The 72,089-nt window shown below is 35.0% G+C and overlaps 3 protein-coding genes and 1 non-coding gene across 4 annotated transcripts; 1 reads left to right on the forward strand and 3 right to left on the reverse strand.

Annotated features, from left to right (window-relative positions):
- The first annotated feature begins 23,284 nt into the window (after positions 1-23,284).
- On the forward strand, positions 23,285-25,239 carry LOC145000593 (uncharacterized). The gene has a single exon (XM_078959846.1). It carries the CDS (start codon positions 23,734-23,736, stop codon positions 25,054-25,056), a length of 1,323 nt encoding a protein of 440 aa, XP_078815972.1. The 5' UTR covers positions 23,285-23,733; the 3' UTR covers positions 25,057-25,239.
- Positions 25,240-39,572: 14,333 nt separating this feature from the next.
- Positions 39,573-43,532, reverse strand: LOC145001194 (serine/threonine-protein kinase GRIK1-like). The gene is made up of 12 exons (XM_078960551.1): positions 43,272-43,532; positions 42,834-43,071; positions 42,227-42,658; positions 42,019-42,138; positions 41,860-41,934; positions 41,686-41,773; positions 41,472-41,596; positions 40,917-41,012; positions 40,759-40,825; positions 40,155-40,270; positions 39,990-40,068; positions 39,573-39,897 (listed from the first exon to the last, which is right to left on the reverse strand). Exons 3-12 carry the CDS (start codon positions 42,590-42,592, stop codon positions 39,734-39,736), a joined length of 1,296 nt encoding a protein of 431 aa, XP_078816677.1. The 5' UTR covers positions 42,593-42,658; positions 42,834-43,071; positions 43,272-43,532; the 3' UTR covers positions 39,573-39,733.
- A 15,736-nt stretch (positions 43,533-59,268) lies between these two features.
- On the reverse strand, positions 59,269-59,375 carry LOC145003561 (small nucleolar RNA R71). Its single transcript, XR_013662017.1, has one exon. It is a non-coding gene; the product is annotated as a small nucleolar RNA R71 (small nucleolar RNA).
- An 8,629-nt stretch (positions 59,376-68,004) lies between these two features.
- LOC145002568 (uncharacterized) lies at positions 68,005-68,594 on the reverse strand. The gene is made up of 2 exons (XM_078961813.1): positions 68,223-68,594; positions 68,005-68,181 (listed from the first exon to the last, which is right to left on the reverse strand). The coding sequence occupies exons 1-2, from the start codon at positions 68,592-68,594 to the stop codon at positions 68,005-68,007; spliced, it is 549 nt and encodes a 182-aa protein (XP_078817939.1).
- Between the last annotated feature and the right edge of the window lie 3,495 nt (positions 68,595-72,089).

Raw genomic sequence — 72,089 nt, forward strand, 5'->3', positions numbered from 1 at the left:
ACAGGTAAATGATGACTTGGCTTAACTATTATAACATGACATAGTAATTATTGACAAAACAATAAATGATATATTCCTCCTTTAAAAGTCGATTTAGGTTTTCTTAATGAACGAATGACTTCATCTTCTCCTATGATTGGTCATCTTCTTCTAAAGTGATGATCTCAAACTCAAATCCAGGACCCTAGTACTTGACTTAAGGTAAAAAGGCTCCTTTACCCCCGCCTCAATGGGCTTCCCTCCCCCTAAGGCCCAAATACAAGGTCTCTAAGGCCCAAGAAACCCCAACATGGCTATAAGCATAAAAAATGACACGCTACAATCAGGTGGGCCCAAGGCCTAACTTAAACAAGCCCATGCATACGTCCAACATATGCTGAAGCCTCTGCAATCCGGATTTCAAGCCAATACACCCGACGTACTCCTAGCATACGTCCAGTGTACTCGGCTAGGGTCTATAACCGCCCCGAAGGCCATAACTTCTTCATTTTAAGTATGATTTTGTCATTCTTTATATCCACGTGAGCTAATTTAGGCATCAATAGCCACACCAAGGGTTATGATCTTCAGATTGCGATTCTTAGTGTTATCTTAATGCTTAATTATATTTCATCATTCTGGGGTCCAACTGAGGGTTATGGCTTCGGAAATGAAATCGCAATCTAATTTGGACCTCGACATAGTTCTCTTATGCCTAAATTAGATTGCGATTCTTAGTGTTACATTAATGCTATGTATGTTATCTCTTTTTTTCCTTACCTTACTCTGCCTCGGATATCATGTCTATGGGGTATTTATAGGTTGCTCGTTGTTAGAATAGTTTATAGTATTGACCGATCCTTCATTTATTATCAGGTCTATAGATAGGCACGTCTCTTGTCCCTTCCTTGTTATTCTATTGTTTCGTACCATTTCTTTTGCATGTTTCTTGGGATATGGTTTACTTGTGTACGATGTATTCAAATTTATATTCGTTTGTAACAAGTCGTGGTGTTTGTAACGCCCATTTGGTAATAGATAATGTAGGTTTTAGGGACCAAGTGTTCAGTTTGTGTTGGAGCCCAAGGACATATAAGTAAGTATCAGGTCAAGCCTTTATGAGGTTTAGGTTTATGTTAGAAATTTTTTAAGGCAAGGGGGAGTTGATAGAAGTGTAGAGTTTTCTCGTTTCCTTCCTGTGGATATAAAGAATGACGAAATCAGACATAGAATGAAGAAGTTATGGCCTTCAGAAGATTGGTAGTTCTTGACCCTAGTCTAGTACGCTGGGAGTACGCTATGAGTATGTCGGGCGTACTGGCTTGAAATCTGGATCGTAGAGGCTTCAACATATGTTGGACGTATGCATGGACTTGTTTAACTTAGATATCGGGCCCGCCTGATTGTAGATGGTTATTTTTGGGGCTTAAGGCCATGTTGGGGGTTCTTGGGCCATGTTGGGCCTTAGAGGCCTTGTAGTTGGGCTTGGATGCCTTTTTGGGCTTTTTATGGATTTGGGCATTAGGCGGAGGGAGGCCCATTGAGGTAGGGGTAAAAGAGCCCTTTTTAGCTTAAGTCAAGTCAAGTATTAGGGTTTTGGACTTGAGTTTGAGATCATCGAAGAAGAAGAGCAATCATAGGAGAAGATGAAGTCATTTGTTCATTAAGAAACCCTAAATCGATTTTTAAAGGAGGAATATATCATTTATTATTTTGTCAATAATTATTATGCCATGTCATAATAGTTAAGTCAAGTCATCATTTAACCTGTAAGAGCCAATTACTGGTGGGTAATATTTGAACAAAACATATGGTTTTTTTTGTACAAAAAGTTTACTTAGACGGTGTTTTTTGAACATACCAAACTTGGATGATGTTTTTTGAACGATATTGAAACATAGTTACCCCTTTGAGTCATTTCCTCTTGTTTTTTTCCTTTACTTATTTTTTACCGGTAATTACCGGTTACACAATGTCAAATTTGAACAAAGAATGTATTTCGTTGGTGTTTTTTGTACAAATATTTTACTTGAATAGTGTTTTTTGGACACACTAAATTTTAATGGTATTTTTTGAACAATTTTGAAAGATAGTTACCCATATAAATCATTTTCCATATATATTAGAAAGATGAGATATACTGTTTAGATATTATTTGTCTTCTTTAGAATTGGCCGTATCCCAAAAAAAAAAAAAAATTAAAATAAGTAAATTCTAGTTTTCAAATTTTGAAAGGACGTGTCACCAATTGGTTCGGTTAGTGATAGACAGAATACACATGCGGTTCCCACTTCCAACTTTAACGGCTAGCATTAACTTCAAACTAGTCCGTAGGTATCTCACCGACAAACTCCGAGTCAACTCGCCCATAAACCCCTTTTTCTATAAATTTCAAATTAAATATAAAATCAGAATACATAATACGTAAAATCCACATGTTTTTGTTAAGTTATCTCACAAGTTTGAATTCTTGTCGTGAGAAAACCATTAACTTAATTGTTTCAGCCATCCTTGAATCCTGATGATCGAAGACCTGCAAATCCTCGAACTAGCAATACACAAAGAGTAGTAATTAACTATGGCTTTTCATTTGAACAGGCACGCTTCTTGTTGAATTGAGGAGGAGTATTTAAGAAACAATCCAGCAAACGTCTAAGTTTCTCTCTTTTCTTGCAAATTACAATACATTAATGCTTTATATTTAGAGTAAATTACAGTTTTGGTCCCTGTTGTTTGGTCAAATTCGTACTTTTAGTCTAATTTTTGAAAAATTGACAAGATCCATCTCCGTGGTTTAAAAAAATTACACTTACACATCCTTAGTCCATTTAAAAGAACCATTTTACTCATTTATATTTTTCTTTTTCTTATATATATATATATATATATATATATATATATATATATATATATATATATATATATATATCAAAGTTGTAAAAAATGTTCGACGTTATCTAGTCGGTAGACTAAGATTAATGGATAGATCGGCTGGGTGAGGATTAATCAAGGACCATTAACTGCTAATTTGTTGAATTTTCAAAAATTAAATATGACTAATATCATAATAAAGTTTGTAAATATCACTAATATTATAATAAAAATAGGTTAATATGCTCAATACAACAGTATTCATTCCTCAGATGGTTTCTATTGGGATAGAACTTCATCAAAGTGTTAAAATTTTATCGTCTTATACTGCTTCACTCATTTTGTAGGCAGGAATTAATCGTTACGAAAGCTACTTTAATGAGTTATCAACTGGAAGTTCTTCGTCAAAGGAATCGAATCCTACTATTTGAAAGTGGAAAGTTGTTCCCAAAAAAGGTCGAGGAAAAATGAACTGCCGATGAAAAAGGGAAAGTCAGTGTCGAATCTAAACCATTTCGATACCTAAGTCTATGGAAGTTTACTTAATCGATAATTTGAAATCTAAAGTTTGAAATTGGGTGTTAGGTTCTTCATTTCATAATGCATTTCAATCTAGTCACTAAGGGCCTAAAAAGCCTCCGGGACCTAAATTTGTCCATTGATTTCAGGTTTTATGTGACGAGCAATATGATGAATATTGGTACATCGATAATGGTTGCTCACGTCACATGACTGGTAGGAAGTAAAACTTGCAAGATTATCGAATTTTGGAAAATGATGGAGTGGTAAAATTCAGAAACAATAAAAAATGCAAGGTTAAAGGCTATGGCAAAGTAACAAGTGAGGAGTTTATAGTTACTCGAGTGGAATACGTCGAAGGTCTTCAACACAACTTGATAAGTGTTTCACAGCTTGTTGTGGGCACTAGTAATCAAGTAGTCTTCGATGAAGAAGGAAGTGCCATTTCGAATAAAGAAACCAAAGAAATATTATTCAAGTCAAAGAGGAAATGAGATATGTTCACTCTTGACATCAAGCCAATCGTTGGAGTTTCTTATGTATGCTTGCGATCGAAGTCATCATCTGATCTAAGGTGGCTGTGGCATTAAAGACTTTCTCACTTAAATTTCAAAAATCTGACCAAATTGGTAGTAAATGATATTGTTCAAGGCTTACTAGTTTTAAAATTTGATAACGATTCGTTGTGAGCAGCGTGCGAACAAGGGAAGCAACATCGCCAAGGTCATCCGATTGTCTTCGATTCGAATATCATCGAACCGTTGGAACCTCTTCATATTGATCTTTATGGGCCTTCCACTGTTGAGACTCTTTGTTGATGTTGATTACTTTTGGTCATTGTTGATGACTTTTCAAGGTTCACTTATGTTTACTTTCTTCGACAAAAGTCTGAAACTACTCAAGTAATGATTGATTTCATTAACCATATTGAACTCAGTCTGTGAAAGAAAGTGAGAAAAATCAAAAGTGACAATGACACAAATTCAAGAATCAAGTTCTTGACTCATTTCTGACTGATCTTGGAATAGAACATAACTTTTCATCTCCTTACACACCACAACAAATGGTATTGTCAAAAGTTAGAATAGATCACTATGCAAAGCAGTAAGGACGATGCTCACATATGCAAATTTACCTCAATATATGTGTGCTGAAGCAGTTTCGACAGCATGTTTCACTTAAAAGCAATCTTTTATTCATCGTCGTTTTAACATCACCCCTTATGAAATCATCAACAATCGAAAACTAACTGTGAAATTTTACATGTTTTTGGTTGCAGGTGCTTCATTATGAATCTTAAAGATAACCTTTTGAAATTTCAGTCAAAAGCTGATGAGGGAATATTCTTGACACACTCACATAACTCAGTTGCATAGCGGGTGTTGAATACGCGTATAAGGAAGATTGAAGAAACTTTTAATCTAACTTTCGATGATCATTTTGTTAAGCATGTCGAAAAGACTTTTGAGAAAAAATCTATCCTTAACGAAACAACTGATGAGTCATCAATTAATAATTTTTTTGATTTTGATTATGACTTAATTTTTGGTGTTCCTGATAGGGCAATAGATGCTGAAATTGATGCTGATGGCAATCAGATTCCTAAAGTATCGAAACACTTTGATGGTTCGACAGTCACTAGGGATGATGGTAGTTCACAATCCATAACGAACTCTCTGATACAGGTCGAAAGTCACACAATGTTGCAAGGTGATCAAGTGGAGGGGGAGAACTTGAATTTGATGAGGGGGAGCATTCATTCGAGGGGGAGCATGCTCATACAAATGTAATGTTGATGTGGAGCATCATAATAATGATCCAATTATTGAGGGGGAGCAAAATGGATTTATACCAAATACTTCATCTACACAAACTGGTGTTTCTCATGTTGTGTCTGATAATGAGTCGAATGCAGGTGAAGGTTCTGAAATGGATGAAATGTTCGAAGAGGAACCTTTGGATTTCGATCCTGCATATCCACCACTGGATGGATGGACACAAAATCATCCTAAAGAACAAGTTCTGGGTGATCCTCAAGCTAGGGTATTGACAAGAGCTTAGCTTCGTGCAAAGAGTGAGGTATTAAATGTTCATCAAGAATGTTGCATGTTTATGTTTTTATTTCCAAATTCGAACCAAAAACAGTTAAGGTTGCTTTGGAAGATCCTGACTGGATTATTTCCATGCAATCTGAACATGCCGAATTCGAAAGAAATAAGGTTTAGAGACTAGTTCCAAAACCTAAAAATGTATCAGTTATAGGCTTAAAATGGATTTTTAATAATAAAACTGACAAACAAGGAAATATGGTTTGAAATAAAGCAAGGTAGGTTGTTAAGGGATATTCACAACAAGAAGGTATTCACTATGACGAAACCTTTGCCCCTGTCGCGAGACTCGAGGTTGTTCAAATATTTCTAGCTTATGCAACACATAAGAACTTCGACGTTTATCAAATGGATTTCAAGTGCACTTTTCTTAATGATGTATTAGAAGAGGCTGTGTACGTTGAACAACCACCATGTTTCGTAAATGATAAATACCTTGATCATTGTTATATTCTCGATAAAGTTGTCTATGGATTAAAACAAGCACCTCGAGCCTGGTATGCAACTCTTACCAATTTCTTGAAACTCTTAAAATTTAAACAAGGATCTGTTAATCCCACTCTATTTCGAAAGAAAATGGGGGATCATTTAATGCTTGTTCAAATTTACATCGATGATATTATTTTTGGCTCGACTGACCCTTCATTGTCTACAGAATTTGAGAATATGATGAAAAGTCAATATGAAGTGAGCATGATGGGTAAGATTAATAATTTTCTGGGATTGAATATTCGTCAAAGTAGGGATGGAATTTTCATTAATCAAGAAAAGTATTCTAGAAACTTGCTTGAGAAATTTGGCATGACAAATAGTTCGAAATTTGAATTGTGCTAGAATTCAATCGAATCCCAAAGAACATGATCTGTTTGTTACTATACTTAACTGCTATTAGACCTGATATAATGTTTACTATTTGCAATTGTGCTAGAATTCAATCGAATCCCAAAGAACCTCATTTAACAGCTGTGAAGAATATCTTTCGATATTTGAAAGGAATTGTACATTGGGTTTATGGTATCCTTTGAAGACCAATTTCTTTGTTCAGTCATGTTCCGATGCTGATCTTGGTGGTTTTTAACTTGATAGGAAAAGCACTTTTGGTGGATGTTAATTTTTGGACGGGAAGCTTGTTAGCTAGAAATCAAAGAAACAAACCCGTGTTTCGATTTCCCCAGCAGAAGATGAATATGTTGCTACTGCAGCTTGCACTTCTCATGTCATATGGATACAAAGTTAACTTTGTGATTATATTATCAACATAAAAAAGATTCCCTTGTATTGCGATTCACAAAGTGTCATAAACATCTGCCATAATCCGGTGCAACATTCAAAGACCAAACATATCGTAGTTCGATACCATTTTATCAAGGATCATGTCAGGTATGGAAACATAGAGATTCACTTTGTAAAGACAACATATAAACTTGTTGACATTTTCACAAAGCATTTATTTGAGAAATCTTTTCCAAGGATCTTGTATGGATTAGGAATGCTTGATGCAAATGTTGTTCCAAGCTTATCTTCATTGTGAAATACCAAGGAGTCGACATATCGCTGAAAGCTTCAGATGTTACTGTTTACTATTCTGCGTTCGTCATGCGTTGATTTCGAAATATCTCTGAATGGTTTAGATTATACTTCGTTGTCTGAGAATACTTGTTGTATCAATGCATCATATCTCGATGTCGATATTTTTCACTTCGCTTGTTTGGTAACATTTTCTTGTTTTTATTAACAAAAAAATACCAAAAAGATTTTATTTCTTATATCTTTTATTTTCAAAAACACAAAAAAAAAAAAAATTATTTTGTCTTTCAATTTTCAAAAACAAAAATTCTAGAAAGATTTTCTTATTTTTGTTTTTTTATTTCAAAAACAAAAATCCGAAAATACTTTTTTAGTTGTTTTGTTTGTTTAACGATTTTCTTTGTAGATCACAGTCGACATATTTTGGTGGTTATTGCTTCGTCAATGGGCGACATGTATCATCTCGACTCTTTAAACTAGTTAGGTGTCCCTAGAAGCATGCTGATGTTTGTCGACCTAAGCCTTACAGAATCAATGTATGTCGAAGCCTAAATGGATCACTTACTAATAGGGTTCCTTCCCAATTAGGTTATATTCTCATTAGTCGACGAGCTATCTTTCTCTTCTCATTTTGGGTAAAGCTATTTCTATTATGTCCATATCATTCGCAGAGGTACACTATGTTTCTTAAACAATCTTTTTCATCAACTTAATTCTTCACGATTCACACACTTCATTTGCGTATCCTCGACATCTCTAGTAGAAACCAATCAGAATGTAGATACTGCAAAACTCTGTTTTTATGATCTTGATTCATGAGTCCGTGCTGATGGTGAAACACAAAATTCTCAACTGATAAAGGAATTGATGGTGAACTTTTAGTTCAAGGTTTTCACGAAACATTTGTTTTTGTACCTTTCTTTGATATTTAAAATCATATTTCTTTCGATTTGAGTGGTCTTAATAAAATGTTCTTTACCCAAGACATATTTGCCCAACAAGATCCGACATTTATTTTTTTCTTGAAATATGATTTCCGTCTGAATATCAGTTTGAACCTTTTGTAACTTACAAATTTATCTAACCTCCGCTTGTCACTACTACACTGGTCATACAAGAAATTTTGATAATTGAATTCACACTTATGTTAAGTTGTGATCATGAAAAAATTTGAGACTACCTTCGAAAATTATCTAAAATAATCCCTTCGATACTTCTTTACAAGTCTTCGATTGTAATTTACGGGATACCACACAAGCAGCTCGATATCTCGAATGAAAAGATCTTTTCCTGGGATCCATCTACTTTTACATCAAACGATTATTTGATTTCAATATATGCACATTTTTTTATCTTGGTTCCCACTATTTCTTTGTCACACTTTAACACATAAATCCTCAAGGTATTGGGTATTACCAACTCAAACCTAGATTTCAAAAGTTTGGATATGATTTCGTTTCTAAACCCAAAAGTGAATGAGCCCTGCCTCGAAACGATGGTTCATTGATGGTTCTTATCCTATTGGGGAAAGATTAACAATTGATTGATGCGAAGGTTTGGTTGCTTCACAATTTTCCAAGAAAAAGTGCTTATTACTTTTCAGACGTGGCAACTTTTATGGTAACTGGTCCATTTTTCAAGGATACACGTGGCATGATTTTATTGATAACCGCTTCAAATTCAAATTGTGTACTAAGTATAAAAGGATTTTGGGGGGTCACCAATTCAAAACTTTACGTATCCTGGTTGAAGATTTTCCCCAAATTCTCTTTCCTTATACTAATCTTTTCTCTCAAACTTTCAAACCCTAACAATGGCGACAACCAATGTTCATGTTGATCCTTCTCAAACCACTAATGATTTTATATATCAACCTTTGTTGAAGATTTAGAGTTCCAATTATCAGATTCAACCAGATGTTTCAAAATACCCAAAAGAACTGAAGATGTTGATTGTTTCTCACAATCATTCAGTTCTTTCCACTATGATGATTGCTTCTTTCTCCGTTCTGATAGCATGGTTAGCACTGGCTGGTTCTACTGCCGTATCCAACAAAACTTCCAAAGTGGCCACATTCCATTTAACCAATGACAAGAAGTATAAGCTCAAGAAGAAACAGTTCTCTCAAATCTTGAAGATCCCAATTGATGAGCCTTTTTATGAGGTTAAAAATGATCATATATTGGAGTTTGATTCCGCAACAAGTGTATGAGAACAAAAGGGATTCTTATTGCAGCTGATGTTCCAAAAGCTGAGTTTGGAATTTATCAACATCCAAAGTCTATTTGAATATGACTCAGAAATCTTTCCTAATGTTGCGAGAATTCCGGATGTTATGCTTCAAAATGTGGATCCGACGAATCATGTCCTTGTTGCTTATCTTACCACAATTAACCCTGCTGTCGAAATAGGGGTTTTGCTACCAAAGGGGATTAAAGGAACTTCAAAACTTGGGAAAAGTTATAAGAAATCCACAAAGGTTGAAAAACCTAAATCTGTACCTAAGGAAGTAGAGAAGGAGGACACGAAGCATGTCAAAGAACCTGTTGTTTAGGATGTTCCAAAAGAAACAGTGTCCTCCAAAACAGGTGTTCTCAAGAGAACAAAAAAAAATCCTGCTCATAGACCTCATCATTCACCATAAAGGAGGCCTATTGTCGAAGAAGTTACTGAGCAACCTCTTTCTTCACTTAAGGGGGATTCTATATCAAAAATCAAGAAGATTCTAAAACCCCAGATAAATCAATGGGGTGTGCTTATTCGTGAAATACCTTATCCTATTTCTCCTACTTCTAAGAAATGAAGAGCACATAATATGGTAAAGAAGATTAAAAAGAAGAAGAGGCCGTTAGAAGAAAATTTTGAAGAAGTTGTTGAGGAGATTGTTTTCGAAGATGATGAATACTCTGTCTCCCATTCGAAATGAAGACATGGGCTATGCATCACCTCATAGGGGCTTTCCTGTCAAGTTGAATTTCGAGGTGACTTGAAGTACTGGTGGCAATGTGAAAGTAGTTACTATGGACACAACCACTAATATGGGTGATCATTCTACTACTTCCATCCCTGAGCAGACTAAAGTCATACCACCTGAAGTTTCGATGGCCGAATCAGTTTCTGAGGAGGTTCGAACTTCAGGCATCCCTATAAACATATCTAATATGGACACAAATGTCAATATGGGTGATGAGATGCCGAATTCCGAAGCACAAGGTACTTCTTTAATTCAAACTTCACCAGTTCCTGTTTCTATTATCTTATCATCTACCATTGAAACTGCCAATATCGATACTTCAACTTCACTACCACCATTTATAACACCCACCCCCACTTTGTTACATGTTTCAACTATATCACCTACTTTTTCAAACATTATGGAACAACCCATCACTTCTTTTTTTCCTTTACAATCAACCGAAGGAGAAAAATCAATTCCCGATGAAAGTCAAGATGATGATGACGATTTCTTTTGCTCATATCCAATTCGATCCAGAGGATGACAATATTCTAGATAATATGTTTATGTATGGTAAGCAGCTCAAGATCCCCAATCAAAAGCTGAATTGTTTACTACAGCTTCATGCTGACACTAGGGGTAGAAATACTATGTCTGGGATCGAAGTTGATGTTTTGCTGAAAGCCCAAGAACATCGCTTGAAAACGGTTACGGAACTGATTGAAACAAAGCATGAAGAGCTTTTAAAGCGCCATGTTGATTCTTTTCAATATGAGGTTTAAGGATTTGAGGGTTGTTGCTAAAGAAAGTCACATTCTGTTTGTTGAAGAGGTAAAGAAAGTCAAGGAGGCTGTTAATCTCAAAGTTGAGGTGATCCAAACAGAGATGTCAAAGGAGATTGTTAAACTCGATCATAATTATTTCGATCTTTATACCAAGGTTGATGTAATTGCTGCTGCAGTTACAAAGGTTTTGGAACACTTCACCTCTTTTTGTACTAAGGTTGATACTAAGAATGAATATGATTCGAAGGTGTTTGCCAAGCTAAAAGAATTATTGGGGAGTTCGATGGAATCGTTATCGAAGCTTGACGTTTCTCCTTCATCTTCAGTTTCTCAGGAGTCTCTTTCGAAGTTGTTTTCTTCCTTAAAAATAATTTTAAAGTTGAATTTTCTCCTCTTTTATGAATGGTGAATTCGATGCCAACGGATGCCCCACATATGTCTCTAACATCCCAAACTTTGAGACCAAAAATTTAATTTTAATAAAGCGATTTATAAAAACATTTGTAATAAAACATCACCAATTAACATCCTTTCGTAAAAACATAATCACGTGTCTCAAAACCATATCATACAAATAGTAATATTGTCGGAGTACAATCCCAAGAACATCATAGTACGGAAATCCTGTGTGTGTATGATGTGCAGCTAGTGTGCCAGCTCCTTCTCCTTTGCTGAAGAGGTACCTAAAACAAAACTGAAAACTGTAAGCATGAAGCTTAGTGAGTTCCCCCAGGGTGCCCGACCTACCCTGCTGAGCATACCGAGGTGCTAAACCTACCCCCGCTAGGCATATCGGGGTGCCTAACCTAACCCTGTCAGACATAACGGGGTGTCCGACCTACCCCTCCGATTTATCTCAACCAGTTACGGGGACTATGTCACCCCTACTACTACCACATAAATACATAACATAATCATACTGTCAGGCATATCGGGGTGCCCGACCTACCCTTTGATCTTAACGACCGGATATGGGGACTATTCTCCCTACTTCCACTTTCACATAATGTCATATCATACTAGCATGTAAACATAGCAGATAGTCTCAAACCAATCAATTATCATAGAGACAATCATCTCAACTATAATCAACTACTAGTGGGTCGACATTAGTGCCTTCGATCCACTTCTACTGGAAGGTAACTCACTTCAAAGTCATGTTGTAATCGAACTGTCCTCGATGTTGTAATCAACTCCCTCGAGCTCCTACACATATCAACCTTCCTTAATTACCCCTTCATGGTCAACTCAGGTCAAAGTTCAAGTCAAGGCCAACACCTTGGTCAAGGTCAACTCTGGGCCAAAGTCAACATCTGGTTGACCCAACCCGCTGAGTTGATCCACCAACCCGTCGAGTTCCATAATCCACCAATGCTACAAGTTTCGATCCTACTCTTCAAGTCTTTCAAAAACCCGCCGAGTTACCCTTCATACATAGTCAGGACCTTCTACAACTGACTCGCCGAGTTCGTCGTTGGACTCGACGAGTCCTTCTTCATGCAAGTTGGTACATTTAGACCTGGACTCACTGAATTCTCCATGAACTCGTCGAGTTCTCCTTCATGCAGTTGGGACTTAGTCTTGAACTCGCCGAGTTCCATGATCTTCATGTCCAAAAATGAACCCAACTGGCCGAGTCTTCTTCCAACTTAACACATTGCTCATTATCAGAAAGGGTTTGGGGACAACTACGACCCGACTCACATGAGTGACTTGTCGCATCCCTCCATGTCCAAAACTATTCAGTCGACTTGAGTCTGGCTTAATGCATTCAAAACATCAATCTGACCTCCTAGGGTCTATATTACATGTAAATTTACAAACTTAACGTTCATGCAAGGGGTATTTGGCTCAAATGGTCCTAAAAAGAGGTTTATATGATGCATGGGACTCCCATGGCCACAAAGTTGGAACCTTTATGCCATGGGGCCTCTTTAAGGCTCTGGATCCGAAGTTATAACTCCCAATCAAGCTTGCACCCACGAATGGTTCCATAAAATGCTCCATAAAGCCCTAAATTACCCTATGGAGGGATCTAAGGAAGGAATAAGCAAGGTATAGACTTTATACCTCAAATGATCTGGAAAAGTGGCACAATCTCTGGATCTACTTTCTTCCCCAAGAACCTTCGAGATTTCTCTTCCTTCTCTAGCTTCAAAATCACCACAAACACACAACTATGGCTCAAGAATACTCAAAATGGGCTAGGGTTTCGTGAGGAGGGTCTAAGGGTGTTGGAGGCTGTAAAGGAAGCCAGTTAAGGTGTTTAAATAGGGTGCAAACCCATAAAATTAGGGTTTCCTATAGACAGGCCTACTCGTCGATTCGAGGCATCTGACTCGGCAAGTAGGTCCTTCCACCTGCGTCCAAATTTCACCTCTACTCGAAGAGTTGGGGCCTCCAACTCGCCGAGTCATAGAGTAAAAGTACAAAAATTCATATTTAAAGTACATACTAGGAACCGAGCGCTACAATGTCTCATGTGGTGTAAGGGGGAGAAAAAGGGGTTGGCTTGGGATCTTCGAAAGGAGCTGGTACTGGTTCATCGAAGGATTCTGATAGTGGAAAAGTTGTAAGGAAGGTAGTAAGTACACAAATTACAACTTCACTATCTACATCGTTGTCAACAACCTTAACTACCATGACTTCGAAGCCTTTAACCAAGGGTATTTTCATTCGTTGATCTGGTGGAGGTTCGATTTCTAACCCACCATATTTGAAGCAAGACAAAGGTGATAAAGGAAAGGGTATTGAGCCTTTTATAGAAGAAAAGAAGAAAGCTCAAGAGGCTGAAATCAAAAGACAAAGGCAAATACATAGTATAATTCGTGAAAGGCAAAATGATCCTCTAGGGCTTGAGAAGGGTGATCCAAAAAATCCATTTTGTTACGAGACTATTGAAGATATAGTTTTCAATGGGATCATGCATGATTTTGAGAAGGTTCCTAAAAAGAGCTTTGATATTGAAAATATGGATTTCAATCGCTTGGATTTTCCTATCAATGAAATGATGTTTATTTAAGCTCAGTATCAGATTGTGGATAAGTTCGAAGACAAGGAAGAATACAAAAGATTGAAGTTAAGGTTTCATGCAGTAATTGGGAAAAGAGAATAGGATATCTGGTCATTGGTGAAAATAGTGAATGTTCTCAATATTTTGAAAGATGTTTTTTTTCGAAGGGGTGCTACAGAATAATCGATTTCACGTGGTCAGAGCTAACAACGTTGCTTGTGATTTCTAAGTGATAGATTTTCCCTTAATGAACATGAATGACCTCATCAACACTGTGAAGATTATAAGCTATGTGGATGTATCAAAGCTACAAGTCAATAACAAGGAAGTCTTCTTGATTGGATTTGCTCATATCAAGTTGTTCATAGACAATTATTATGATTGTCTAGACTTAACTGATGTGGAACTAGCTTTAGCAATGGGACGTCAAGTAAAAGTACCGCAATCGATGCTAAAGGGTCAAGGAAATTTAAAGGAATTCGATGATGGGGAGATAGTTTTGAAACCTTTGGGTCTGGTGTTTGTTGGAAAAAACAAGAATAACAAGATGAAAAAATTTCTTTTTCAAGTATGTGATGTTGAGAAGTATATGAATTCATAGTAAACTAATCCTCTGGTTCGTATGAGCAAGTGTAAGAGGAATAATATAGGAGATATAGTTGAAGTTTGAAAGATAATTACATGGTATACTGAGGTTCATAAGATACTTCATCAACCTACAAAGTTGTTAATGACTTAAGTTCAACACTGCTCACAAAGGGGGAGAATGTTGAGTTCAAATTTGGTTGTGAGGTGTTGAAGTCATTTGTAGCTTGCTAATATTCAAAGTTTGTATGGTAGATTCGAGTGCATATATTTTGTAAGGGTAGTTTAGATTTCAAAGCTTTCATGTTTATGCCCTTATGTATTTTTTGTTCACTTCAGTTGTTCCTATAAATAGGGATTAGTACTAGGGTAAGAGGAACGAGTCTACAACTTTGTGCACTTTACTCTCTCATAATATTGTACTCGTAATGAGGTATTAATAGAGCCAAACATATCTTATTTATGTTTTGTATTCTTTATTAGATTTGTACTCTGATTTCTTTCACTTTACTCGATTTATTCAAACTACACTCCAACCTTCAAATCTTAATCAACATGATGTTTAGATGGATAAATTTTCCAACTCTATCCATAATATTGTCTCAAGCTTTCAAGATCTAAACTTTAATACACCAAAATGACATAAATGACCAAGATAACTTGCATGGCTGAAATGGAAGGCAAAAGATCAAAGCTTTCCTAGTCCATGAGATCCAAGAGAACATTCTAAACTGATCAAAAGGTGTTGGAGTCTAGATCTAAAACATACAAGATTCTTGGGACCTAGAAGAGTACTAAATTTGCTAACTTTATTCTCAAATCTCACTCAAAACTCATTAAAATAGACCAAAACACCAAATATACTTAGATCCAAGAAGAATATGTCATAAAGTTTGGAACTTTATAACTTACAAAGGTCTAGAAGGTAGATGAAAGTTGAAATCTTCAATTCCCAAGCTTCAAGAATCAATATTGTATGAAAACATTGCTCCAAAATTACCAAAAACATATGGGAGAGGAGAGGGGAGGCTAAAATATTGAAAATGGTGGCTAGGGTTTCTCCCAAGAGGTTCGAGATATGATGGAGGCTAAGAAAACACCCTAAAACATGAATCCTACCTTTAAATACTTTGAAACCCCTAAAAATTTTATAGGCTTTGGGACGTGCAGTTCTCATGCCATGAAAAGACATTCTCACCCCGTGAGTACTCTCACGTTGTGAGAATTACTTCTTACCTTGTGAGAATGGGTTTTCACCCAATTTCACTCTAACTTCAAACAATCATAACTTCTTCGTTTCAACTCTGTTTTTGGCGGTCTCTATATCCACGGAAATGTATTGACGAGCCCCATACTTTTATCTAGTTAATTTTGGATTAAAAAATCTCGAAATAAAAACCATAATTCATGAAAGAAATCTAAAACATCACTTTTCCCATTTTGCCCACTTGACTCCAAGACACAAACCAAGACTTTAATCACTTATCCAACATTAATATCATCCAATAAGGTCTAAACCCCATTCCATTGAAAGCCCAAGACCTTTTACTTGATCCATTTATTTTCCACAATCTCGAAATAAGAAATTTCTCAAAACAAGATGTTTTAGGAACCCTAGGAATAACAACATTCACACCTTTAGGTCAACAATTTCTTCACATAATGTATGCATCAAATCCCTAATCACTAACTTTTTAATTTTATATCTTAACATCGTTTCAATTTGGCTATTTGGATTTTAATGTGTGTTTGATCAATCGTTTTTAGGGATTTCCAAATCCCTAAAGTGAGATGGTTTGTTATCAGCTTTCTCATCAAATTTACTACAATACACATACTTTCCTATCAATTAGCCCCAAGATACTTGTTCTTTTTCTCAAATTTATTGCCTAGAAACATAACTTCCTATTAATTTGCCCAATTAACCAATACTTAGGTTAAGTTCTGATTATATGGATGCCATACAACTAGTCGTGTAAAAAATATAGGTAATTTATTATGCTTTATACTTTTGGTATTTGAACCCCAAAAAAGGCTAATATTTGTTGGAATATAGAGATTAGATTGACTACTTCAAGATTCCATTTTTAGGACCTGATCAACTAATCATCATCTATTCATAAAGAATTCAATTGCAAGATCAATGTTATTATCAGTTGTCATACTTTATTAGTATAGTTTGTGGTTCATGCGATTATATGCTTATAATATAGTTGTACAAGTAGTTCTGAAGAAGAACGTATCTCATGTCTGCAAAATGGTGACTATCAAATTATAAATTTAGGAATACAAATCCATGGTCAACTACTAAGAGTTGGATCTAACTTGTATATCATCTATTTATTTCTATGCGGATTTTTTCTTGTTAGATTCATTATTGTAATCTATCATTAGGATCATATAGGAAAACCACATCAAATAATTTCAGTATTAGGAAGCCAGTTGTGGCTTCCTAGTTAAGTTTGAAAATTATAGATTTTGAGTGTGTTAATTTAAATTAGAGGCACTGCTTTCAATGTCAATTTTAATGATAGGGGTTGACTTGTAGTTTCACCTTGTGGACCAAGGTAAAGTAGGAAGAAATAACGAATATAACATGTAGTAAGAAGTGTAAGTTTGCAACTGTTGGAGACTTACTTCGATCACAAGAACAAAATGAGAACATGGGAAGTGAAGAACAAAAAGAAAACAACTAATTCGCTTGATTTGTAACCTTTATTAATAACTGAAGGAAACGACCTAATTAAAAAAAAACATATAACATATGTGCCCTTATTTATACAAATCTAAAAGACTCCTTATACTAACAAAATTGTTGAAAATATGGTAAGTTTCCCAAAATTCCCTTACACCTAAAGCCGCTCTTTTTTATGAAGTAATCAAATAGTTAAGAAACTAGCTATAGTATTACACTTTATGTTTTATCGGGAAATTAAATATGTACTACTCCTTACAGAAATTCCTAGTTCTGCCCCTGCATAAAAAATCATACTCATGAGTAGTGAACATGTAACACAAATCGTATACATATTGGAGATTTTACATTATAATTATCATGGCTTTAGACTAGATTTCTCTGGCTCCAAAGTATGACACTTACCATTTTGTGAAACTTCCATATTTCACTTATTATGAAACATTTACTTCAATATTTCCACCACATGCATCTTAAACTCATAGGTTTTTTTTAAAGATTGTGTTCATAGCATAATTAGCATTTTATTCCATTATAATCGCCAAATTACTAATTTGACCAATTTCCTCTTTTTAAACATACAATATTTTTACATAACTAATTAATCAGTTTAAAGAAAATTTATTTTAATGTATTTTTCTAGCATCCTAAATTTTTTGGACTCGACTTCTCCAGTTTTAGCTACTTTAATCCAACTTCCAAATTCCTCATGTTGTCTAGCTTTAAATATGCTCCAAGTTGCTTCCAAAAGCTTATTATATATTGATCTTATTCAAAATACCTGAAAAGACATCAAAACATGAGCAATACGATCATTTTAGTGAAAAAATGACCTGACTATTATTTACACTAATGTAGAAACATATGCATAAAATACGGTACAAAACACTATTAAAAGCTAATAGAAAAGATGCATAAAATGTCATCTAACAAAGATACTTCTTTGATGGTGGTCTATAGTCTTTACCTAAGGCACAATGGAATGTTAGGGACATGTGTGTTTGATAAGAGAAAAAGTAAAGCCTTTGGGACATGAAAATGATGCTATGCTATATCTTTTTTCTTTCTTTTGTATGTAGCACGGTGGTTTCCTTGGAACCATTACTAGAAAAAGCTAAATCCATTCAACATGTATGCTTCATTCATGCATCATTGCATGACATTATATTTTGGCATGACTCAGAAAGAAAATATAGGGTTGCATAAAATTTTTAGGTGTTACACTTCTAGAAGAAAAACTCACTTTCGACGGTAGTATCAGTAACAAAGAAGTTGATGCTTCTTAAGAAACTAATTAACCTAAGTTAAATCTTTAGAAAAATCATAATAAAAACTTTACAAAAAATCCTAAATCTTATTTTGTTAACAAAAAAGTCTTGGATACCGGATTTTTTTTTTTAAATCAACAATTTTCTATTGGTAAAATATTTTTTACCCGGTTACCTCTAGAAAATTCCTATTTTTTGGCCTAGTTTATGAAAAAATCCTAATTTTTTTTACTTCAACTTTTTTACTATTTCACTAAAAATTTGAAAATTTCTCTGGTCAAGTTATGAATCCGATCAAGTCTTCTAACAAGATAAGCCAAAAAATTAAAAATGAATCACGAACCGAATTAAAATTTACAATGAGTATTATATAAATATCATGAAGTTTGTATTCAATATGAAGAAGTGAATCAATTTGATGTTGAAAGGAGAATAACAAGATAACAAAATTAATTTGATTTAGAGCTTGAAATTGGGCTTCGATAAAGAGTAAAAGATCAAACTATATAGATGAGCTACAACCCAAATAAGTCAAAAGGTATTTTACCTACATGTCATAAATAGGTATTTTAAGATATCAAGTCATTGTCTATAGAAATCTTTACATCTAACAGTTTAAAATAAAATTGCGTTTTAAATGACATACCAATATATAATATTGTGATTTTATGCTGTCAAGTGATACAATGATGAATTTGCTCTCAAAATAGTATGAAAGACGATAATGTCTTTTTATATTTACATCATAGAAAATAATCCTGTAAGTTTAACAAATCGTTAGAACAATGCAATTTTTTAGAACTAAAGAAATTTTCAAAATTTTTTTGAAAGAATAAAAGAGTTGAAGCAAAATAAATATTTAGGATTTTTTTTATAAAATAATCAAAATACTAAGACTTTTATACTTATAATTATTTTATACAATTTCTAAACCAGCAACAACAAAGATAGGCAAGACTGCCTCATTTGTGGGTGATAATATACGCCAAAAACAACTACGTAATCGACGTAATCTGCAAAGCATCCAAAACCGGTATTTTTATTTATTTTTAAAGGTCAACAATAATAGATTAATATCATGATTTTTTTTGAATGAACGTAACCTTGATGTATTTGTCCTTTTCGATAACAAATACAATTTATATTGACTGTTTTTATATCTTGTCTCAAATAATTACATTTTAAATTTATGTAAAACTCTTTCTGAAATTAACATTTTAATATCTATGTAAATAATGTAGTTGAATACATGAACCTCAATACCCACTTTCATATATGACCTTATTTATTTATTGTAAACCTTCTTAAACACCATTTAACATAAAGTTAACATGTACATATATTTTTAGCGCTAAAGATACTACACAATACAAGTTAAAAGAAAGCTACTACCTTCTCACATGAAAGGTACCTTGCAATAAATACCGATTATTTTTTTATAAAATATAGGGATAATGACTTAAAAGGGTAATATATTTTCTGATTTGTACACATTTAGCCATTGATTTTTTTTCGTCCATATTTATCCCTTCAACTTGTTAAACTGTACACATTTAGTCCTTATGACCGACTACTTCAGGTTAATCGATAAAAAAGACTTAATAGTGTAATATATTTCTCAACACATTTAGTCCTTAATATTTTTGTACACATTTAGTCTTTAATATTTTTTTGTTGCAAAATAAGTCATTTTTGTTTTGTACTCATTGAGTACTTATAAATAATTTCTTTAGGTTTTTCTCACAACATCTTACATAGATAGCCATATGGTGGTGGGATAGATTGAGGTGGTCCTACTATATGTTGTAGTGCGGGCCAGCTGTAAGCCATAAGCACAAATTCTCGAGAAGAGTGGTTGGGTTAAGACGATATTCCGACAAACCTTGGGTATTCCAGTCCGATGACTGATTGGACCTGTTGCATGTTGGCATTCCATTCCAATGACTGCTTGTGCCAAGGTATTCCAATCTGATGAGTGTGGGGTCGTTATACATGATAATACGTTTGTTGTATCACGTATTTTGGGGGAAACTCACTAAACTTTGTGTTTACCCAGTTGTTTATGTTTTCAGGTCTATCGTTGATCGTGGGAAAGCGAATACATGACAATACACACTCATCAACAATATTGAGGATTCCACGTTTTTTATATTACTTTGATTTTCGATAAATGTATTTTGGAATAAACATTTTTTCTTAGGGTAAATTACACCAATCGTCCCTCGTGCATATGCCAGAAAGCGTGTTCAGTCCCTATTTTCAAAAATTAACTCGGACCGTCCCTCGTATCGTTAAAAGTTATACGTTTGATCCCTCATTAGTTTAAATTTGCACGTTTAATCCTTTATGACACATAAAAAGACTAAAATGCCCTTTTCCTTTACCTTTTCATTTATTTTTCACATTTTTGACATTTTTAATTATTAAATTTTATTTTAATTATTTTTATGTTTTGCTGAAGACATGACCACCACCACCACATGTAATTTACACCACCTTCGGAAATTATAGCACCATCACTAACCCTTACTGGAAAATAGAGCATCACTGCCACCCCTCACTTCATCACATCCACTCCTTCGTTCAAAGTAAGTGTTTCACTAAAAATAACTAAAAACTTCCACCTTATTCACCGAACTAGCAACCTATACTCAAACCACCATTGAACCATCCACATTTACTGTTAACACCACCAGCAGCCTCCATCGGAAAATCCATCAACAAATTAGGAAAGAATAATCAAGGCAGATAAAGAAGGAAGAATCAGGGTATGACAATGTTAAATTCGAAATCAGGAAAGGATTTAGGGTTCTTAACCTGAAAGCAGGCGGCGACAGAGATGGAGGAGGAGGAGATGAGCGACGGTGATGCAAATCTGATTACTACTGGATTGTCTCTGGTAAGGCTTCAACGAGACCTTCTTTGTTGTCACCATCATCATCTTCTTCCATATCGATATTCGTATATGCCACCACCGTCTTAAACGAGTTTGAATAAAAGAACCATACGCTCCTTTCTTTGATTTCAAATGACTCAATCTCGATTTCTGAAATGCCCCCATCAATGTGAGATAAAGAACCGTGACATAGGGTGTCGGAACCACCGTCTATGTAAAATTGGAGCTCTATTTGGGGATTTCATGTGTGATGGTACGAGAGAGAGGGTAAAAGAGATAGAAATTAAGGTTGATGGTTGTTAGAAGATTGACGGAGATGAAGTCGTCATTGCCACTTTTGTGCTCTCATCTACACTCCTCCTGGTGGCCGGCAAAGGTGAAAGGGGATGTCGGGAAACTGAAGGGAAGCAGTAGGGTTGAACGCGTAATTAAGGAGGCGGGGGGGGGGGGGGGTATTTATTTTATTTTATTCCCTTTTTAATTCTAAAAAATGATAAACAAATAATAAGAATATAAAAAAGAAATTACTAAGGGTAAAATAGTCATTTTATGTTTTCAAGGACTGCCCGAGTGAAAAAAACATAATACAGGGACGGTCCGAGTTAATTTTTGAAAATAGGGACTGAACACGCTTTCTGGCATATGCACGAGGGACGATTGGTGTAATTTACCCTTTTTCTTAATAATGGATTTATAACTAGGGAGTTTTGCCTTATTTAAAAATAATTTTTTTTTTGTTGTGAAAATGAGATGTTACATATAAACATCAACAACCCACACACTTCATTAATGATTGTTCCACGTAAGATGTCATGAGAAAAACCTAAAGAAATCATTCATAAGTACTGAATGAGTATAAAAACAAAAATGACTTATTTTGAAACAAAAAAAAAATAGCAAAGACTAAATGTGTACAAAAATATTAAAGACTAAATGTGTACAAAAATATTAATGACTAAATGTGTACAAAATGAGAAATATATTACCATATTAAATCATTTTTTTCCGGCTAACTTGGTGTAACCGGTCATAAAGACTGAATGTGTACAGTTTAACAAGTTGAAGGGATAAATGTAGATGAAAAAAAAACTCAGTGATCAAATGTGTATAAATCGAAATATATATTACCCTTTTAAGTCATTATCCTTAAAATATAAGACTACCATTAGACTACGATCTCGTTTTTTCCATGATTTATCATCGTACTTTAATATTCATCGTAAACGTGTCAACGTTATATTCATATATCAACGTGTCAACGCTATATTCATATATCTAAAGTAACATTGATAAACATGTTAATAAGGAGTCTACTTACATAGCTAATGAGTTATGAGGTGTCTTGGATTTTCCTAATTATTTAAATGTATGCATGTGTTTTCATATATTCTCTACTGCCTGAATGTACTTTTGAATCTTTTATTTAGCTGTATTTATTTGAAAGATAACGAATAAAATATATAAAGATCATTATATTTTTAATATTTTTGTCGTTTAATTATTATATTTAGCTGTATTTATCTAACCCGTTATATTAGTTTAAAATATTTACAATACATAATTTTACTAAATTAAAGAGTTTTAGTGAAACATTTGATACTAAGTATTCTATTAAAACCATTAAATCCTTATAAAGTTTTATATTATAACATTTTTTTAATTTTTAACATGCTACAACAAATTATAACAATCAATATAAAAAATAACAAAACTTAATTGATTCTAATGACGAAACTGAAATATAATAATTAAATATAATAATATTTATGTGTTTCCCCAACCATAATTAAATAAATCATAAATATGTGTATCTTGATTGACAATAAATGATAAAAGCATCACTTCCACATGAATACAACCAACTTTTTTATGATGATGATAACATTTTCAAATATGAGCAATATTTAAAGTTTTAGATATATTTTTTTTATGAAAACCATTGTTGAGGCTTTGAGGGTGAAACTAACCCCGAAATCTAAGATGAGGGGTGAAAATGAAAATATATGTTGATTCGAGTCATACCGAGTCGACTCACAAATCATTTAACAGAGTCACATGCATATCAATGGGGTCCAATACGAAAACATTGAAAGGAACCTTCCCCTCGATCCCTTTACATAATTCACCCAAACTCAAACTCTCTCACTCATTCCAAAGCATCAGAATCCAGATCCATCTTTCTTCTCAAGAGTTCTAAATCCACTCCGCTTGTAATTCGATTTTGTTAATGTAATAATCTCGATTTCCAGATCATGTAAGGCGCAGAATGGATCAAACCTGGTTCGAGACGAGAATGGGGAGGAGAATTCCGGTGAGGGCTTGGTTAGGGTTACAAAAATCTATAGTATTACTCGTGGGTGGAAATCACACCTCCTCCAGGTTTTGCACTCGCTAGATTTGTTCTTTTTTTAAACTTCGGTTGTTCAATTTCAATTTCTACTCTTGAATCTCTAGAGTTTATAAGTTACAAACGTTTTTAGTCCAATCTGTTACGATTGTCAACAAACACTGTTGAATTGCGAAATTCTGAAATGGATTTCAAGCTTCTGAAATGGCAGATCCTTCGAGGGACTCTCGCCTGGCGCTTGATTCTCAGGGCCATGTTCTTCGTGTTAGCCATGGTCCTTCTCTCGCTCACTCATATCACTAATGAGATTCGAACAAACGAGCCAATCCTGCTAAATTTCGATAAATGTTCGTTAAACATCGGCTCAATCGCGAACACACAACGCAAATCATCTGAAAAGGTCTCCATTCCGTGTGTGGATGGAATGAATCTGACTGTTAGTGTGATCAAAGAGCTGATGAACAAGGAAATGCTAAACATGGAAGCAAAATCCTTATGTGTAGGAGAAGGAGCAGATTCAGTCGCTTTCACATTGCGAGAACTCGGATTCTCCAATGCACTTGGGGTTCACAGGAACCCTCTTCTATCCCTTCTACAGAAACAATTCCAACACAAACTGGACTTCGATTCCAATTCTTTCGACTTTGTGTTCTCGAGAACCCTAAACAGGGTCTCCGTTCCAGCTCTTCTTGTGCTAGAAATCGAACGCGTATTACGTCCTGGTGGAGTTGGCGCCATGCTCGTAGGCTCCTCCACCTTCCGTATGCTCAATCTAGTAAGATCTGCAACTCCAATTTCATTACTCTTAAGATCTTCCGAGATTCTTCACGTTTGTGGGATAGACCCCTTCACCCTAATCGTGTTCAAGAAACAATTAGACAGTGTCGCCTTCTTTGAAAACTACAAGCTTCCTTCCGAATGCCCATCTATCTCAAAAAACAATCCTTTGATGCAATACATCGAGCCTCTCTCTGATCCAAATCTTTCATACTTACCCAAACTCGTAAACATTTCATCAAGAAACAGGCTGATTAACATCAACATGGGTGGACACAAATTCGACCCACATTACCCAATCCATCCAGATTCTTTCAACGTTTATGTGGTTGATCATGACATATCTGCTCTCATCTCCCATGTGAAAAAACCTGGTGTCACATTCGTATACCACCCGGGTCTTACTGAAGAAGATAAAACAATTCCTAGTTTGATGTCTGCTGATTATCTTGAAGCTCCATTGCATGAAGAAGAGTTTGAATTCATTGACTGGTTTAAAGAAACAGCAAAAGATGGAGACTTTGTTGTTCTTTCGATGAATTCAGAAGTGGCCCAATTGAAGGTATTGTTTGAGTTGTTTGAAAGTGGTGCCATTTGTCATGTTGATGAGCTGTTTTTGAGATGTGATGATGGTGTTGATTGTAGAAGTGGTTATTGTAAAGACTGTATGAGTCTTTATAATGGTCTGAGAAATGCTGGTGTGTTTGTTCACCGAATGTTGGGTGAGTGAATGGGGTTTGGTAGTTGTTGTGTGGGGTCAATAAGTCAGAGGGTAATAAGTACTATGTTGTATTGTTGTGAGAACCTCTGTGTGTGTGTTTTGTGTTTGTGTTTGTAATGTTGTTTGGAGGACATGAATGTGTTTTCATTTGTGTAATGGTTTATGTTTAGAAGTTATGTGTTTTTCCTTTTAGTGCTTCTCATTGTTGCTTGGTTAAAAGTTTATAAATGAATTATGTCATGGGGTTATCTTGATACATGAACTACAAGTTAAGATAGAATAGATCAAATATATGGATTAAAGAAACATGTATATTCATTCATTAATAATTTCATATGCATATTACCAAAAAGAGAAACATTAACATTATATTTTGATATTTTTCGAGCAACTTTTTTTTATCTTCGTTTGAGAGAGTTATTTGGCCCGTTTGAGAGAGCAATTGATGTGGTGGGGTTTGCTTCTTTTGGTGTGGTGGAGAGAGAGTTATATTATTTTAACTCATTCAATCTACTGTCATATCAGTTTTATATCTTTGTTTTTCTTTTTTTTCTCATTCTCTCTTTCATTTTTTCAACCGACAATACATAAAAACCGTATTTTTTTAACTCAGTCAACCCACTAAATAATAATAAAAAAAAGAATACAAAACAACTAAAATACAAATCTTATAGCACATGGAGAGAGAGAGAGAGAGAGAGAGAGATTTTTCTTTTTCTCTCACTTTCTCTTCCATTTTTTCAACCTACAATACATGAAAACTGTATCTTTTTTAACTCAATCAACCTATTAAATAGTCAACTCACTAAATGAAAAAAAAAAGAATACAAAACAACTAAAATACAAATCTTATAGCATATGGAGAGAGAGAGAGAGACAACCCACTATTTCCAATTAACCGAGAAGAGAGTAGTGTCTTGGAGGTACCAATGGTAACTCCTCCCTCTCTTTTGGCCACGACTTCGTCCCCTTTAAGGATATTTTGAGAACAATGTTGAGAATTCAGATAAATATAGTTATATCATCATCCATTTTGCAACACTTAAGGGTGTGTTTGGTTGTGGAAACTTTTATAGTTTTCTAAGAAATTTTTTCAAGAAAAACGGAAATTTTGAAAATGTGTTTGGTTCGTTCGTTTTTCCAAAGTTTTCTAAGAAAACGAAAATTTACATTTTTCCAAATTGTATGTAAATTAGAAAAATGATGTTTACAGTTTTCCAAAGTTTTTTAAATTTCTAAGATTAAAAATGAAAACTTCACTGATTCCAACCAAATACGTCTTTTAAAATTTTCATTGAAAAATGAAAATAAAAACTCAACTCTGTATTCTGAAAACATTTTCTTGGAAAATGAAAACAGTTTTTTACAACCAAACGCACCATAATGTTCTTTCAACATGTTTTCACATATCTTTAAGGGTGAGATAGAAATAGGCATGTTGTAGAGTCGATGATACTTCGTTGGAATCACAAGTTGGGCTCGACGAAGTAGATATGCACGATAAAGAAGAACAGTTGGAAATTGAAGTATGAGAAAATGGACGAAAAGTGGTTTATTGACATATTCCTTCGTTGCTAATTATTCTACAAGTTTTGAACATATGTACCATCATGTCTTGATCAAGAAAAAATGTGTGCGTAAATTTGGTTAATCAATAATATTCATTCAATGCTATATTTACTCAAAAAATATGCCACGTGAACTCTCCTTGATGATTTGTTGTTTGCATTAATGATGAGATACAATACAAACAAATACATGAGAACGAAACTTCATACATACTTATAAAACTAACATTTTTTCTTGAATCTGATGCATTTGAAACCCGCATTTTTTTTTTCCTTTCACCATATTCATTTGAAACTCCCATGATTTTTCAAATTTCTTTATCATAATAATTATAATTTGGTAAGTAGCTTAAATAAATATTAAATCTAAAGTGTAATCATATATAAACTAAATTTCAATATTAAAATAATATCTTTAATTCTACTTATAAAATTATGTTTTTTTTTTTTTAACTTTTAACATATTATACTTAATTTATTAGTTTTAATATATTATTAGATGTAAATCATTATCATTTTAAAAGTATAATTTTTGAACAATTTGTATAAAATACTTAAATTATTAATTAAAATATAACATTATAGGCTCAATTTAAATATAAATTTTATTTAACTTAAACAACCCAAAGATTCTTTTATAAATAGTTAAAAGTGATAAATTGCACTGTCTTTCTAATAATGATTGTAAGTTGGTTAATAAGATTAAATAAATATCAAACCTAAAGTGTAATTATAAATTGATTAAATTTCAATTTTAAAATAATATCTTTACTTCTATTTATAAAGTTATGTCTTTAAATTTTAACATATTATACTTAATTTATTATAATTAAAATGTTGTTGCATGTAAACCATTATCAGTTTAAAGCTACAACTTTTGAACAGTTTGGACAAAATACTTAAATTGTTAGTTTAAATACAACATTACAGTGTCAACTTAAATATAAATTTCAGTTCCACTAAAAAAACCAAATAATATTTTGTAAATAGTAAAAAATGATAAATTATAGTGATAAATGCAAAAACTAAATTGTAATATCAGTTTAACTAAAATATTTTCTAAATATATTTATATAATCGTTAAAAAATTTCAAATAAGTAGCTTAAAATAACTTATAATAACAATAGTTAAAAATAACTGTATATAAATGATTATATTGTTATCTTTAAAATCAAAAAAATAATGTTTGATGTTTTAAATAATTATAATTATAGAAATTAAAATATTAAGCAAATAAATTTAAAAATTTAGTTAAAAATAACTACAACAATAAATAATATTAAACCATATATAATATTTAATTTTATTGATGTGTAACTCGCGAGTACAAGTCATTCAAACGATTGAGATTATGATGTTATAATAGATGTATATATTATCATATAATTCAAAATAATCAATATATAATATCAAATTTAACAACAACGTTAGTGTTATATTTAAAAAAAATATATTTGTAAAGACTTCAACTATATAGGTGTTTCTACGCATTACAATATCAACTCAAATATAAATTTCAGTTCCATTTAAAAAACTAAAGATATTTTATAAATAGTTAAAAGTGATAAATTGTAGTGATAAAAACAAAAAACTAAATTGTAATCTTAATTTAACTAAAATATTTCTTAAATATATTTTTATAATTGTTAAAAGTTTCCAAATAAGTAGTTTAAAATAACTTACAATAACAATAGTTAAAAACAACTCTATATAAATTATTATATTATTAGCTTTAAAATAAAAAAACAATGTTTGATGTTTTAAATAATTATAATGATAGAAATTAAAACATTAAGCAAATAAATTTAAAAAAATTAATTAACAATAAAAACAACTATAAGTAACATCAAATCATATATTATATTTAATTTTATTCATGTGTAACTCGCGGGTAGAAGTCATTCAAACGATTGAGATTATGAAGTTATAATAAATGTATATATTAGCATATAATTCAAAATAATCAATATATTATATCAATTTAGTATATACAAATTTAACAACATCGTTATTGTTATATTTACAAACCATATGTTTGTAAAGTATATATTAGGTGTTTCTGCGCAACGCACGGGCATTCGCCTAGTAAAATATATTCTTGTGTATTACACATGCTATTCTTGGTTTGCATGGGAAACAAACACTTCAAAAAGTAACCTCGTGAGCAACACAAATGATTAACGTGTATATGTCATTTTAAAGCTCACAAATGTGTTAAATGTTGTGTTAGGTGGTACCTATGAAGTGTTCGTGTGGTTTTTCCTTTTCATTTTCTAGTCCTAAAGAAGCAAGTTTAATTCTACTATTTTCCGAATGGTTTCTTTATCATCTTTGGCAAGCTACCAAAGTAGGATGACGTTGATAAGAAATGGTGAATGTAATCGCTCAATCCTAAATCCATTTCATGATTTTAGCCTCGTCAGAAGGACTTTTATTGTGGAGAATTTCCAATAAATGATATTTAATAAAATGTCAACTTGTATGTAGAGTGTAGAAGAAGTCCATGGAGACGTCAAAAAGTACAAACAAATTATTGCACATAGGGAATTGATCATATAGACGATATTTAGAAAAAATAAGAAATTAGTTACCAGCATTAAAAAAGAAACGAAGATTGCGGGAAATTGATATATGATGCCAATATGTAACACTTGGATTTTGGTATGTTTCTTTTAGCCCCTTTGTATTTATTTATTTATTGTTTTTGGTCCTTGAAGTAGTACGCGAGCCGTACCATTGGGTATGCTTAACGTACTAGTTATAAAACCGGTACGCGGGGCGTACCACGTGGTATGCTTAGCGTACTAAGTTGGATGGATCGTGGGACCGAGGCCTCGTACGTTGGGCACACAAGGTTTACGCTTACATGGAGGTTAATGAAACCCTAATTTTAGGGTGTTGCACCCTATTTAAGGTCCTTAAGTCCTAGGGCTGGCCTATTTATTAGCTTCCATTACCCTAAAACCCTAAATCTAGACCCTTAGCCTCCATTGTGGTGTCCTTGAGCTTTTGAGAAGAAGTTGGTGCTTATATTGTTCATTTTAAAGGGATGAAGAAAGTTGAAGGTGCATTGCTTAGTGGCAAGCTTAGAGATCTAGAATCATCACTCATTTTTCAAGTCTTTTGAGGTATCAAGTTCATACCATGTCTTCTCCTTGCTTAGATTTCTTCATGTCTTGGTTTGTTATGCTTTTGGTCCCTTTTGGGTTAGCTTGATGGGTTAAGTTGTTTTTCAGGCTTATTCTTTTAGATCTGAGCATATTATGAGTTTCTTAGACATAAAGTTAGCAACTTTATGGTGTTTATGGCCTCATACATGCATTAAGTCATCTATTAAGTCCTTTTGAGCCTTAAGAGCTTCATTAAGCCATGCATGCACTTACAGTTAGCAACTTTACGTGATAAACCAACCCAAGGAGGTCAGATCTAAGTTGCAGAGTGATGTCTTAAAGGATCAAGAGCTGGAAATGGAAGATGGATGAATGCGAGGGTACGCTGGCCGTACAAGAAGGTATGCTTAGCGTACAAGACCTAAGGCAAGTATACTATGCATACGAGCTGAGTACACCCTGTGTACTCAGCAGCGTGGGCCTCAGATCTTTTGGTCTTCAGTCTGGGCTTAGATGTTTAGTGTTTTGTTGGGCCATCTGAATTCAGGTGTTTTAGGCTAGGAATATTTTTGGGCCTTGAGGCCATGGAAGGGATTTAGGGCCAATTTGGAAAATTGGGCCATGTTTGGGCCTTGTAAGATTATTTGGTAATTGGGCCTTTTGGATTGTAGGTTTGGGCCTTAGTCGTGGACCAAACTAGCTAAAGGGTAAAATGGTATTTTTACCCTAATTATGGACTGATGGTTATGGATTGGAATCCAATTATTAATCAGATGTTATTTAGTATTGATAGCTTGAGGATTTGTCAGACCAGCAGCCAGAGATTTATTCGTGTGATTCAGCAGTTCGAGGTGAGTTTCTTCACTGGGTTTAGCGGGTCGCGTATCTTTTTGGACCAACTCGACGAGTTGGAGAAGAAAACTTGACGAGTTGGTGGCTGAATATGAAACCCTAATTTTTAGGGTGTTGCACCCTATATAGAGGCCTTATACCCTTTGGGTGGCCACCTTACCCGCCTACCCAGTCTCGAAACCCTAGTCTTGTGATTTCTCTTCCATCTCTGAGTGTGTGTGAGCTTGAAGAAGTGTTTTCTTGGTGTACATTTGAAGACGCTTGAAGGTTGAAGTGTTTGTGTGGAAAGAAGGCTATAAATCCAAGATCTTCTCTATTGTTGTAGTCATTTAGAGGTATAAAGTTGACACCTTGCTTATCTATAGCTTAGATCTCATTCCTTGAAAGTTTATCATCATATTGGCTCATTTTTGGGTTTGTTCTTGGTTTGAGCATGTCATGAAGTTATAACTTCAGATTTAGACATTTTGTGGCCTCATTGGGTTTAAAGTTTCAAGCTTTATCTAGATCTAGGCTTCCTTCATGTTCTAAGTCCCTTAATAAGCCTTCTTTGAGTGTTTTAGCCTCTTTGTGCTATGCATGGACGTAAAGTTAGCAACTTTACATGGTTTTTCAGCTTTTGGGTTCCAGATTCACATTCTTGAGCGTCAAAAGGGATGAAAAAGGACTGAATGAGTTAAGTTGGGAAAACTCTACGAGTTGTCCTGACAACTTGACGAGTTGGCTCGGGTTTTCCCGCTTTTCTATATACTGTAGGAACTCGACGAGTTGTCCTAATAACTCGACGAGTTGGCTTGGGTTTTCCCCGTTTCTCTGAGTACTAAAGGAACTTGACGAGTTGGTATGTGCACTCGACGAGTTGGGTCAACATGGACTCTTGACCTTGACTGTTGACTTTGACTTTGACCATGGTTAACCAAGTTTGACTTTTGATGGCACTTTGGGTATTTTGAGGTTTTGATGGGTTGGTCATGATGGCTGTAGGCTTTGAGTCGGGAGCTAAGATTTTCAGCTACTTGTGAGGTGAGTCTTCCTCACTATACTTTCGGGTCGAAGACACCAAGGCCGAACCATTGGTTTGATAACCTGATATTGCTGATATGTTGAGTATGTTATAGTTATGCATGTTAGTCTTGTAGATCTGTAGGACTACCTGTGAATTGCCTATTTATCTGTTTACGATATTATCTGTTATATGTCGACATATTGTGTGGGTTAAGTTGAGGTTGTATTGCTTTGTGATGTAGCCAACAAACCTTGGAGTATGCCAGATATGAGTTGTGGGCCACGGAGAGCATGCCAGACTCATACTGAGGGCTCATGAGCATTCCAGATATGAGCTGAGGGTCAGATAGGGCATGCCAGACTTGTACTTAGGGCTTAGCAGTATTCAATCAGTTGACTGACCAGGCCGGGGAGTAAGCTAGACATAAGCTGTGGGCCTGTGAGGCAATCCAGACTTATGTTGTGGGCTCAGGGGTAATCCAGTCTGTAAAGTTGTGGACCAATTGCATGTTGTTATTATATTATGTTACTTGCTATGTGTTGGTATTTTGGGGAAAACTCACTAAGCTTTGGGCTTACAGTTGTTGGATTATGTTTCGGGTACTTCTCAAGATCACGGGAAGGTGAAGGCGTGATCGTGCACCTCATCATGTTTTTATTTCATGATTTTGGGATTTCTCTGATATGAATCTTATTTTGGAAACAATTTGTAAACAATGGTGATTTTGAATATTTTTAAAAGTTAAATTTTTTCATTGAACTTAAGCTCGTTGCATCCGATCTTCGTAGTAATGAGAAGCCCCACGACGAGAATCGGGGGCGGTGTACAATGAGATGCAATGTCGTTTTTGGTGTCCGCCTCAGCCACAACGAATCTCAACGAGACCCATACCGATCACTCTAAAGGGATCACCTATTAGCCTTCCAAATATGGGCCTTGAAACTCAATGTGGTCCGCATGGGAGTCCTCTTACCCCTCAAATTTCGTCCAAATGTCAAAAAGTACATACTTTTTTGGATTTTTTCTAATTACGTGCTACCCGAAAAAATTATAGGTTACTCCTAACAAATAAATCCAAACACAAAATAGCTCAAACTAAATGTTTATATTAGCCTAAAATGTATGTTGATAGTCCAAAATTTTAAGCCCATATCTAATCTCAAATTGGTAAAATGAAAAAAAGAAGCCTAAATGCCCAATCCATATTGTTCGTTTAATAAAATCGGATGAAGGAAAGCAGTGCACATTGCACATTACTGAAAAAAAAAATCCTTCATACGTCAGTCTTGCCTTAGCCCCACCCACTGTCGATGCTGCCATTGACTTTTTGATGCTGGCGAACCCCTTTATGCTGACTTTTTTATGCCAGCTACCTTCTCTGACTTTTTGGTTTTTCCCGTTGTAACCACAGCTGTTGAACGATGTTTTTTTTGCAATGAAGTTGTTGAAAACTGATTTGCATAATAGAATAGATGATAATTTTATAAATGATGCTTTGATTTGTAATACAAAAAATAAATCATTTAAGAATGTTAAATAGACGGAACCCAGATCACATCAACAAAATTTCGACTTACTTCTTATATCCGTTTTCGGTGGGCATATTTTTTTGTTTTTCGTCATTGATACATGTATGATATTATCGTTTATCTTTATAGACTAACGTTTGTATGCAGAAATCTTTATGCATGAATAACTTTATTGTGAACGCGATTATAGAACTTTCTTATCGTATTAACATAAAAAAGAGATCTTATGGCATATTCCATTAACTCAAAAAATATTGTAACAAATTATCTTATAGGAGTTTGGGCTGCTGCCTATGTTCTGTGTTATCCAACAATGCTTTGGACTTCTATTTACTAAGTGAGATTATTTAGATTATTAATCTTTAATATTATTAAATGATATCCATAATTATATTATATAAAAGATTTTAAAAATTTTAGACTCATTACATTATATTTAACATTAAAATTAATATTTTAGATATATTATTTTTTATTCAACATTATATTTAGTGTTACACTAAAATACAACACTATATATAACGTTATACTATAATCCTACACTATACATAATATAAGATTGGAACATTATAATATAATTTATTCTTTATTCAACATTATATTTAGGGGAAAATAACACTGTAGCACATTAAAGTTTCGTCGTTTGTCTGATTTAGTCACTAAAGTAATTTTCTTGCGCATTAGACCACTAAACTCGTATTTGATCTGTCAATTAAGCAATTTTTGTCAAAATTAACTGGTTACCAGGTTACAAAGTTGATTTAATAATTAATTTATGTTTATTATAATTACTTCTTGAATTGGACAACTTCAGTCCCCCGAAATCTTGAATTTAATAATTCCTTATTTATTTAACCTTTCCACCTTGAATTACTTGAACTTTCATGGAAACCGGTTGACCGGCGAAATCCCGCCGGAGCTACTCCGGCTTCTGAGCTCTAGAATTTTGATCTTTCAAGTCACAATCTTTTAGGAAACATTACCCGTTTCAATTTTGAAAATGGTAACCTCGAAGCTTTAGTTTTGTCTAGCAATTCTTTCACCGGTGGGTTCCCGGAGAAACTGTGCTCGGGGGACTCGAATTTACACCATTTGTTTATTTCCAGCAACCGTCTTTCCGGCGATTTCCCTTTTTTGGTGCTAATATGTTCTTCAATCGAAGTGGTGGGCATTTCTGGTAATAACTTTGGAAACAAAATACCATCTGGGATTTACTATCTAAAGAACCTCACTGATCTTTTACTCAACAATAATAGTTTTTTCCGGTAGTTTACCTTCTGAAATCGGAAACTTGAGTAATCTGGTGAATCTTTATCTATTTGGGAACATGATTACAGGTGAAATTCCGATTGAAATAGGGAAATTAGAGAAGCTAAGTGTATTATATCTTCACAATAATTAGATTTTAGGAAACATTCCAATTGAGTTCAAGAATTGTTCGATGTTAAATGAATTGATTTTTTTGGGAATCATTTCACAGGTCAGATTTTGGGTACAATTGGGAAGCTCAAGAATCTGGTTTTTCTTCAGCTGAGGCAAAAAGATTTATTGGGTCGGGTTCCATTGAGTTTGGGTTACTACAGAAAGCTTCAAACTTTATCGTTGTGTGATAACAAGCTTTCAGGATCACTTTGAAATACATTTATGTATCTTTCTGAGCTTTCGTTTCTTAGTCTTTATAATAATTCTTTTGAAGGTCCTCTTCCTGAAACAATCTCTCTTGAAGAATCTCACCATTGTTAATATTTCTCACAATCGATTCTCGGGTTCGATTTCGCCTCTTGTGGGGTCCGATTTGTTGTTGTTGTTCGATTTGACTAATAACAGCTTCTGCGGGTTTATTCCTTCAAAATTAGCGAGGTTGACCAGGCTTTCCGGTGGAATGCCAGAAGAGATTGAGAATCTCTTCGGGGAAATTCCTTGAACACTTGGCAAGTGTAAGAAATTGTTCGAGCTTAGGCTATCAAAGAACTTGTTCATAGAGCAATCGGAGATGAGATCATGGGAAATGAGATTTTGAAGTTAGGGAAAGCAAAAGAGAGACGGAGATGGGGTAAACAAGAAGGATCAATGGAGACCGGTGGATTAATGAAGTGGCTACCAAATAATAAACACAAATTAATTATTAAATGTCACGTTAGATTTGTGACCTGGTAACGGATTAATTTTGACAAAAATGGCTTAATTGACTGGTCAAATATGAGTTTAGTGGTCTAATACGCAAGAAAATTACTTTAGTGACCAAATCGGACAAATGACGAAACTTTAATGTGCTACATCGTCATTTTCCTTTATATTTAGTGTTAAACTAACGAAAGTTTGTTTTATCTTTTGGGTTCATGTAATTGTCACTTGTTCCACGTTTCTCTCCATTAAAGATACCCTCAGATGAGTCGTTTGATGAAAGAATCGAAGTTGAATATGGAGCCTCAGATAAGTCATCTGACGCCTGATGACACGTTTCCTTTTTCAACGACAGCTGTCTGTTCTCCCATCCACAAGCTTGTGCCTAAATATCTCTCCGCAGCTTCGTTTCTTTGTATCCTTTTCCATTTTTTTTATTTTGATTTTGGTAGCAATTCATAAGTTTGCTCGAATTAGTAGTTATTTTGATATTAATATATCCAGTTTGTGACATTTTATTTTCATTTGAATTTCGTGTCATAGGTTTTGAACTAGTTTGATGACGTTTTGGTATGACGTCGATTAATTTCAACTATTTCATTATTCATTTAATTAACTATAATTTGATATTCAAAATGCTCGATTCCACTCTTTTATATTGAATGTCTAAATCCCTACATTTCATTGCTGTTGGTGGGTTTTAAAGAATTAAAGAATCAACTTATTGATCGGTTTGTGAAATGGTGAGTTCTACACATCAAATTTTCTTTGATTTATTTGTTTAAAAAGTTATATTTGCATTTTCTTTAGAGTTTTACATCTTTTGCAGAGAAGGTTATCAACTTTTCCACCTTTGGTGCGTTTAAAATTGGTTTTCAAATTCCACTTTTATCAACAAACAACATTTATTTTTCTAATAAAACAGTAAAAAAAATAGTTATACATGCATCTCTTGCATTTATGATTTAACATAACATGAAGGATATGTCACAATCCAACTTGTATTTTCTAAACACTTCAAATAACAGGCAGTGGATGATAATTGTCGTTTCTGCAGTCTTTCTTGTGCAAAAAGAGTAAGCGTCCCTTTTATCAAAACTGTTTTCATATGTTTTTATAGATGATAGAACTAAAACATGAACAAAGTATACATATAAATTTTTTTAAAAAATGAGGTACATTTTAATTGATATATTGGTTTAAACTTTCAAAACTTGCATTTATTGGTAAAGATGAAAACTATATTTTTTAATCCGATGAGGAGATAACCATTTTTCGATACTTTGTTGTCGAAAGTAACTCTTGTGTTTCATTTAGATTATTGTTATACATGTTCTATATGTCGTATGTCCTAACAAAAGAAAAAGTATAACTTATTTTATTAAAGAAAAAAACATAAACTTAAGCAAATGTTACTACGAGGTATGTACACATGAGGTGATTAAGAAACCTGAATTTGTCTTCTTGTTAACGATACAATTGTATCATAATTTTTGGGTTAGTTTAATACAAAGCAATTTTTGTTATAAGAACTATCTAATTTTTAATAACAACAACAAAGATGATGCGCAGTTAAAGGTTATCATTAGGACATATATGACCTATAGAACATGTATAATAATAATCGAAATGAAGTAGACGAGTTACTTTTGACAACAAACTATTGAAAAAAATAATTGTCTCCCTAATACAGTTTCATCTTTACGATAACCGCACGTTTTGAAAGTGTAAGCCAATACATCAATTAAAATATGCTGTATTTTTTTAAAAGTTTTCATGTGTATAATTTGTTAACGTTTTAGTTCTATCATCTATCAAAACGACAAATATCATACAACACATATTGCCTGAAGTCTTTAAAAGCTGATACGAGTTGGATTGTGACATATCCTTCATGTTGTGTTGAATCATGCAAGTATAACTATTACTTTACTATTTTATTAGAAAAATAATTGTGTTTTCTGACTGTTAAATGTTGTTTGGATAAGGTTAACGGTTTTGATTAATGATGGAGGGGAATTCTAAAACCCAATTTAAACACACTAGAGGTGGATGTGGAAAAGTTGATAACCTTCTCTACAAAAATGTGAAATTTTGTGAAGAAAATGTAAATATAACTTTTATTGTATTTTTCAGGGTATCTATACGGGAAAATGACTTATAAGCCCAACGAAATATTCAAACTATTCAAAAAACCTCAATTATGTTTTATTTGTTCAAGAAAACTCAACAAACTTAACATTTTATCTAAAAAAGTCCAACTAACTTATACTTTTGTTTAATTCTCATTAGGACCAACCGGCTAATGAAAGTCAACAAATGACGTGGCTTATGACTTGAAATTAAATATCGGAAAAGTGATTTGTAAGACCAACGATGTTTCAAAATTGTTCAAAAAACCATAATCATATTTTGTATGTTCAAAAATCCAATGAACTTAACATTTTGTCTAAAAAAACCCTAATGAACTTACACTTTTGTTCAATTCTCATTCGAGGCAACCAGATTCATTAGGTATATAATTAGTTGGCAAATGACTTAACATTATATTTAATGACATGGAATAAACATATTAGAATTGCCCTTTATATATCGATTTAGGGCTTAGAGAAGAGAAAAACGAACGACGTTTGTGTTTGATCTCTTGTAATGGCTACTACTTCTTCTTTCTCTCAATTGTTGATGTCTAACTTAATATCTACAAAGAAGATATTTGATGATGCAACCCCTTGTGGATGTGGACGCCCTTCTCAGATTTGGACATCTAGAACGAAGGAGCTTTTAGTTACACTTACCTATTTGTTCGAACAAGCCCTAAACTTTTTCTCTGGATATGGACGCCCTTCTCAGATTTGGATATCTTGAAAGGATTTGGACATCTAGAACGGAGGAGCTTTCAGTTACACTTACCCATTTGTTTGAACTTCTTTGTAGATCTTAAGTTGAACATCAACAATTGAGACGAAGAAGTAGCCATTACAAGAGATCGAACATAGATGATGTTCAATTTTCTCTTCTCCAAGCCCTAAATCGATATATAAAGGGGAATTCTTATCTGTTTATTCCATGTTATTAAATATAATATCATGCCATTTTCCAACTAATTATATGCATAAATGAATTTGGTTGCCTCTAATGAGAACCGAACAAAAGCGTAAGTTCGTTGAGTTTTTGAACAAATAAAACCTAATTGGGGTTTTTTGAATAGTTTCAAAACTTTATTGGTTTTACCAGTCATTTTCCCGATATTTTATTTCACGTCATAAGTCATGTCATTCGTTGACTTTCATTAGTTGGTTGACCTAATGAGAATTAAACAAATGTGTAAGTTAGTTGGGTTTTTTTAGACAAAATGTTAAGTTCATTAGGTTTTCTTGAACACACAAAACATAATTGAGGTTTAAACAGTTTGAAAACTTTATTGAACTTATATAAGTCATTTCCTTTTGTCTTATATAATATAACATTATATGTTGTCCAAATTTCTCACATATGGCCCTACCATGATTTGCATAGTACCAAAAAAGATCAATTTTTTTTGTCAACATACAAGTTCACTTGAATTTGAAGATGATAATTTTCGTATTTGTTTTAAATTGTAATTTTTCCTTAGGCATTAAACCGTGTTGCACGAGTAGACAGGACCATAGTCACATAATTCGTTTTTTCATACCAGATCGCTCGTACCAAAATGCGGTAAGATAACGTTCCAAGTTCGCTTGGATCGCGTTTTAGATTGTGAAATTGATGTTCTGAAAATGTAATTGTCGTGTACCTGACCCTGTTTAGATGGTGGATTTGGTGATCCCGATACACCTTCTGGAATCGATTGGGAGCATCGAACCGGAATTTGTAAAGTCACGCTTTTATTTTAATGTAACCGATACAAAATTGAAAAATCCCTACACTCTCGAAGCTTTGAAATTTAACTTCATCTATCGATATGGTATTCGATATTTACTTTGAGTTTGTGCATTTGATTTGGGTATTTGTAAAGAAAAAGGGGAGGAAACGGGGCGGTAGGATGGTTGACATTCCACTACGTATGAAATCCATGAACTTGGTAGCCAATGAGATGGCAACTTTCAATACAAAACACAGAACATAAAGCCTATTTATGATGGATGCATTCATATGTCCTCTTATAAGTTATTACTTTATTGAAAAAAAAAGGTGCTTCAAAAGTTGAAAAGTTATAAACTACAATATTTTTCAAAATTGTTCCTAGGATAAAACGCAAAAGATTTATAAACTTAAATGTTTTTTTGCAAACTGTATTTCATAGTAACTTGGAAACCTATGATAATATATCCTCACTTCCATTTTGCCAACTCATAACCAAATAAATCCCAAATAACATTTAACTTTCTTTCCAATTTCTTACAATCTCCCTTTGTTTACTTTATAAAAAAAACCTCAAAACCAAACAAAAAGTTTACTATACAAAAAAAAAAAACCAAATAATTTTGACATTACAAATAAGCTTATACTTTTAGTCAGTCATTAATAGCAATAAAATTACCCGTTATACCCTCATCAACATTTTCATTTTCTCCCCTCTCCCGCTTGCACCAGCATTTAAACTCATGTATCGGCCCCTCGTCTAACACAACCCACGGGTGGACCGCCACATCACCAAGAGTCAACCGCTGTGTTGGATCTGTTCAAAGTAACAAAACATAAAAATTACAAAAATACCCCTCAATTTCTTAAAAATTACATTTTCTCTATTTACTTGACTGACTAACTAACCTTTGCAGAGAAGACCCTCGAGTAGGTTTTGGAGTTGGGGGTTCATAACATCAGGAAGCCAAATAGTATCATTAACAATCTAAGAAAAAAGATGAAATGACATTATTGCCCCTCAAACATTCAATCTAACATGTCTTATAAAATGAAAATGAAAATTGAAAATACCTTATCATATGTATCTTGCAGAGTGTCTCCAAGAAAAGGATATTGTCCAAGTATCATACAGTATAAAGTTACCCCTACTGCCCACGTGTCAGCAGCTTTCCCATGATAAGTTAAACCTATCAAAAACAACAAATAGGAATCTACTTTCACTTATCTGCTTTTTTTTATTATTATATTTATTAAAAAAACAACCTACTTTCACTTATTTATTTCTTATATTTATTAAAAGAACCCTATAATCTATATTTTGGGTTTTTTTATGGATTAAGCCTTAAACTTTATTTTTTTTACTAAAAAAGACCTTGCAATTTTCCATTCGGCCCTTTTTAGACAATATATTTTTGGAAAAACCCTCAGATTTTCACTTTTTTCGAAAATAACCCTCACGTTTGAAAACTTTTTTTTTTTTTTTTGTAAAAAAGGGTTAATCTCGTAAAAGACTTTGTATTTTGTGTTTTTTTCGGATTAGACCTCAGCTTGATTTTTTTTTCCTGAAAAAAAGCTTTTACTATAATTGGAAAGATTTTTGAAGAAATGAGAGTAGGTTGCTATTTCATGCATTTAAACAATTTTGAAATCTTTTAAATGACTATTTAAGCCTTACCTAGACAACATTCTGGAGCAGTGAAAACTGGAGTTCCAGGAGAACGACGAAGTTCATCATTTTCATCCTATTAAACACAAAAGATAAATATGACACCATATTTAAAAAAAAAAAAAAAAGAGATCAACAAGGGTAGTTTGGGAATTTGAGTTTATTACCTCAAAAACCTGGCTGACACTGAAATCACCAATCTTTACAGTCCCAGTGGCAGTGACAAGAAGATTATCAGGTTTTATATCACCATGCACAATATTCTAACACAATAAAATAAAAAATGCAAGATTAATGATTTGTAGCAGTTTTTTATGGAATATTGATAAAGGGCTAAATAACAATCTTTACACTAATACATAAGAAACACATCGTTTTGGATTATCCCAAACTATTAAATAGATTTTAATAGCAAAAATAGAAAATTACAAGAAATGTTAACCATAAAAGACAAACATGGGATACAATGTTTTATTAAAAGACAAAAAAAGGGGTAAGAAACAGAAGAATTTAGAAGAGTTAGTTAAAGAAAATTTCAAATTTTAGTGGCAAGTTGCCAATTTCTTCTTAATTTCTAATAAAGAATATATATGCAAGTCTTGTTGACATCTTAAAGAAGTAGAAAAAAAGTACAATTCTTGTCAATTTGAAGATGGATAACTTTCGTTAACACCTGATTAAAATAATAATAAAAATTAAAGAGTATATATAAGCAGACATACATGAGAATGGAGATACATAAGACCAGATACAATATCACGCAAATAACTCCTTGAAACTTGTTCTCCTAAGCCACCTGGAGGTCCAGATCCCTCAAAGACCCATTTGCCCTCGATATATTCAAGAACTGAAAGTAAAGATTAAAACTTTTTTAAAAAAAAAAAATACATGGTTTCAAAGGGTCAAAGAAAGTAGTGGTGTTAACTGTTTGCATACCCATGTAGAAATGATCTGTGTTTGGGTCATCAATCACTTCTATCAGATTTACTATGTTTGGATGGTTTAACATTTTCATTATCAAAACCTGCAAATCAGTTTATAATTTATAAAACATCATTAACAGATACAGATAAAGAAACAGAGCAAAAAGAAAGAAAAATCTTTAGATACCTCACGAAGAACATCAGTCATGGCAGTTTCTGATGGAGCAACTCTTAGCTTTAATAAATGAGACTTGTGAAATGCCTTAATTCATGTGATTTAACATAAAATTGATCAGAATGGAAGATGAATAATTGAATACCATAAGTCCAAAACTAAATGCATTACCTTAATTGCATAATGCTTCCCATCAACTTGGCTTCTGTAAAGAACCACTTTTCCATAGCTACCAGAGCCGATTTTATACTCACGAACATACTCATTCACCATTTTGTTTCCATTCTCATCCTAAAGAAAAGAAAGGGGGAAATTAGATGTAAGTTTAATTACAATTTTGCCACCATGGAAGAAAGAAGTGAAGAATGAAGATGATTACCTCTGAGCGGATAACTTTGTGTGTTTCCTTGACAGGGAACTCCCTGCAAATCAATCCGTTTTGTGTCCTGTATAAAAGAATGTCTTCTGATCTCTTTGCTGGATTCTTGAATTCAACATGATCATCTTTTTCAGTGTCGGATATGTCATCACCATATGAGCAGTTATCATCATCTTCTTCCTCTTCGTGTTCTTCCTCCTCTTCCTCTTCTTCTACTTCTTCATTTAGAAGTAATTCCTGTGAAATGTGACTCTCAATGTGTGTCCTGGGCCGAGTCTTTTTGTGCTTTTTTCTTAATGAAAATCCAAAGCATCCACAACAGCCCATTTCTGCCACACTTGCTATAGAGTATCCCTTGATAAACATGGATACTTGAACTATAATAACTTCAACGATCTAGAAAACACTTTATCAGCTTAATTAGAACAAAACCTGCCCAAGAAACAAAACAAGGATTGTTTGAGGCTTATGATATCGGGAATAAGTGCTTCGCGTGTTTCTGAAAAGAGATTGAGTTGAGAAATTGAGAAACAAAAGAGGTGAATTCGACTTCAAATCAATATGAATATGAATATACGACACCAGACGTTTCATTTGATTGTGTTACCTGATACGAAGATTAAGGGGGGCAATTATGCCCTAGCTAATAAGATTTGTGGCTGAATTCCAAAGGATGCCATTCAGAAAAATGAAGGATGCAGTTGATCAAATGAACACCGTTTCGATTCAACGCCAACAACATCTCTCACGAACACCTCTTCCAGCTTTCCTGATAACGACAGCAGCCCGCACCAAAATGCAGGCTCGGCTCCACCAAGACAATACCTCAGGACCTTTCCTTTATCCTTCACCAAAACATCCAAATTGAAAAAGCATAAAGAAAAACGCATATAATCATGGACGGTTTAGAGAGAACGAATAAATAGTAATTTGGGGGATTAATTATCAAAGACAAGTTGCAAATAGAAGCTGCAGAAAACTCCAAATAATCATCGATTAAAATAAAGAATAAGAAGATAATAAAAACTAACGAATAAATTATTACCCTGGAATGACGAAAGCAAAATTAGGGCAAGAGAAACGACGAGAATATGCTCAAATACGTTGAGCAACGAGAAATTAATCGATGGTTGGGGAAGTAGAAGCAGTAGTTGAAGTTTTCCGATGAATCTGGCGTTGAGAGAGGAATCTAGGGCGGCGCGTTGCGTGCGCGTGAGGGGGGAGTTTCTCCTGCGGAGGACAGCAACAAGTTTGTTACTTGCGAGGCTGGAACGTTGATGATGATGGTGGTGGTGGTGGTAAAGTGGAGGGTGAGAGGCCCAGGGGTGTTTTAGTAATTTCATATTAAATTGATTAGGGTTTGGATCCTTGGCTCTCATGTCTCTCTCAAGGCACAGCAGACTTTTATTTGGCCCCTCGTTTCTTTACCTTTTATCGACATTTTACTATGCTTTTATCGTTACATATATATTTGTTATGTTTTTGTTAGTTGCTTTTTGTTTTTTTTAACAAACATTTATTTATTTATTATTTTTTTTTATCGTATCACTTGTTTTGCTTCTTTCAATTTATTTATTTATTTTAAAATATTGATTATATATTGCTGAAACTTTATTTTATTTTTTTATTTTTTTATTTTTTTTATTCTTGTTGATTTTTTTATATTGAATAATAATAATTTGTTAATAAAATATTCTTATTTTATGTTAAAATAACTTTATTTTTTGTTAAAATATCATTATTTTTTGCTAAAATATTATAAATACTTACCGAAATATCATACATTAAATTTTCGGTATTAAAAAAACTATTTTCAGATTATAAAATCAGTTTATTTTAATTTTTAAATATCTATAGCAGCATGAAGATGTTAAAAAAACAAACACGCTTCTTATTACAGTTTGCAGCCGTTTGGTTCATCTCTTCTACTACAGAGAGTTGCAGAGGTGGTCCGCAAACTTTATGAATTTTTGCTGAAAAAAAAAAAAAAAACAAAAAAAAAACAAACTACAGCTGAATGTATCGTTACATATATATTTGTTATGTTTTGTTAAGGGTTGAATGTGGTTCGGGTGGCTTTTAATATATGGTTATTTTATATTTTATAGATAATAAATGTAGATTATATAAAAATTAATACTTTTTATTTTTACCGTTTGATTATTATATTTTATTTTGATCAACTAAAATATTTTTATTGGGATAATGACAAAACATGATTAGGTACTTTTTAATTTGTACATATTTTGTCGGTACTTTTTTTTCTATATATTTACTATTTAACTTTTTTTTTTGTCTACATCGAATCTTTATAATTGGCTATTACAAGTTAAGCCAAAAAAATAACCTAATAGGGTGGTATAATTTTTGGTGTGTACACATTTAGTTCTTAATGTTTTTGTAAACATTTAGTCATTATGATTGACTACTTCAGATTTTGCTCTCGACATCCTATATAAGACAATCATTAATGGCGTGTTCTCATACGTTGTTCGTCCTTCACTTATATTAGAATGTTAATTCACAAATCGGTCAAATAATGTTGGTGCCTTAATACTCTCTAAGCATAAGATGTTTCCAGTTTCAGTTTTTGATGGGTTTTGATAACTAAAAACGATCTTTTTTGTAATGTCCCATTTTCATAACCATTAAATTACATTTCTTGAAAACCATAATAATATAATAGACGCAAAATCCTTAATGTTGTTAATGAGTGTATACAGTCACACCTTCGTATTCCCATGATCACCGATGACACCTGAAACATAAACAATTAGTTAAGCACAAAGTTTAGTGAGTTTCTCCAAAAATATTACACACAACAGAACATATACAAGAATGTATATTGGGTCCACAGTCATCAGATTGGATTATCTCGGGTATCTTGGTCGGCCGCCTCAACTCAACCTCTTTTCCGTGGCCTCCGTGCCTACGACTTATAGTTGGCTCGTACCTAGTATCTAGGCCTACTGCACACAACATGGCCTCCTCAACCTAATCCACCACCATTTGTCGACATATAAACAAACAAGCACTAGAAAGAGAATAACAACCATAAGATAGTTAGGAGATAACCTTTAAAACCTTTGATCTTACCTGGAATTGAGGAGTTGATGAAGATAACAAAAATTCAAGAATATAATTTTTCTACAATGTATCCACCATCAAGAGTAAGACACTTGTAATGCTGGTTCCCATCTTATATAAAGTACTTTTTAAGCCTTTAAGTGTTTGACACAATTAAGCACAGAGGAGAAGTAGTTTATATCACCAACACTTGCAAGTAATCTTTAAAAAAAACCCAAGAAGAAGCGGAGGTAATAGTTACGATTTTAGAGAGAAAATAGGAGAGTTTCACTATAAAAATGCAAGCCCCATGCATTCTGTTATACTCCATGCAAGTCAAAAGTTTCCCCATTTAATAATCTAAAGTATTATTTGCACTTTAGAGGCATGGGGAATAAAGGTGGAAGGTTAGCAAGCAACCTCCATACTTGAATAAAATATTTGGCCATGTTCTTTTAAGAAGAGGAAAAAAGTTAGGCTGGTTTCTTTAACCAAAAAACTAACTAGTAAGGCCACAGTTTACTAAAGTGTCCAAAACTTTATACATGACTTATTAAATCATAGTATATGATATAATAACTAGTTTTATATCTTTAATTATTATTTTCACAACAACAATGATTATTACATAATTAAATACAAGAGTTGATTATTATTAATAATCATATTAATAACAAATATTCAAATTTGTGCTAACTTGATTAAGGTGTGGCCTTAAGGATCATATGTTTTTAGTAATATCATTCAATGATGATTCTTAGACATATAGATCCAATAATTTCATCTATCTTCATAGAAAAAATGAGATTCTTTTTGTCTTGGAAGTGCAAATTTAAGTTGGGAGGAAGTAATTATAACAAATGTCATTGTCTGTTATGGAGATAAATAAAACTTTTTTGTTACATCCTCTTTCTTGTCATTTTTTAGCCATGGAAAGGAAGTTGATTGTGTGAGGTTTTGTGCCTTAAGGAGGCAAATTTTAGTCATTTTGGAAGGAGGTAATGATAGTTAAGAGAATTTTACCCTTTAACTGTGTTCTGGGCCGAAGGGTAGAAAAGGAAAAGTCATAAGCCGGGTTCTTGCATGAAATATGGATTTTTGTTCAAGAATTTTATAGTCCAAGATATTTAGATAATATTTTAGAGCTCTAATAAACCTTTCTGTGGATATAAAGAACGTCGAAAACGGAGTTGGAACGAAGAAGTTATTGTCGTTTGAAGTTAGGGTGGTTTTGGGTTGAGCCATGTACGTTGGGCGTACTAGGGCATCCTTAGTACGTTGAGTGTAAATTGAGTACGTTGGGCGTACGCGATCAGTGCCCAAACCTTATTTTCATGGTTTGAGTCCTATTTAAGCTCCTTAACTCCCCAAAATCCATTCCATTCTCAGCCTCCACCTCTCCAACACCCTCTCTTGAAACCCTAACCCTAGATTGAGTCTTGTGAGCAAAAAAAAAGGAGTTTTAAGTGCTTTGGAGTGTTCTTGGTGCCCCTTGGAGAAGAAGAAACTCATTGAAGAAGTGTCGGTTGCATTAGAGCTAGTAGATCCAGACTTTGTTCACCTTGATCTTTCTTCTAGAGGTATAAAGTTTGAATCTTGATGATGAAATTGTTAGATCTAGTTAGTTTTGGATGTTATGAGCTTTTGGTCACTTTAAGTGCATAAAGTTTAGATCTTGAAATTCTGTGACTTTGTTATGGATAAATTTGGAAACTTTATCCATCTAAACATCATTTTGATTCAGATCTAAAAGTTAGAGACTTGGACTTAATGTATTAAGTTGAGAAGATGCATTTTTTTGGGTCCCTTTGAGACTTAAAGACTAGATCTTGTATGTTGGAATCATTCTTATGGATAAAATTGACCATAAGAATGGTATATAGGTTATCGAGAACCAATTGACAAAGAGTGCCCATTTCCTGGTCATACAGGAGAGTTCGTCAGCCGAGAAGTTGGCCGATGTGTATGTCTACGAGATCCTTGCTCGCCACGGAGTTTCGGTCTCTATGTCCGACCGAGATGTTAGATTCACCTCCCGCTTCTGTCGGAAGTTCCATGAGGAGCTGGGCACACAACTACATTTTAGCACAACATATCATCCGCAGACCGACAGGCAGAGTGAGCTGATTTTACAGACCCTCGAGGACATGTTGAGGGCTTATTTCATCGATTTCAGAGGGAGCTGGGATTCCCACCTACCCCTTGCAGAGTTTGCCTACACCAATAATTATCATTCCGGTATTGGTGCCCCACCTTTTGAGCTGTTGTATGGTCGAAGATGTTGCACCCCGGTCTGTTGGGGTAAGGTTGGGCACAGAGTGATGAGGCATACAGAGGTAGTTTTAAAAACTACTAAGAAGATTCAGCATATTAGACAGTGATTGCAGACTGAACAAAGTAGACAGAAGAGCTACGCCAACAGACACCAATCAGAGTTAGAGCTCCAAGTTGGTAACATGGTACTCCTAAAGTTCTCGCAATGGAAGGGTGTGATCCGCTTCAGGAAGAGGGGAAAATTGGGTCCCTGATATATCGGGCCGTTCAGGGTCATTTCAAGGGTTGGCAAGGTAGCTTACATATTAGATCTTCATAAGGAACTTAGTTAGATCCACAATACTTTTCATGTTTCACAATTGCGAAAGTGCATATTGGATGAGGAGGTCGTACTATCATTGGAGGACATTCAGGTCGACGAGCGCCTGCATTTATGTGGAGAGACCCGTAGCCATTCTAGAAAAGGAAGGTGAAGGTTCTACAGAACAAGGAGATACATTTGGTAAGGGTACAGTGGGAGCACCAAAGAGGGTCTGAGTGGATGTGGGATCCGAAGGCTGAGATGTGGGAGCACTATCCAGAGATGTTCACTGCAGCGGACTTCAAGGACGAAGTCTAATTCAAGTTGGGGAGAATTGTAACGCCCCGACTCCCATGTATTAACTTTTACAACTTTATTTTCATATTGGAAGGTCTACTCGACGAGTTTATGCCCTGACTCGTCGAGTAGGAACTTTTGGGGCTACGTGTTTTAAATGACCAACTCGCCGAGTCGGGGATATGACTCGACGAGTTGGAGCTGGAGGATGAAACCCTAATTTCCGAGGTTTTGCACTCTATTTAAAGGGTCACTAGCCTCCCTTACAACCTCTTGTGAGTTTAGAAACCCTAAATCATCGTTCTTCCCTCTCTTTGTGTGATATTAAGCTTTTTGGTGGATTGTGGAAGGACGATCTTGAAGTACTTAAGCTTGAAACAAGAAGAAGGCAGTAGATCCGAGTTCTTCTTCATCTTAGCATCGTTTTTCAGGTAACAAGTTGATACCTTGACCTTCTTCTATCAAGATTTATGTATGTATGATATTAGGGCCACTTTGGCCATGTTAACATGTTATTGTGGGTATTAGCCATGATTTGAAGTTGCAACTTCAGATCTAGGTTTATCTTGGCCTGTAAGATCATAAAGTTCCAGCCTTTAGTGAAGTAATACCCTCGTCATCTCTTAGAACCTTTATTTAGCTTGATTTGGGCCATTATCACCTTGCATGTACGTAACGTTTGCAACTTTACGTAAGAAGTATGCCTTAGGAGCTCATATCTGCATTATGGAGCTTTAAAGTAGCTTAAAATTGTCTGGATGGGGAAAGGAGTGAAGGGACTCGGCGAGTGGCATGGCCAACTCGGCGAGTCCAATGAAGATTGTCGTGCAAGGACTTCTGCATGGACTCGACGAGTCAGTAGGGTGACTCGGCGAGTCAACTAGCGTTTCCCTGACATTTGGGCATGTATGAACTCGGCGAGTTTCGGGGAAACTCGACGAGTCAACTGGGGATTTCACGAATTCTTGAGTTCGGGAAGGACTTGACAAGTCGGTGAACTACACTCGACGAGTCGGGTCAACATGGACTGTTGACCTTGACTTTTGGCTTGGACTTTGACCAATGGTTGACTAGTTGACTTCTGGGGTATTATGGTAAATTGGAATTTATGGAAAGGGTCTTATGGTAATTATATGTGTTGGAATTTATGGTCGTGGTTCGAGAGTTGATTTATCACTTCGATTTGACAGTTGAGAGGTGAGTTATCCTCACTATACTAAGGGGTCTAAGGCACCATGGTCGGCCCATTGGATTTGATATCCCAGTTTTTTGATGATATGTTGAGTATAAGATAGTTATCCATGCTAGTTTTCCATGCCAGTTAGGTAGATCGGTAGGACTACATGTGTTACCGTTTGATTATTTGTATGCGCAATTAGCTGTATATGTAGACATGTTTGTGTGGGTAGGGTTGAGGTTGCATTGCCTCGTGCAGTGACTAACAAACCCTAGAGTATGTCAAATATGAGCTGAGGGCTGGGAAGACATACCAGACTCATACTAAGGAGTCATTAGCATGCCATATATAAGTTGAGGACTAAGTGGTATGCCAGACTCGTACTGAGGGTAGATTAGTTATGTTACAGTCTTAGGACTATAGGGGGCAAGCCAGTCATAAGTTGTGGGCTCGGAAGCAAACCGAACTTATGTTGTGGGCTCGGAGGCAGGCCAGATGTGAGTTGTGGGCCCGAAGGGCAAGCCAGTCTCACACTGTAGGCCCATGGGGGGGGGGGGGATCCAGTATGTAGAATTGTGAACCCATTACATGTTGTTATTATGTGTATTGTTGTTATGTATCAGTATTTTTTTTTTTTTTTGGGGGGGGGGGGGTGGTAATCCACTTTGTAGGCAAATGTGTGATCGTACGACTCCTCTTGTTTATGATTTGTGTCTGGGATACTCTGATAAAATACTGTTTTTTTAAAACAAGTTTTGTAATAATTAATGGTTTGAAATGTTTTGAAAATGTTTAAATTTAACTTGATTTTTATGGATGTTAATGTCTAGAAGTGAACCAAGGAGCGATCGAAGGTGCTGCAAGCCATCCATATGGCATCCATGTCGGAGGGTAGAACGACCAAGAATGCATGAATAGAGGTTGTTGAGGAGGCCAAAAAGGGGCAGCAACATGTTGTTGGTTGTTATTGGCTGTTTGAGATCGACGAGAGGAGGTGCTGCCACAGTTGTTGCGGTGGTGATTGTTATTGCTATTCCGGTTGTTGTTGTTGTGAGATTGGGAAAACGAAGGAGACCCGGTGTAGAGCATAGTAGGAGTGGAAGCATAATCAGTGTGATGGGCGAGTTGTAGACGAGAACGAGAGGCTCGACTTCTTCAAGAGAGAAGATGGAACAAGCTTGAAGCAATGTGGGGAGAGGCTCTTTGTGGCGAATCACAATAACAATGTAGTCATATTTTTGATTCAAACCATTGAGAAAATAAGTAACAAGAGTGCTTTTCGTGACCGGGTTACCAATATTACCTAGTAGGTCGGCTATGACCTTCATTCTTTCATAAAACTCATTGATCAATTTGTCTCCCATGGTCATTTGGCTGACTGCATTTTCAAGTTCCATAATGCAAGCCTCATTGTTGTCACAGAAGAGAGCTTCAATGTCGAGCCATAGGGTGTGCGCAGTACAATCGGGTTTCATCACCATGTTGAGAAGGTATTGGGTTTAAGTTCCATAGATCCACATCTTGACAAGATAGTCAAGGGTGAACCATTCTTCATCTTTATCTCCCTTCGGCTTTGAGATTCCATCGAGATGGCCATGCACACCAACACTGGTATAGTGAGTTTGGAACAACTCCCTCCAATAATCATAATTAAGTTGATTCAAGTCAAGAATGAGTGGTACAAATGCTTTGATGTTGGTGATAGCGTATGGCTTGATGTTTCCACCAATAGGGTTAGACGATTCACCATTCATGTTGAAGAAGAAGAAGAGTGATCGGAAGCAACAGAAGAAGAATGAGACGATGGCAGTGGCAGCAAAGAAAAGGTCGATACAGTGGGTGTCAATGTATTGGGAAGAAGATATGGTTGGAGCCATTTACAACTTTGATACCATATTAAGCTTAGAATAGTTTCGCGTGACTATTCATTCCATAAACAAATATATACATGAATACAAAGAATGAAACCTAACGGACTTACAACAAATACAATATATATGGGCTATCTATACAGGGCTAAATATATACTATAATATACACTAATAAATATATGATTGTGTTTAATATGGGGTTACATTACATGGGGCTCCAATCGTAAAAGCTATTTTATTGTATACTTTCTAGTCAACACCGCAAAAAACCATTTTATTGCGTAAGTTGGTATAAGCGAAGCGTTACAGCATAAATAAACATTTGACACAGGAATAAAACGACTTTACAATATAAGACTAAGTTCCAACTCAATTCTATAGCCCGACGAGTCATTTTAACATAGGCGCAACACTCAAAGCTTGGAGTGAGAATAATTCAAGCTAGAATATCAGAATTATCAAAAGCATATTGGATGAAAAGACTTTTAATAGTTCAGTGGCACATTGAACTCCATCCGTCCGTCTGCCAGTGATCACCACCGTAGCTTGAATATGTAATAGGCTTTGTGTTGATAGGAAGCACAAAGCACTAGGGCAGATCTGCAGTCTACACCAATATAATAGAAAGAGAAAAGACGTGAATAAAGATACAAAAAGTAAACGTTAGATAGCTCCGGCAAAAACCCTCATGAAAACATCATGATCTCCGATCGTCACCAACCAAAGAGATCGAGAATAGCCACCGGCAAGAAGGCGTGGGGTTTTTTTGCCTTATTTTCTTATAGTTAACTGTGTTTTTATTATCTATTTGTAAATACTTCTAAAACTACTTGGTAAATACTTTTATAAAATACAAGTGTTCCCGTAAAAGCTCCTTAAAATGACTACTTCAAAACAGATATATTAAAACAAATTTGATAAGGTACCAAGTACAAATCTAATAAACCCATACTCGATCAATTATATATTTCAAACTCTTGGTAGAAGTTTGACTCGGACGCAAGCGTGTTCCATTAATATGACATCATTTCAGATGATGCTTTATAAAGCAAACCCTGAAGCATGAGCATGAAGCAACCGCGTCAACACACCACTTGACACATGAATTTCGGTATATGAAGGAAGCAACAATAAACTGGTCGCGGTGTGGACCAAGTCGTCACTAATTCTCTTGTTTCCGGTAGCTGACCTTTCCATACAGACAAAAAAACAAGCTGTAATTAGAGTATTGGGATATGAGGAAGTTGTATATGCAAGCTTCTAAGTCCATGATTGCAGGCTCAAGCAAACCTTTTGAAATTTAGACTACCCATTTCTTTTTAAATGTCAACGAGTTACGATTCCCGATTTATCATCGTTATGAATGTGAAAATGTAATTTTAAAACATAACTAAAGTTCCCCGTTTATATATATATATATATATATATATATATCCCATGGACCAAAATGTTTCTAATCCAACGGTATCAGATGGTGTCCTTTCTTCTTAAAGTTGTGGTTCAAATCGAGGATTCAAACCCTGTTGTGGATTAATAAATTGAAAAGGCACGAGCCAGATTATATCAAAAAAATTCACTTATTTTTTGGCATTTAAATTTTTATAAAGAAAATATAAATATACTAATGTTCATATTTTTTTTCGTACTCTTTCATTAGATATCCATATTAATGAAAAAAAAATCTTGTGTTATTTTCTTATTTTCTGTAAAATTAAAATTAATTTTTATTGAAAAAAATAATAAATATATAAAAAATTATTTTTTTGTACTTTTAAATAAAGATTTATATTGATGAAAAAAAAATAATTTAAAATTATAGCTCAGATCTCCATATGAATATGATTTGTATCGAACTTTTATGAAAAATTTGCATGTGAAAACTTATTTATATAATTTTTCCAAAAACTAATGATCTTTTACATATGAATTTGAATAAATTCACCTATATAGTGATTGATTTGTGTACGATCAAAAGGTTAAATCTTCAAAAAAAAATCTAGTGAATTTATGTAAATTCACATTTAAATATAGTTAGATTCACATACAAATGTGAATTTTTGTTTGAATTCACTTGTAAATTTGATATATCTATTTTACCGAGCATTCTGATAGATATTTTTAATTCACATCTATAATCAAAGTGTGAATGTGAACTAAGAAATCAATATATTTTAACGATTTTTGTAAACAATAATCACATGAATTTTGTAGATTTAAACCTTTTGAGCATACAAATATATATATATATATATATATATATATATATATATATATATATATATATATATATATATATATATATATATATATTGATAATCATAAGTGAATTTACTTAAATTTACATGTAAGTTTTCAAGAATTATTGGAAAAATCGGATATTATAAGCATTTACATGTGATTTTGTGATAAAAAATCAATACATTAAAAAATTCACATGAAAATCTAAACAAAACTTTTGAAAAAAAAAAATCTTTTTTATATCAGTATTAATGTTATTTAAGTTCAGACACACCCGAAAGTGTGTCCGATTTCCTCAAACCAAGACTCTAATACCAACTTGAAACATTCAAAATATCATAGGTAAAAATTTCGATTTTAATTCAACCCAAACCATCAAATATTCATATCAACCATCCAAAAGTATATCATAGTAAAATAGTCATTAGAGTACGATTCCCAAAATCATAAAAGTACGGAAAACATGGGTGGATGCGATGCAATCATGTCGGGTCCGTCCCTTTCGAAATGGAAGTACCTAAAACCATAAACATAAAACTTAATGTATAAAGCTTAGTGAGTTTCCCAAAAATATCATATACCATAAATACATAACAATTAAAACATAATTGAGTCTATTTCACTCCCTTCAGTATCTTTCAATCTGTATTGGGTCTATTTCACCCATTCGGTCTCTTTCAACCGATACTGATTCTATTTCATCCCCTTTGGTCTCTTTCAACCGCTATAGGGTCTATTTCATCCCTACAGCTAAGCATACAATCATATCAACAAGAATCACAAAGACAACAAGCACATATAGGCATAACAGTGTCACAAAGATAAATATAATCCTACACATAATCTAGTGGCCGACATTGGTGCCTTCGACCCACGAGTACAGTGAAAGAGCTCACCTCAGTCTAAAGATAGACAAACCACACCCCCGGGTTACTGCTACTACGGCTCCTCACACTGAACATTCCAAATCTAACATGCCAAGGGGTAAAAGACCATTTTACCCCTTCCTTTAATGGGCCCCTCAACCCATTACCCAATCCCAAAAGACCTAAGGTCCAACAAGGCCCAGGAGACTTAAGGCCTAACAATGGCCCAAAAAGGCATAAGGCCTAATAATGGCCCAAACGATCTAAAGCCTAAAAGGGTTCCTTGTAAGTATGCTAAGCGTACCACAAGTACGCCCAACATACCAGCTTTCACTGAAAAGGGAAAACGGGGGGTCAAGCACGTACGCTCAATGTACGCCCCACGTACGTCCTAGCTAGCTAAAACCTCATTAAGCACTTAATGCTTTAGATCCAAACGTCCAAATTGCATATTCAACTCTTGGGGGAATGCCTTAAACGATAAAGTCTTCAACTTGACGTCTTTGCATGGCTCCAAGAGACCCAACATGCATTTGTAACACTCTAACACAATATTAAGACTATCAACTTATGTATGGTTAAGCTTAAACCTTCAAGATGCCATTTTTATGATTCTATAACCATAAATACCAAGAAATGACCAATACATGTTATGGAGTAACTCCTACTCACACAAACCAAACCAAGGGACCCAAATATGCCAAATATAATCCTAAATCTAGATCTAAGCTAAGGAGTCATAAGTTTGAAGTTTTATACCTACGGAAGCTTGCAAAGGTGAAGATAGTGTTGGATCTTCAAGCTCTAAGAAAAATAATCCTCCTCCAATGCGATCTTCTTTTTCTTCAACATGCACCAAACACACACAAGGATCAAATCTCTCTAAAAATGGATTAGGGTTTCGAGATAAAGCTTTTAGGTGACAATGAAGGCTGGTAATGAGAGAACCTTTGAGCATAAGGTGCTTAAATAGGGTCCAAATCCTAAAATATAGGGTTTGCCGCTGGCTTAAATACGCCCAAAGTACTAGGGGAAAGTCCCGTGTCCAAGTTTTTTCATGTTACACCCAACGTACCATGATTACGCCTAGCATACTGGGCCCATGTACAAAATCAATATCCACTTAGAATTTAAGGAAGTTTACTTGAAGACCGAACATTATAATTATCTTCCACTTAAATCAGACTTCATCCTCGAAGTCTGCCTCCACAAACAACTATGGGTAGTGCTCTCTCATTTCCTCCATGGGCTCCTACATCCATTCTGACCCCTTTTAGTGCTACCAATGCACCTTCACTTGACCCACCACCTTGTTTCACATGGTCTTCATCTTCTTTTCTAGGATCAAAATCGGTTTCTCTATGTAATGCAGGCGCTCATCCACCTGGATATCCTCCAAAGGAACCACTGCAGAATAATCAGCCAAACACTTCCGAAACTGAGAGACATGAAAAGTGTTGTGAATCTGACTGAGCTCCTCGAGTAGCTCCAAACAATACGTAACACTGCCCACCCGGGAAATAATCATAAAAAGACCGATATACCTGGGGCCTAGCTTTCCCCGCTTCCTGAATCGGATAACACCTTTCCAAGGTGACACTTTTTGGAGTACCACATCCCCAACCTAAAATTCCAAATCTGAATGATGTCTATCCGTGTAAATCTTCTGTCGACGTTGTGTGGTATGTAATCTCTCACACACCTACAGGGAAAGAACTCACCTCAGTCTAAAGATAGACAAACTACACCCCGGGGCTACTGCTACTAAGACTCCCCACACTGAATATTCCAAATTAACCCTAATAAATAATTAGGGTAACAACCCATAAAAGGTCCAAATTAAAATCTAACATGTTAAGGGGTAAAAGATAATTTTATCCTTTCCCTTAATGGGTCCTTCAACCTAGTAGCCAAGCCCAAAAGACCTAAGGTCCAACAAGGACCAAGAGACCTAAGACCCAACAATGGCCCAAAAAGGCATAACACCCAATAATGGCCCAAAGGACCAAAAGCCTAAAAACTGTTCCCAGTGAGTATGGTAAGTATACCAACAGTACGCTCGGTGTATCAGCTCAATTGTGTATGCTTATGTACGCCCCACGTTTGACCCAACTAGCAAAAACCTTATTAAGCACTTAATGCTTTAGGCCCAAAACGTCCAAAATACAGATCTATCTCTTAGGGAATGCCTTTATTGATAAAGTCATCAACTTGATGCCTTTGCATGGCTCCAAGAGACACAACATGCATTTCTGACATTCTTACTTCATATCAAGACAATCAACTTATGCATGGTTGAGCTTAACCCATCAAGATAACATTTTTATGATTCTATAACTCCATTAATACCAAGAAATGAACAATACATGTTCTGGTGTAACACCTACTCAAATAAACTAAACCAAGGGACCTAAATATTCCAAATATAATCCCAGATCTAGATGTAAGCTAAGGAGTCATAAAGTTTGTAGCTTTATACCTCCAAAAGCTTGCAAAGGTAAAGAGAGTTTTGGATCTTCAAGCTCTAAGAAAACTAATCCTCCTCCAATGAGCTCTTCTTCTTCAAGATGCACCAAACACACACCAACACACATAGAAGGATCAAATATTTTTGAAAATAGATTAGGATTTCAAGATGATGCTTTTAATGGACAATGGAAGCTGGTAAGAGAACCTTGGGGTATAAGGTACTTAAATAAGCTCCAAACCATAAAATTTAGGGTTTTCCCTAGCTTAAGTATGCCCAACGTACCATGTGTATGCCCAAAGTAATAGGGGAAAGTCTCGTGTCTATGTTTTGCCATGGTACGCCCAGCGTACCATGATTATGCCCAGCGTACTCGGCCCATGCACATAATCAATACCCACTTAGAATTTATTTAATTTTACTTGAAGACAACGTGTTACACTTGAAGACATAATACCATGACATAGTGATCACGCAGCATGACGTGCTGAGTGGAAGATTCTCGACCAATGAGCTAACCTTGAGAATACGGGATATCTATAAAAAAAAACCCTGATGTGGTGCCTTTCAACCATGTCGTGGTGGCTAGATATATGGAAACTATATATATATATATATATATATATATATATATATATATATATATATATCCTCTTATTAGGTCGAATGGAGAGACATATAGCTGATTTTCTGAGAAAGATCATAACCAAACCCTCTGGAAAGCTTGGAGAATATCAGGAATCGATTTGAGTTTAAAAGTTGAAAACATATAGAAGAAATCTACATAGATATAATTTTTTTGCTAACATACTCATGTCTAGTCATAATTGCATGGATTTTGTGTGTTTTTCTGCTATTATGAGAGGCTAAAAACGTTATACTTCTGTTTGGTGAAGATGAAGCTAATCCTTATGTGTTGATTTCGATTTATGGATGGTATATGTTGCTTTTACCAGTGTTTGATAATTAAGCCTTGACATGTTTTAGTTCTAGTTTTTATTGCTTATTAATCAATTTCTGTATGATAGTTGATCATTATAATTTCATGAAATTGTCACGTAATTATTTATGATCATTAAATAATTAGAACCAGGAGTAAGCACGTATTAGATAAAGTAATTAAAACTAGTAGCTTTAACTGTTTTAGAGAGCATAATTAATCTTAAGTTATGTTTGGTTGCTTAACTTGATTATAGGAAAGTAACTACTATCATTCATAGTCTATTTTGTGCTCTTTATCAATTTGGTTTTTAACTTTTGCTTGATCATTGCATGGTAACTCATAAATTGGTATGTCTAGATATTTGATCATAATAGCTAGTTAACAAATTGGTAATCAATACATTTCATTTAATCCACTAGAAATTAACCATAGGAGAGGGGAAATCGGAACTGAACAAAAGTACTCCTTAATCTTGAAGTAAATTCGTTTTTATTAGTTTGCTTAGATGGTAATTTGATAGTTATTTTAATTAAGTTCTTCTGATCTTTAAAAATCAGTAAAAATCCTAATTTAAGTTTTTTTTATACTAATCAAAAGTAGTTATATTAATTAATTAAATTTCGTTCTGTGTATTCGACACCTGACTTACCCAAGCTATTCTATAATCTAAATAGGTACACTGCCGATGGGTGCATATATTTTTTGCGTCATTGCTGTGGAATTACTTATTTGATTTTAAGTTTAATTTCTTTTAGTTATCCGATCCTTTTTATGGGGTAAAAACCGCAAAAAGTTATTTTTATGCATTTTTTTTTGTCTTGGCAACAACCACATCGTGGTCATCTTTGCCACGTTATGGTTACATTTCCATCAATATTTAGTTTATTTATTTTTATTTGTTTTATGTGTTTTGTTTTATTTTGTTTTTGTTTTCAGTGATTTATGACCCAAGGATCCAAAACTTCGATAGTTCCACCACTTTATGATCCTGAATCAGCTTTTCATAAAAAGAAGGATAAAAAAAATCTTCCAATCAACAAACACTTTCGAGTACAACACATTTGAAAGCTTTGAAAGAACTCTGAACGCGAAGGGCATTGATTATGACTTAGGAATTGAGAGTGAATAAGAAGAAGACATAAAGAGCTAATTTGAAGAGATGGCAGACATCACATGAATGACTATGGGAGATTACAAGAAGCAGCTCTGTGAGGATAATGGACCAGGTATTGTTTCGTCTGTGACTCCAACTGAAAGAAGTTTTGAGCTCAAGGGGCATATTCTATCAATGCTCAAGGACATATATTTTCCAGGAATGAATATGAAGATGCAATCAAACACATCGATGAAGTTAAGGACATTACAAACTACTTCAATGTTTTGAACGTGCCATGAGACTCAGTGTTCTTGAGGATGCTTCCAGTGATATTTACCAATGAAGCTAAACTTTGGTTGAAATCACTCGCACCAGGATCCATTACTACATGGGCTAATCTTCATGAAGCTTTCATTGAGAAATTCATCCCGCCTTCAAAGATCTCAAAGCTAAAGAAAAAGATTGATGATTTTCAATAAAAAGTTTGTGAATCCTTATATGAAGCATGGGATAGATACAAAGGGTTTTCTAGGAGATGTCCTCAACATGATTTGAATATCCAACAAGAAGTATCCATTTTCTATGATAGGATTAATGTTACAACGAGACGACTTATTGACTCTAAAGGACCAATGACAAAGAAAGAATTGGCCACCATTAAAGAGTTAATTGAGGAATTTGCAAAACACTAACATGAATATCATAACCCACGAGAAGATGTTACTAGAGGTAAAGGAGATGGAAGGAATGATAACATGGTTGCAATCATTGCTAAACTAAAGAATATGGATATACAAATGAAGAAATTGGATCAGTCTATAGACGTTATAAGAGTTGGATGTGACAATTGCCATGGGCCACATTTCAAGAAGGATTACGATTTGGATGAGCATGGGAATAAGAAAGTGCAAGTGTTTTACTATAGTGGTGATAAATTTGATGAAGGTTGGAGAAAGCCGAAAATGGAGTGGTTTCCTAATCACGAGTATAAGAAGCAAAAGGATGAGAAATATAGAGAAACCGGTTAAGGTTACTACCAAAAAGAACAACCACCACCCGAGAAGAAATTGGATTTTGAGTCAATACTAAATAGGTTTATGAAGCCTCTAATAAAATACACAATACTTGTTTTGGTCAAAAAATGAATGAACTAAGATCGACCAAAGTGTATGAGAGGCTGTGATGTTAAGAATAAAGCAAGTATGAAATGTAAATCAAAGTGAAACAAGTTGTTTACAAGGAAAGACCTTGATCCTTGCTAGGATCTCCGACATAAAACCTTAGGAGGTGATACTGATAACCTGTCTTGATGATTTTATTAATTGAAATGATTGATTACAAACAAAATGTAAAGAGTTTGAGTACAAATGTTGTTGTTCTGCTTAGTATTGTGTGTAGTGTGATGAAAACAAGTGATTTATATAGTCTAAAGCTAAGCAACAAGAACTCCAAAAATTCAGGCATCCTCTAAGATCATCCCATAGATGTTGCTTGACTTGGTCTTCCCTGTCTTTTGCATGGTTGTGATGGCTATTCATCGAGAATAAGTCTTTGACTGATCATTTCTGCACATGTGAAAAAGACAATAAAGAATATATAACCATTATCAATATTAGAAAAATAATAGTTAGGATCTTTAGGTTTGAGGATCCTTAAGTTCGAGGATCTTTAGGTTCGAGGATCCTTATTGTAGTTCTTATATCCTAGTCCTAACAATTGCCTCCAATTTATCCCTGAGAATGAGCAAATTAGTTCCAGATTTGTTGAAGGGATAAATTAAAATGAATAAATAAAAATAAAGATAAGGGTAAAAAATATTAGATTTTTTAATTCAAAATGCCCAACGGCTAGATTTTCTACCCGTTTAAGAGATATTTACGAGGCAGTCAAATCTTACGCCTTTCTCTTGAGACAAAGTTATAAATAGGAATGAATGGTAAGGTTTTCTTTACTCCATCTCGATCCGTCTTGATCATTACTGGCTAATTTCTAAGGTAAATCTCTCCTTCTCTCTTTTCATTAACTTCTTCATCATCGGCAAAAGGATTACCCTTTCCCACAAAAAAGTTCTTGGCCTTCCTGAAGATGATTTCATCGATCAAAACTTCTTGTCTTATGACGAGACATGTTCTTTTGATGATGGAGACATCTAGTTTCAAAAAGCTGGAGGAGCTTTTCCCTCAGACACTGTATTTAGTCCATACGACCCTTTGATCCAACTAGATTTCATTTCTTACATGGGTGTGCTTTCTGGAGTACCCTTTCTCTATAGTCCTGAAATTCCCTTTCTCCAGTGTGATTTATGAATTCTTCAAGGTTACGAAGGTCCCCTACATCCAAGTGATGCCTATTATTTGGAGGATTTTGTATTGGGTCGGGCATCTGAATCAAACTCATGCTCTTGACATGGGTTTGGTTAAACTTTCCCATGTATATGATCCTTCGACTTTCGGTAATTCTCGTTTCCTGTTCAAAGTCAAAAACAAGTCTCCTCCTATGTTGAAAACAAAACATAATGATTGGACTTGGAAGGAGATATACTTCTTCGTCAGGCGTGACTCCATTCCTGACAGTGAACTTTTGCCCAAAGAATGGGTTAAGAAGGGTAGGATTTCAAGATTATCTTAAAAGATCCTTAAATTTACTTTCTTATTTTCTTTTCTTTGCTGTAGGTTTCAGGCTTGGAGAAGTTATCTCTGCTGCTTAGGACACCAAGGAGAAGATCATTAACTTCCTTGCTCTACCTAAGGCAGATAGATACTTTAAGCTTCACCAATCCAAACTCTAAGAGGGTTCCTCCGACACTGTCTCCATGGCTACATGTATAATTCTTCGTCTCTTCTTCTAGTTGGTTTTATGATCTTCTATATTTTGAGGATCCTTGTATTTATGTAGGCTCCAAGACCACTCGATCCAGTGCTTGTTTTGCTTTGGTAGATCTTGAAGATGATATGACCAACGACTTGATTACGATCAAGTAGGAAAAGGCTTCTGCTCTCCTTCCTTCGAAAAAGACTCAGCTCGACCTAACCTTGAAGACTCCGGGATCTCGAAGGAGAAATACCTCTAAATCCACGGATCTAGGCCTCGAGAATCTCAACATGAAGGATTCTCTTGGGAAATTGGCATCCTTTTCTGAAGCTGTAAGGTAATTTTTATAGTTTGCTTTTTACATGTTCTTCCCCTTACATTTTTTCTGATGTTGAGCTTCCTTCAAGTCTTTGTTCATGTCTCTCAGTTTTCCACTGATCTTTGGATCCCTACCGAAAGACTTGAGCATGATCTAAGGGAGCAAGAGAAGATCTGGAAGGCAACCAACGGGGATATTCTTCAGATGGTGGAGCTGCTGAGCAAACAAAAGGATGGGAAGGAAGAGGAGCACATACATGAGATCGAGGAGGTTATTGCTGATGCAAAGGCAAGTGTTGTGGTGGCTGTATAGGAGACTAGATCAAGCTGGCGGAGGATCTTGAGAACTCAGTATCTTGGAATGTAGTTGGATGGCGTGAGGCACTAGACAAAGCAACTGTCAAGCATGTCACCACCGCTGAAGATCTTCGTCGAAGCCTGTAGAGGAGGAGAAGAAGAAGGATGTGGCCGATGATGACCACACTAAGGTTTAGGCCTGCATGAAATTAGTTTAAGTAGTTTCTTGTTTCATTAGTAATGTAAAACAATTAAATTTTTAACGGGTTGGTGTGCAACCCCTTTCTTAATGCAATGGTTGTATTTCCCTTTAATATTTCTTTCTTGATTATCATGCATGATTGTTGTGGTGCTAGGATCCTTAAACAATTAGGAACCTGAAAAGCTTGGTTCATCTAAATAATCCAAAGGTAAAACTCTTTTAGTAAGTAACTAACAACCTGAAATAGGTAACCTCTTAAAGTTAACTTAAAGATTGGAGGTTTGATAATCAAATAATATTTGTCTAGGATCCTGAAAAGTTCCGGATCCTCAGACTTTACTTAGAAATATCTTAAAGTTTTTCAAAGATAAGGATAAATAGAATCTGGTGGTCTTATGACTTGGGAAAAGTTTGAAGTTATAACTTCCCTCTCTTCGTATGAACCTGATGCTATTTATACGAAAGGATCTTTGGTTGGGAAGGACCCTTATTTGACTTCGTCTTAGCAAACTTCAGGAAATATCCCTTATTGAGATTATCTTCAATGTTAGGAAAATCTCTGTGATGCTACAAATCTTATTTACTTTCTAGGGAGTATCACATTTTTAGATAATATGTTAATGTTACAACATTATAGCAAGTCCCTGGGGAAAATCCTAATTCAAGGTAACATATTAATTTTACAAACCTTAATGAAATACTAGGGGAAAATCCCAAACCGTATTACAACATGAAAATGTTATAAACATTACGTATTTTCTAGGGAAGATCCCAACTAAAGATAACATGTAAATGTTATTAACCTTAGATTCAATCTTTAGGATCTTAACTTATGTTCAGAAATAAGAGGGTTTCCAAGTCACTAAAGCATGAAATGATCCCCTTATTCACATCCCATAGTTAGATAACGTGCATCCAAGCGAGCTGTATAAACCTTAACTCGTGTGAAAGAGGTAATTAACTCTTCAAACCTTAGATGTGATTAAGTACCCTTATTCGTAGGATAGATGATCAGTCTCTATTCTTGGGAGATTTATATTGTGAATTGTCCCATGTTGGTAGCCATGGGACTCTTATGTGCTAGTGGTCCTTTGAATATCAGGATACTTGAATATTCATTTGTTAAGATTCTTGGAGGTCAGGATCCATAAGTATCTAGATCCTTGAGTGTCAGGATCCTTAAACATCAGTATCCTTAGAGGTTAGCAACCTTAGCGGTTAGGATCCTTCAATGTCAGGATCCTTTAGTCCCTACGTATAGCAAATATCAGTTAGGGGTGGGTGTTAACCTAGCTAACTCCCCTCTTATGCTTAAGTTAGTAATGATGTTTGAAGAGATTAAATAAAAATAAAAATAAAAGGTCATAGGTAAATAGCGTGGGTACCTTAAGTTTATTGGGGAATAACTGAACTTGCTTACATAAAATAGGCTTCGAGATGTATCACATTCCAGGATCTTGGTAATATATTTCCATCTAGTAAGGCTAATAAATATGCACCGTTTCCTGCTTCGGCATCTATGAGATATGGCCCTTCCTATTTAGATGCTAGTTTACCTGCACCAGGATCCTTGGTAGTTTGGAATGTTTTCCTTAGTACCAAGTCTCTACTTGGAATCTTTTAACGTTTATGTTTTTATTGTATGCCTTGGTGATCTTCTGTTGATGAGTAGCAATACGGATCTTGGCTAGGTCCCTAAGTTCATATATAGTGTCAAGATCCTGGGCCAGGATCCTGTTGTCCTGTTGTTTTTAAAGTAGGTATTTTGTTGTCGGTATCACTACTTCAGTGGGAATCATTGCTTTCATTCCAAACATCAATGATTATGGGGTTTGGCATGTAGCTACATTGGAGGTGGTCCTATCCTCCTATAGTACGGAAGGAAGTTCTTCTACCCATCTTTCTTTCTTCTCATCCAGTCTTTTCTTCAAGTTGTTGACTATAATTTTATTGTTGGATTCTGCTTGGCTGTTAGCTTGTGGGTGGACAAGAGTGTACATCACCATCTTGATTTCCCATCTTGTGCAAAAGTCCCTTATCCTTTTGCTTATGAATTGGGATCCATTATCGCATATAATTTCAGCAGGGATCCCAAATCTGATCAGGATGCAACGTTTGATGAAGGAAACTACTTCTTTATCCCTTACTTGGATGAAGGATTCGACTTCTATCCATTTTGAGAAGTAATAAGTTATCACTAGCATGAAGACCTTTCGTCCAAGGGCTTCTAGTAAGTTACCCACTACATCCATTCCCCATTTCATGAACGGCCAAGGGGAGATGATTGTATGTAGAGGTTCTACCGGTTTGGTGCAAGATGTTGCTATGTCTTTGACAAGCATCACACTTCTAGGCATGAAGGAAGGAATATTTCTTTATGGTTGGCAAGTAGTATCCTGTCCTTAACACTTTGGAGCATAAGGATATGCCCCCCGTGTGGTTGTCGCAGTCTCCATCATGTATATCCTTTAGGACCTCTACGACTTCATGATCTTCTAGACACCTAATGTACGAGCCTACCATATATTTTTTTGTATAACTTACCTTGGATTATAAAAAACCTTGAGATCCTTGTTCTGAATTCCCTTTCTTTTTTCTCTTCCTTGGGGATTGTGTCGTTCTTGAGGTATTCTGCAATGGGTTGGATCTAGGATCCTGAATTTGGAGAGGGATCCTTGTGACAACCCGAAATTTCCATTCATACAAACCCTACAGTCAAGCAGTTCAAATAAAAGTCAAACACATTTCTGCTAATTTTTAGCCGGTTTAAAGTCCGTTTTGGGTGTTTTATTAATAATTCTTCAAACTAACAAATAAAAGGAAGTACCTTCTAGGGTCTTGGAGTAGCAAACACACACTTAACACCATAATAAGGAGTTCATGGCCAAACTTTTGGAGTTTGGGCCATAAACTCCCTTATGGCCATAAACTCAAGTATAAAGCATGAGTTTACTCTTCATTTCCCTCATTCTTCACTTCCTAACTCAAGAACTCCCACTTTCTCTCTCAAGTATCATAACCTCTATCTTCCAATCTTCCAAAAACATAAGTGTTTCTTCACTTTATTTGTTGTTATAACCTTTCATCTAGTTGTTATACATTATTTCATCCATGAAATCTTCACTTTTACATAGATCTTCATGTGTTCTTCAAAACACCAAGAACACACACTAGTGTTCTTGGACCTTAAACACCCAAACAAGCTTCTATATTGTAAGTACTATTGTCTTAACTTGTTGTGTGATTGAATGAGCTTGTTTACACCTTAAAAACATCAAGAAATCCAGGTTGGAAGAGAGTTTACATCCAAGGCATCTCCCAAGGTATCTCCCAAGGCCGTAAACTCCATGAAGGGGTGCAATGTTGCCCTAGCTTCCTTCCTAATGCTTAGAAATTGGACTAGAATCATTCACCATTGAACTAAGGACCTTAAACTTCAAGTTTATGGATTTGGCCATGGGTTTACGGCTATAAACCCACTAGGGCCGCAAACCTTAGGTCGTAAACTCCAAGGGAAATGGTCCTTGGGCTGAAAACTCCAATGCAATGTCTTACACTTCTTTGATTCAACCCAATGGCCTTCTAACACTTTAACCAAAGTGTTTTCCACACTTTAGGGTGTTTATACTTACTTAATTAGTGTTATAATCACTAATTAGATGGATACATATGTCTTTATATGTCAATAGGATCATTGTGTGTGTTCAAGTCTTCACTTGACACCTAGCACATTGCCCAACACTTTCATACAATCCACTCACTACAAGTGAGTTAATACCCCTTAAATAACCTTTTAAATACTTTTAAATGCTTTTATGGGGGGGGGGGAATACATGTTGAATCATACTAGTTATTATCTCAATCACATGTGATTAATAACTAGCACTCAAATGGATTTTCTATACTTTAAACTGCTTTGTCAACAAAACTACTTGAAAATGATTATCAAATACTTTTACATGTTAAACTCTTTATAAAACTCAGTTTTAGTTTCCAACTCTTTACTTTCAATTCTTTAAACTCTTATATTGTCAAATCATGTCCAATACATATATAGTTATATAAGTAAGGTTTGAAGGACTTAGGACTGATAATACACTCTATTTCATGTTCCTTGTTTGGTTGTGGACTTAGAGTACCCTATTGTTTATCCGAGTGTTGTTGGATCCTTAGTTATATATCATGTATATATGTATAGACATAAAAGCTTGTTATCTTATTTCAATACACTCAGATATACACACAACATTACTAGTAAACTATAATAGGTATAGTTTAGAGGTATACTACTTACTATTTATAGTACAATGAAACATACAACGAGTCAGTTCATACACGAGTCAATACATACTGTAAACAATACGTACACTACACTATACAACTGAACATACTATAATGAGAGTCAGAGAACATACTACTCACTAGACAGAGAGAACATACACTAGTACTATTGATACATACTATATACTATACCAGAGAACTTACTATGATGAGAATCAGGGGACACATACACTACACTAGTACATACACTACATACACACTATATCATAGATGTGAGGCACTACTTTGGGTCATGTCATCTCTGTCATGGCTCATCTTGTAGCCAGAGTCTCCTGAAGGGAGAGCGTGAATTCGTGTATAGATCTATACTGGATTGACTGTCCTACACCTTGTTTCTAGCTATAGTGGGACCTGCAGGTCTTCGGGTGATTAATGTCATAACATCTCGACATCTTCGAGCATCGTGGTTCACTAGGTCGATCAAGTATGGTTACAATTACATCACATTATACCTTAATTAACAATTGACTTAAGGTAGTTAGTACAATAGTATTTATAATATTATTATACTACAGTACTTCATTACTTTCCCATTACATCTACCTTGTGACCTCCTCACATAAAGGGTAATGTAAAACTATAGTTTCACTAATGATAGTTACGTTTGGGAAAAATAATCATTTTTACAATGAACATACATACATTACACTTGATGCCTTTGTAGAAGGCTGCTTTTAAATGGAAAATATAGGATTTTCTCGGAGATACAAACAATTACTACAAACATTTTATGTACTCTTACATTCAAACACTTACAAACATTTTCATACAAATTATGACACTAAATACTTATGAACTCACCAGCTTTAATGCTGACAAAATCTTTCCAAATAACTTGTATTCTCAGGTCATCAGTAGAAAGGTACCGATGCCAGCTTTTGAGAAGATGGAGCACATACAAGACTCATCTTTTATTTTGATTTATATTTTGGTGTCTTATAAACCATAGAACACACTTGTATTAAAATTATATTATTAATGCAATGGATGATGTTGTTTACCTATTTACTATTATTCTGTGTTGTGATACCATACATGACGTCCTCCGCCCCAGAATGTTTCCGCCGTTCTTGGTTTTGGGTGTGACAATCCTCGATGTTGGGATCCTGATGCTGAGTCGTCAAATCAGGGTCTTCAATTGTGGCGATGTTAGTAGTTTCTATGTGATAGTTAGGATCCTTTAGTCTCTTGATAGGATCCTCAATTGACGGGATCAACATGTGGGTGATAGGGATCCTAGTTTCTGGCGGGATCGTAGGTTGGCCAAAGCATCTGCTTCAACATTGTCTTCTCTAGGAACCTGGTTTAACGTAAATGTTTCGAATTTTGAGGCCAAATTTTGAGGATGTGGAGGTATAGTGCTAGATTCTCTCCTTTTACTGCATAGGATCTGTTAAAATGGTTAGTTAATAATAAAGAATCGAAAAATACCTGAAAATCCTTGACTTGAAGATCTTTGGCTAGTTGTAATCCCATGATTAACGCCTCATATTCTGCTTCGTTTTTGGTCGCATTGAACTCACAACTGATTGCTTGGGTTAGGATGTCCCCCTGTGGCGATTTTAGTATGATCCCCAAGCAAGTCCCTCTTTGGTTTGATGCTCCATCTGTGAATAATGTCCATTTTCCAATGTTCTCCTCTTCTAGAAGTTGTTTGGCTTCTATTTCGACTTCCGCTATTAGATTATCACTAAAATCAACCACAAAATCTGCCAATGCTTGGGACTTTATTGTGGATGCTGGGTCATACTTTATGTCGTATTTACTTTGCTTCACAGACCACTTTTCCATTCTTCCTGACATTTTTGGTTTTCTCATGACATTCTTAATGGGATAGTTAGTGTTTATAGTTATAAGGTGTGTTCTGAAATAATCTCATAATTTAGTGGATGCCATTACCAATGCAAGTATAATTTTCTCAAGGTGGGAATACATGGTCTCAAGATATAGGAGACTTTTAGTTATATAGTAGATTGGATGTTGATCTCTATCGAGATCCTTAGCCAATACTACACATACCACATTTAAGGATACTGAGAGGTAAAGAAGGAGTGGTTCCCGATCTATTAGTTTCACCAATAGGGGTGATGAACTCAAATATCTTTTAACTTCCTGGAAGGAATCTTCATGTTCCTGGGTCCATTAAAATCTCTTTTTCTTTTTCAAGGTGTCGTAGAAAGGCTTGCATCTTTGTGAGGATCTTGAGATGAACCTTTTCAAGGCTGCCACTCTTCTTGTCAGTCTCTGAATATCTTTTGTCGAGGATGGTGATCCTAGATCAAGGATGGGCTTGATTTTCTCCGGGTTGGCCTCGATTCCTCTTTTGGTCACCATGTATCTCATGAACTTACCCAATCTCATCCCAAAGTGGCACTTGGAGGGGTTCAACTTCATGTTATATTGGCCCAAGATGTCAAATGCTTCTTCGAGATCCTTGAGGTGATCTTCAGCTTTTTTGGACCTGACCACCATCTCATCGATGTAGACTTCCATCGTCTCCCCCAGTTTCTCTTTGAACATCTTGTTGACCAGTCTTTGGTATATTGCGCCTGCATTTTTATGACCAAATGGTATGGCAGTGTAATAATAGAAACCTGTTGGAGTTCTGAACACCATGTCTTCTTGGTCAGAAGGTTCCATTTGGATCTGTTGGAATTTGGCCGATGCATCCATGAATGTTAGTAATTCACGACCTTCCATTGCGTCTATCATGGAGTCAATGTATGGTGGAAGGAAAGGATCCTTGGGATAACCCTTGTTAAGATCTGTGTAATCTACACACACTCTCCATTTGTCATTCTTCTTTTCTACCATGACTACATTAGCTAGCCATCTTGGGAATTTTACCTCCTTGATCATGCTAGTTTTGAGAGGTTATTCTACCTCTTCTTGTATAACTTGGTTTCTTTTCGGTGCAAATTTCCTTCTCTTTTGGTGTATCGGTCTGAAAGACGAGGCAATGTTAATTTTATGGGTTATTATGCTTTTATCAATACTTGTCATGTCCTCATGCTTCCATGCAAATGTTTTGCTTTAAGCCTTGAGGAACTTTATGAGATGATATTCGACTTGTTTAGGTATTGAGGATCCTAGGAGAAATTTGGCTTTAGGATCCTCAAGCTTCAGGAGCACTTCTTTTATATCTTTCTCTCTTGCTTCTAGCACGTCTTATGCCCTTACCTTAACTGCTATGCTTGTCGTTGTATTGTCGAAGATTTCATCAAAGTCTTGTAGCATTCCTTGGATTCTTCTTCATCACCTATCATCTTCACTATCGCCCATGGGGTAGGCATCTTTACATATTGATGATACGTGGAAGGAATGGCCTTCATTTCATGAATCCACAGTCTACCTAGTATGAAATTATAGGAAGAGAATGTATCAATTACACAAAAATGTTGTACAAAGTTTACTCCTATGTAGATTGGTAGTTCTATTACACCGATTGTATGCTTGGTTTCACCGTTGAACCCAATCAACATTGAGGATCTTGCAACTATCTAGGACTCCGGGATGTTCATTCTTTTGAATCCATCCAGGAGTATGATGTTCACTGAGGATCCTCGATCGACAAGGATCCTTCTAACGAAATGGTTGGCGATGTAGAGTGTAACGACCCGTCTCTGGTATGTTGTTTCCATGTTATTTATTTAGAAGTTTTCAAGAGGGACTCGGCGAGTCTATAGCCCGACTCGTCGAGTAGAGACGGGATTTCGAGCACGTGTAAGTCGGCGACTCGACGAGTCCATATTCGGGACTCGGCGAGTCCGCTTAACAGGAAGAAACCCTAAATCCCCGGGTTTGCTCACTATTTAAGCAATGTTATGTGCCCCAACTCGCCTCCTTCACCCTCAGAGAGAGCTTGTGAGAAACCCTAAACCATTCCTTGTATGATTAAAGTGTTTTGTGTGGATTTTTGAAGGATTGAAGAAGAAGAAGAAGAAAGGATCAAAAAGAGGAAGTGTAGAGCAAAGATCCAAGGCCAAAGTCAGAGTTCATTGAGGTATATCTCAGAATGATTATGTTTTGTGCTTAAAACCTCCATTAGAACACCTCTAAGGCTAGTTTAATGTATTTTCCAAGCTTTTTAGTTGTATGGATGCCGTGTTGGATCGAGATATCCCTAGATCTGTTCATTTAGGAGCTTTAAAGCCCTGATCTATTTCCTTTTTCGAGTTGCCTTGCATGAGAACCCTAGATCTAGCCTTTATTATGCCTTTTGAGCCTTTTAATCTTCATGGATGCTTATGGGCACGTAAAGATAGAATCTTTACGTGTTAATCGTGCATAAGAAGCCCAGATCTACAAGTTATATGCGCTGGATTCAAGTAGAATCGAGTTTTTAGTAACTGCATGCATGCGCCTCGGCGAGTCGTTCTTCGGACTCGGCGAGTCGAGCCGCGAGTCCTCGATTCTTCCCCTTTTGAGTGATTCCGAGTGGGGACCAGTGAGTAGTAGAATGGAGTCAGTGAGACGGAGGTCAGACTCAGTAATGGAGGGACTCGACGAGTTGTTCATACAACTCGGCGAGTCTAAGGCAATCTTCATAGATTCAAGAACAACTTGTCGAGTTGTTCATATAACTCGGCGAGTCGGATGCAGATAGCCTAAGTTTTAGATAGGGATGAGAAATTGGGCCGAAAACCCGAACCGAACCGAGAACCGAACCAAACCGAACCGAATAAGACCCGAATAAGCAATTCGATTCGGTTTTCGGGTATCTGTATATGGCTTATTCGGTTTTCGGGTTATTCGGTCTGGGTTACCCGAATAAGGACTTATTCGGTCCAAAAAACCGAACCGAATATGAAGCGTCTATTTTCAATTGCGTGAGCCGTGAATCGATTATCCTATACGACTCCCTCTCGCAGTTGACGTCTCAACGATTCTCCCATTCGATTCCCTAATCCTAATAGCGGGTAAACCAAACACAATTACACCAAATCGAACCGACGAACACAATTACACCGAATCGAAGAACATTGAAAATTTCTTGCTGCCGATTTCTTTGATCAACATTCGACTGATTCTACTAGCCGAACATTGAAAATTTCTTGCTGCCGAATCGAAGAACATTCTACTTCTTGCTGCCAAGTGCCGACTTCTACTTCTTGTTGTCGACATTTAATTTGTTTGATCGCCAATTACACCAAAATCGTAATATATTCGGGTTATTCGGGCTATTAGGGTTATTCGGGTTATTCAACTACAAAATATTCGGGTTATATATTTATGAAATCATAAGATTTAAAAGTAATACAAAATATTCGGGTTATTTGGGTAATTCGAGTTATTCGG

The sequence above is a fragment of the Lactuca saligna genome, chromosome 6, assembly GCF_052625555.1.
Source record: "Lactuca saligna cultivar CGN05327 chromosome 6, ASM5262555v1, whole genome shotgun sequence".
Lineage (NCBI taxonomy): Eukaryota > Viridiplantae > Streptophyta > Magnoliopsida > Asterales > Asteraceae > Lactuca > Lactuca saligna.

Excerpts from the sequence above, each read along its gene's own strand:
- LOC145000593 (XM_078959846.1), top strand. The coding sequence starts at position 23,734 with ATGGATTTCAAGCTTCTGAAATGGCAGATCCTTCGAGGGACTCTCGCC.
- LOC145001194 (XM_078960551.1), bottom strand. The coding sequence starts at position 42,592 with ATGTTTATCAAGGGATACTCTATAGCAAGTGTGGCAGAAATGGGCTGT. Across the intron at positions 41,597-41,685 it reads CACAGATCATTTCTACATGG|TTCTTGAATATATCGAGGGC; the intron begins GTATGCAAACAG and ends CTTTACTTTCAG. Across the intron at positions 40,069-40,154 it reads TGCAAGATACATATGATAAG|ATTGTTAATGATACTATTTG; the intron begins GTATTTTCAATT and ends CTTTTTTCTTAG.
- LOC145002568 (XM_078961813.1), bottom strand. The coding sequence starts at position 68,594 with ATGTCAGGAAGAATGGAAAAGTGGTCTGTGAAGCAAAGTAAATACGAC. Across the intron at positions 68,182-68,222 it reads TTCAAGTCAAGGATTTTCAG|ATCCTATGCAGTAAAAGGAG; the intron begins GTATTTTTCGAT and ends CCATTTTAACAG.